At 42.2% G+C, this 72,089-nt stretch overlaps 3 protein-coding genes and 1 long non-coding RNA gene across 5 annotated transcripts; 2 read left to right on the plus strand and 2 right to left on the minus strand.

Moving 5' to 3' along the window:
* Positions 1–7,702: 7,702 nt before the first annotated feature.
* Positions 7,703–19,349, minus strand: LOC135556042 (uncharacterized). 2 transcript variants are annotated; one of them, XR_010457938.1, is made up of 5 exons: positions 19,300–19,349; positions 15,868–17,567; positions 15,440–15,758; positions 15,109–15,186; positions 7,703–9,260 (listed from the first exon to the last, which is right to left on the minus strand). It is a non-coding gene; the product is annotated as an uncharacterized LOC135556042 (long non-coding RNA). The 2 variants fall into 2 exon arrangements; XR_010457937.1 differs by lacking the exon at positions 19,300–19,349 and adding an exon at positions 17,714–18,762.
* A 1,333-nt stretch (positions 19,350–20,682) lies between these two features.
* amdhd2 (amidohydrolase domain containing 2) lies at positions 20,683–31,234 on the plus strand. The gene is made up of 12 exons (XM_064988912.1): positions 20,683–20,870; positions 20,963–21,103; positions 21,265–21,401; positions 21,610–21,749; positions 22,910–22,964; positions 23,220–23,432; positions 23,876–23,964; positions 26,022–26,166; positions 26,502–26,609; positions 26,681–26,749; positions 27,237–27,338; positions 27,709–31,234. The coding sequence occupies exons 2-12, from the start codon at positions 21,021–21,023 to the stop codon at positions 27,780–27,782; spliced, it is 1,215 nt and encodes a 404-aa protein (XP_064844984.1). The 5' UTR covers positions 20,683–20,870; positions 20,963–21,020; the 3' UTR covers positions 27,783–31,234.
* A 6,147-nt stretch (positions 31,235–37,381) lies between these two features.
* LOC135556043 (G-protein coupled receptor family C group 5 member C-like) lies at positions 37,382–44,483 on the plus strand. The gene is made up of 4 exons (XM_064988913.1): positions 37,382–38,381; positions 43,829–43,929; positions 44,059–44,181; positions 44,451–44,483. Exons 1-4 carry the CDS (start codon positions 37,382–37,384, stop codon positions 44,481–44,483), a joined length of 1,257 nt encoding a protein of 418 aa, XP_064844985.1.
* Positions 44,484–52,792: 8,309 nt separating this feature from the next.
* On the minus strand, positions 52,793–64,313 carry ccdc137 (coiled-coil domain containing 137). Its single transcript, XM_064988914.1, has 6 exons — positions 64,162–64,313; positions 60,761–60,894; positions 60,314–60,557; positions 59,378–59,460; positions 59,203–59,282; positions 52,793–56,308 (listed from the first exon to the last, which is right to left on the minus strand). The coding sequence occupies exons 1-6, from the start codon at positions 64,230–64,232 to the stop codon at positions 56,108–56,110; spliced, it is 813 nt and encodes a 270-aa protein (XP_064844986.1). The 5' UTR covers positions 64,233–64,313; the 3' UTR covers positions 52,793–56,107.
* Between the last annotated feature and the right edge of the window lie 7,776 nt (positions 64,314–72,089).

Consider the following 72,089-nt stretch of genomic DNA (forward strand, 5'->3'; position numbering starts at 1 on the left):
CTGGGCTGCATTCAGTATGACAGAACATGTTCAAAGTTTAAAGGCCATGTTTCACATTAGCAACCCCCAAACAACAATGTGTAGCGCATATAGCTATGTATCAAAATGATGTCCCTTTTATCGGGGGAAATTGTATGCTGCTGTGCCACACCTGCACCATAAAAACACACACAAAAAACAAATGTAATGTTGTCCTTGCTTGCATATAAACATATTAACAGTTTTGGAACACTGAGCCATGGACGGCCTGCACCAGGTGGCTGTGTGGAATGGGTTGCTTTTGACAATAAGGTACCGGACTATTATTGAACCTAGAAGAAGACCAAGAGAGGGGAGTAGGGAAGAAGGAGTCGATCAGGATGAGCGAAAGGAATGTCCGTTTAGCCAGAAAAGCATGTTAAGCTAACGTTACTGAGTATCAAGCTAGCTAGCTTGGCTACAACTGATAAAGTCGAGTTGGCAACTTGCTGCATTTTAAAGCCAGACTCTCAGTTTTACACTTAGCTAGCTAGCTAGTTAATTACCTAAATTACAGTTACCATAAACCATTATTATCTAGCTAGCTACGATAGCTAAATATCTGTCAGTTGTAAAGCAAGCAGGATCGTGGCATGTCAGAAGCAATGCATGCTGGCTAGCTCACGTTAACTATTTCACTTATTAAGCAATTGAGTGGATACTTAATTAATAAGCTAGCAACTAGCTAACAGTCAAATAAGTAGGAGCATGTTGTCATGATGGAATAAATCCTCTATGTGAAGCTAGCCACAATATCGATTAGCCACAATAGTGGAATTTGCTGTTCGCATTAGCAATTGTTAGTGAGGTAAGACGTGGGGCCAAAATATAATTATATTAGCCAGCTATGAATTCACATGTATGCCATGTAACTACTTTATTGAGGAAAAGTGTACTTACTATGCTTGTATTTGTATTTATTATGGATCCCCATTTTGCTACGCTTCCTGGGGTCCAGCAAAGTGAAGGCAGTTATAAATGTTTTAAATCATTACAATAAATTTACAACAGATTTCACAACATATTAATTGTGTGCTCTCAGGCCCCTAATCTACAACACAAAATCCATGTGTATGTGTGTATAGTGCATATGCTATTTTGTGTTTGCATACATAGATCCCTGTGACCAAGAAAGCTAAGGTAACCTGCCTAAATGACCACAGACCCGTAGCACTCACGTTGGTAGCCATGAAGTGTTTTGAAAGGCTGGTTATGGCTCACATCAACACCATCATCCCGGAAACCCTAGACCCAATCCAATTCGCATACCGCCCCAACAGATCCTCAGATGACTCAATCACACTCCACACTGCCCTTTCCAACCTGGAAAAAAGGAACACGTATGTGAGAATTGTGTTCATTGACTACAGCTCAGCGTTCAACACCATAATGCCCACGAAGCTCATCACTAAGCTAAGGAACCTGGGACTTAACACCTCCCTCTGCAACTGGATCCTGAACTTCCTGAAGGGTCGCCCCCAGGTGGTAAGGGTAGGCAACAACACATCTGCCACGCTGATCTTCAACACTGGGGCCCCTCAAGGGTACTCCCTGTTCACCCACAACTGCATGGCCAAGCGCAACTCCAAAAGCATCATTAAGTTTGCTGACGACACAATAGTGGTAGGCCTGATCACCGACAATGATGAGACAGGCTATAGGGAGGAGGTCAGAGACAACAACCTCTCCCTCAATGTGTGCAAGACAAAGGAGCTGATTGTGTACTACAGGAAAAGGAGGGCCGAACATGCCTCCATTCACATCGAAAGGGCTGTAGTGGAGCGAGACGAGAGTTTCAAGTTCCTTGGTGTCCACATCACCAACAAAGTTTCATGTTCTAAACATACCAAGACAGTTGTGAAGAGGGCACAACACCTTTTCCCCCACCGGCAGCGGCCGATTTAGGTATGGGCAACATGGGCAGCATCTTGCCGGAGGCGGCACGGGGTGCCTGTGCAAAAAATTTGAGAATGGTGACATTTGCGCGTTAGGGTTTCTATTGCTAATTTGCACATCACGTCAATGATATCATGTCACTGTGTGGGACTGTGGGTCAATTAACCTTGTCGGAGTGGGCGCCCTGATTCTAGTTTGTGAGCTAGGCAGGCTACTGCCAGGGAAGCTCTCCCACTCAGAAGTACAAGATGGGGAGGGCGGTGGGGGTAGGTTGACCTCAGGTCTCCCCACTGGAAGCCCAAGGTAGGGGGAGCGGAGGAATCTATCAAACAGCGCATCTCTAACTTTGTACAGTACTAATGCAATTAGTAAAATCAGTCACACTAAGAAATGCTGCCAAATAAACCACAATTAATTCATAATACTGTGAATATATAGTTTCACAGACATTGTTGCATTTTCTTCTGGTTTGTGCGAAATCGTTAAAAATAATATAAAACCGGTCAGCACACCACCAAGGTGAATTGGTTTAGTCTTGACTCTTGGTTGACAGTGTTGGGGGATGGGTAACGTATTGATGCTCGGGTGCCAAATCAAAACAAATGGATAAGAAAAGGTCTAAGCCATCAGGTGCCAAGTTTAGCAAAAAGAGGAAATAAGAAGAGGAGAAATGCTAAAAAATGCTAAAGGTATGCAGCTATGTCATCTCTTTATGTGTATAATATTATGCATGTAATGAAATTGGCTAGTATACTAACTTCTGTTTGTTAGCCTATGTTGCCTGGTATGCTATTACACATATGGCGACAATATTCAGTTTTCTGTCCAACTAGGTTACATAACATTGGATATAATTTCACACAGTTTCATCATGATAAATGTGTGTAGCCTACAGCAAAATGATTACAACTTAGAGTAGAAGGTGAGTAGCTTCTGTGAAAGCAGCAGCTACTCTTCCTGGGGTCCAGCAAAATTAAGGCAGTTTATACAATTTTAAAAACATTACAATACATTCACAGATTTCACAACACACTGTGTGCCCTCAGGCCCATACTCCACCACTACCACATATCTACAGTACTAAATCCATCTGCATGTATAGTGCGTATGTTATCGTGTGTGTGTGTGTGTGTGTGTGTGTGTGTGTGTGTGTGTGTGTGTGTGTGTGTGTGTGTGTGTGTGTGTGTGTGTGTGTGTGTGTGTGCGTGCGTGTGTATGCATGTGTCTGTGCCAATGTTTGTGTTGCTTCACAGTCCCCGCTTTTCCATAACGTGTTTTTATATCTGTTTTTTTTTTCAATCTAATTTTACTGCTTGCGTCAGTTATTTGATGTGGAATAGAGTTCCATGTAGTCATGGCTCTATGTAGTACTGTGTGCCTCCCATAGTCTGTTCTGGACTTGGAGACTGTGAAGAGACCTCTTGTGGCATGTCTTGTGGGGTATGGATGGGTGTCCGAGCTGTGTGCCAGTAGTTTAGACAGACAGCTCGGTGCATTGAAATACAGTATATGAGTCTGACACCCAAAATACATTTGTTGCACAATTAAATATACATGTCATTGTGCACAATTTATCAAACTTTCAGAGTAGGAACCAAATGAACCATACAATCTCCTTGGCTAATTCTAGGCATAAGACACCCCAAAAGACTCAATATATCACAAAATATATAAAATATCAGCATAATATAGATGTCTTTTAAGTTATCCGACAGCATTTGAAATTCCCCTTACTGAGCTCAGGACCTAGTCAATACAATCACAGAAAACGTTAATGATGTCACCTCAATTTGAAAATTGATTTAAAGAACTGATTTCAGCATTAAAAGACTCCAAAAAATGGCCAATAATTTCAGGTCCAGTACCATCGTTGGGTGTGAAAGATTCAGCAGACTGCTGGCATTACACATCTGGCTAAAAGACTACTGTAGCTCTGCTAGATCACTTTTATTGATAACTTTGACACCTTCTGGAAACAGAAGATACTCCCCTGCCTCAGCCAATCTGTAATGTCCCCGCGTCCCAGCCGGCGACAGGTTCCCACGCATCAGCAGGGGTGACCGATCCGCTCCTGAGCCTTGGGAACGTTCCTTGGGTTGGCGTCCTGCGGCTGGAGCCGAACACGCCGGGGAGGGGGTACTGTCAGGTATGCTCTCTCTCCGGCGCTCTAGGTCGCCATGCTCCTGCGTCTTAGCCAGATTGACAGGTTTCCCGCACCTCTGCAGAGGTGTCCGGTCCGCTCCTGATCCCTGGGATCGTCATTTTGGTCAGCGTCCTGGGGCCGGACGTCGGGGAGGGGGTACTGTCATGTGTGCTCCTTCTCCGGCCTCTAGGTCATCAGGCTGCTCATTATGGCGCACACCTGTCACCATCATTACGCGCACCTGCACGTCATGACACTCACCTGGACCCCATCACCTCCTTGATTACCTTCCCTATATATGTCACTCCCTTTGGTTCCTTCCCCAGGTGTTTCTGTTTCATGTCTGTGTGCTGTTAGGGCTTCTTGTTTTGTATTATGTTCTGTTTATTTTATTAAAACACTCCCTGAACTTGCTTCCCGACTCTCAAAGCACATCATTACAAACGACCTTACCTGGACAATTGGATAATCTGCCCCATCCAGGGAACAGGCCACAATGGACACGAGGACCCTCTTGAATCACATTCGAGTTATGGTTCTCACCCTAAACGAGTAGAAGAGTCACCTGACCTCCTCACAGAAGGTGATCTACCTCAGGATGTCCATAGACTTGGCTCTCATGAGGGCACGTCTCCCTCAGGTGAGAGTAGCAAAATCTTAACCTACCGCAACCGATTTCGGCACGGACGAGCAGATAGTGTTAGAGTGCCAACAGTTAGTTGGCTTACTGACGGTGACTTCACTGTTGGTTCCGCTGGGCATTCTCAATCAGGCCACTCCCACGGCCAGCACCCAAAATAACACCTTCAACTGTTGGTGATGAGTGCATGTTTGAGGACCCTATCAAAGTGGCTATCCCGCTCCTTCCTGCTAAAGGGGGTGAGCCTGATCACAGACACCGATTAATCTGGTATTGTGATCAAATACTGGAGTGATCCAATATAGTGCTACATAATGGTTACGTATGTAACCACGGTTATGTGAGCTATTGGATCACTCCAATCTTCTTTGTCAGTGATCTACAGCGCCTGGAAAAGAACACGAGGTGGAAGTAGTGCGGCAGCAGCTCTTTAAGGGGGTCAGCCGCAGCACTACCCAGTACACGGGACAAATTTGAAATTCTTACTCGGAATGCATCCTGCCGTGCAGAAGGATACCATATTGGAGTGATCCAATAGCTCACATAGCCATGGTTACGTACATAACCTTCGTTTTCAGCAGTGGCCAGCACTTGTATGTGAAGCTATTCACAATAAAGATCAGCCACAATAGTGGAATTTGCAGTCCACCTTTAAAATAAAAGTCCCTGATTGAAACGGATACAAATAGTGGAATCAGTTCCAAATTTGTGCTAGATAATACTTAACAAGTTTGGAATGTTTTTATATAAATTCAACAAGACAGTAATGAATTAATTTGACAAAAAGGAAAAAACATTTAAAATCGCACTGTGGATGTATTCGTCTTCATAATTGAATTGGGGCATACCTACTCTGAGTATACCAAACATGAGGAACACCTTAATATTGAGTTGCACCCCCCACTCAGAACAGCCTCAATTCATCGGGGCATGGACTTTACCAGGTGTTGAAAGCGTTCCAGTGATGCTGGCCCATGTTGACTCCAATGCTTCCCACAGTTGTGTCAAGTTGGCTGAATTACCTTTGGGTGCTGGACCATTCTTAATACACATGGTATATCGTTGACTGTGAAATAGCCCAGCAGCATTGCAGTTCTTGACACAAACCGGTGCACCGGCACCTACTACCATACCCCATTCAAAGGCACTTAAATCTTTCGTCTTTCCCATTCACCCTCTGAATGGCACATATACACAATCTATGTATCAAGTCTTTAAAATCCTTCTCTAACCTGTCTCCTCCCCTTCATCTACACTGATTGAAGTGGATTTAACAAGTGACATCAATAAGGGACCATAGCTTTCATAGGATTCACCTGGTCAGCCCATGTTATGTTTTGTATACTCAGTGTATATTTCACTGCAGAACTTTACCTATGAATTGTGGATCAATGGAATTGTGAATCAGCCTATTCAGTGACACCCACAGAACACAACTGTGAATAGTTTACACACATATACAGCCTTACCTATGAATCTTGTTTCCATTGTGCAAAAGCAGACAAAATCAGTCTAGCAATGTACCGTGACATCGATCAACCAATGGTGTGTTAGATACCACCCACAGACGTTTGATTGACCCATTATCATATTGGAGGAAGAAATACAGAAATAAATTAATAAATATATAAATGAATTAAATTAAAGTTTGAATAATTAGATAATACATAGATAAATAATTAAATAGAGATATGTATAGCAAATTAATACATTGTCGTCAGTTTTTTTCTTATTTCCTTTCTCATTTATTTAATTATGTCTCGATTTATTGATGTATCTATTTACAGTGATTTTCGGTGCATTTCAGTTTTTTATATAAATTTGTCACAATTTCTAAAAATCTGTTTTCACATTGTCATTATGGGGTATTGTGTGTAGATTGCTGAGGAAATTGTTTATGTGGAAGAAGTCAAGGGGTCTGAATATTTTTCAAAGGCACTGTATGTGTGCATTTATTTATTTCTAATTAAATAATTAGAATGGCAGGTTTGGTCCTCCATATTAAATTAAAACCAAAAAGCAAATTTTAGTTTTCATGAATTTGTACGATATAGTCAATTTTGACTTTGTGTCTGTGTTATTTAGTTATTAAAAAAAACAGGTCCTACCTTCCAGCTAGCTAATTAGCAGGGGACAGAGCTAGCTAACTAATGGCTCCACCGAGAAGAAGAAAGACTACACCCTTAGAAACTGTGGTTGATGTGTGTCAGAGTTACAAACACAATATCTTTATTGCCAATACGACAGAGGTGCACAAGACACATGGGGGAAGGTGTTGTGGGAGATGATTGGTTTGTAGATTAAGCCAATGAGTAATGTGACGGGAGATTCTCGGCACTCTGTATTGGCTAACAAAGGCCAAGTTCGATGCGTTGGTCCCTGGGACATCAATTGAAGATGGAATGTTAAATTAAGATGACTTTTTTAATATATTTTTTATTTAACCTTTATTTATCTAGGCAAGTCAGTTAAGAACAAATTATTATTTACAATGACAGGCTACCCGGCCAAATATGTGCTGTCCAATGGGACTCCCAATCGTGACCGGATGTGATACAGCCTGGATTCGAACCAGGGACAGTAGTGATGCCTCTTTCACTGAGATGCAGTGCCACTCAGGAGCTTTACTTTAGAGCATGTGCCATCCTTCAGCACAACATAATGGACATGTCACATTTGACACTGGTGAATAAATGTCAACTTTTTTATTTTTACCCATTTACCAATAGATGCCCTTCTTTTCGAGTCATTGAAAAACTTCCCTGGTCTTTGAGGTTGAATCTGTGTTTGAAATTCACTGCTCGACTGAGAGACATTACAGATAATTGTATGAGTGGGGTACAGTGGGGTACAGAGATGATTCAAAAATCATGTTAAACACTATTATTGCACACAGAGTGAGTTCATGCAACTTATGTGACTTGTTACTCACATTTTTACTCCTGAACTTATTTTGTCTTACCATAACAAAGGGTTTGAATACTTATTGAGTCAATACATTTCAGCTTTTAATTTTTTATTAATTTGTAAACATTTTGAAAAACATAATTCCACTGGCCTTATCTGTGTAGGCGAGTGCCCCCCAAAAATCTCAATGTAACACATTTTAATTGCAGGCTGTAACACAACAAAATGTGTAAAAAGTCAAGAGGAGTGAAAACCTTCTCAAGGCACTGTAGATCTATTTGTTAGAAATAATATTATATTTCCCTTGATGAAGTAATGTTGAATGTAAAAAAAATGGCTAACAACAAAATGTGTAAAAAGTCAAGAGGAGTGAAAACCTTCTCAAGGCCTGTAGACCTATTTGTTAGAAATAATACTATATTTCCCTTGACGAAGTTATGCTGAATGTAAAACATGGCTCAACTTACCCCACTCTCCCCAAATAAATTAAATTGATTGGTGACTGTTTTAATTGATGAAGCGAGACACAGAGACAAAGACATCCATCCAGTTTGACTGTTCCCACCACCTACATAAGTTCAACGTACTACCCTCCGGCATCCCACTGTAAGAAAAGAAAAGAAAAGGGGGTTGATAACCACCCTGGAGGTGATGACTGAGAACTCAACAAGCGGTACTAATGCAACACATTTTATAGTAAAGTCCATCTTCCTGGATGTTCATGACAAATCACAGGTGAGAGAATTTATACAAAGGTACATTGTGCTCTCATGCAACAGACATCAAGATTACATCGCAACAAGTTGTCTCTTGGTCATTTACTGCTTGTTTATACAGAAGTACTAATGTAACATAGACAGTAGGTCATTCCCTCAAACGATTAAGTTCAGCGTTCATCTGCCATATGGGAGAGGAGATTTGATGTCCCTGGCACAGACAAACAGGTACACAGACACCAATCATAGAATGGAATGTCTTTTCACCAAGCCATCGTAAATCTACTGTCAGTGTTAAAATCTCAGCGGCTCCTCTCAATTCACAGACACAGAGTTCTAAGAACACGAATTCTGTTGCCTATTAGATATGACAGTGGGAATGTACTAATATTCTAATATAAAAGTAATGTGATTAACATAATGTTGTAATTCTACAGCATTGGACAGAATTTGTTTATTTTTATTTATTTATCTGTTATTTTACCAGGTAAGTTGACTTGAGAACACATTCTCATTTGAAGCAACGAGCTGGAGAATAGTTACAGGGGAGAGGAGGGGGGATGAATGAGCCAGTTGTAAATATAAATGCAACAATTTCAATGTTTTTACTGAGTTACAGTTCATATAAGGAAATCAGTCCATTTAAATACATTCATTAGGCCCTAATTTATAGATTTCACATGACTGGGAATACAGATATGGACCTGTTGGTCACATATACTTAAAAAAAAGTAGGGGTGTGGATCAGAAAACCAGTCAGTATCTGGTGTTACCACCATTCGCAGCATGCAACTCGACATCTTCGCACAGAGTTGATCAGGCTGTTGATTGTGGCCTGTGGAATGTTGTCCCACTCCTCTTCAATGGGCCAGCAGCATACCCCCTGCATCCCACTGCTGGCTTGCCACTGAAGCTAATCAGGGTTGTTCCTGGTTGGTCCCTGGATGGGAGAGGAGTAGGAGGAACTTTTTAGGAAGAAGTCTTTAAGAGGAAGTCTTAAGGAGGAACTCTTTCCTGTGGTCTAAAATGAAATATCTCAATGCCCCAGGGCAATGATTGGGGAACATCGCATTGTGTAGGGTGCAGTCTTTAGGATGGGATGTTAAACTAGTGTCCTGAAGATCCCATGGCACTTATCATAAGAGTAGGGGTGTTAACTTCAGTGTCTTGGCTAAATTCCCAATCTGGCCCTCATACCATCATGGCCACCTAATCATCCCCAGCTTCCAATTGGCTCATTTATCCCCCTTCCTCTCCCCTGTAACTATTCCCCAGGTCATTGCTGTAAATGAGAATGTGTTTTCAGTCAACTTACCTGGTAAAATAAAGGTAAAATAAACAAATACAATTCAATGGGTGTGCGATGTTGCTGGATATTGCCGGGAACTGGAACACGCTGTCGATCCAGAGCATTCCAAACATGCTCAACGGGTGACATGTCTGTTGACTATGCAGGACCATGGAGGAACTAGGACATTTTCAGCTTCCACTCCAACTGTGTACAGATCCTTGTGACAAGGGGCCATGTATTATCATGCTGAAACATGAGGTGATGGCAGCAGATGAATGGCACAACAGTGGGCCTCAGGATCTCGTCAGGGTATCTCTGTGCATTCAAATTGCCATCGATAAAATGCAATTGTGTTTGTTGTCCGTAGCTTATGCCTGCCCATACCATAACCCCACCCCCACCATGGGGCACTCTGTTCACAACACTGACATCAGCAAACCACTCACCAACAAGACACTATATGCCCGGTACAGTTGAAACCAAGATTCATCGATGCAGAGCAGTGTACCAGTGGCCATCGAAGGTGAGCATTTTCCCACTTAAGCTATTAATTCAGCTCATGAAACATGGGACCAACACTTTACATGTTTGCTTTTATATTTTTGTTCAGTATAGTTACTCTAAAATAATAACATAAATGACAGAATGAAAATAAGGAAGATAGTACAGAATAAAAATATTCCAAAACATGCTTCCTGATTGCAATAAGGCACTAAAGTAAAACTGAAAAAAATGTTGCAAAGAAATTAACTTTCTGTCCTGAATACAAAGCGTTATGTTTGGGCCAAATCTAACAAAATGCAACACTGAGTACCACTCGGTCATATTTTCAAGCATGGTGGTGGCTGCATCATGTTATGTGTATGCTTGTCATTGGCAAGGACTGTCAGTGCCAGTACATATGCCTCCTACCTACACAAATGACTCATCATACAAAATACATTTGCAAGACTAGCCCCCTCCAATTACCTGGCTCCATCTGAAACATTGTTTAAGAAACTCAATATCTTGTCTATTTATGACATGTACACCAATTATGCACATTCATCTACAAATACTCATACCTCCCAGACAACTTACCGAAATCCGTTAATGGATTCTTCCAGGTTAATTCTGCGATAACATTCACCCTCCCAACTGCCACATCTCACAGTCAATTCTCTATCAGATATAGAGGTACCTGGAATTCTTATCTTCACATCGCCAAAACATCATCATCCCTCAATAACGTCAAGCTAAGACTGAGGGTCAGCCTGATGACCCAAACTTTTTTTGTGGTGTGGTTTTCATATAAGCCCTTTTTTAATCTGTATTTGTCACGTTGTATAATGATAGGAGACAACCGCAGGAATACAATTTTAAAATAGCACTCCCCCGGCCGGACCTGACTGTACTCAAGCCCTAGGTAGAAAATCCGCTCACTCCCCCGGCCGGACCTGACTGTAACACATCAGGAACCTGCCTACTTCCTGATTTACCCTCTCCACCTGCCCATTTGCTTGATGATGGTACCCGAAGGTGAGACTGACCGTGACCCCCAGGCGTTCCATGACCGCCTTCCATTTGCGAGGTGAACTGAGGGCCACGGTCTGACACAATATCCTCCGGGATCCCATAGTGCCGGGAAGACGTGCGTAAAAAGATTCTCCGCAGTTTGTATGGCCGACGGAAGCCCAGGCAAAGGAAGGAAGTGACAAGCTTTGGAAAACCGGTCCAAAATGACGAGAACAGTGGTGTTCCCCTGGCTGGGGGGAAGGTCAGTGACAAAGTCCATCGAGAGGTGAGACCAGGGTCGTTGTGGAACTGGCAGGGGAAGAAGCTTTCCAGAAGGGAGGTGTCTGGGTGTCTTAAACTGGGCACAGATGGACCAAAACAACCTAAAACAACAGGGCGTGTGGGGGTGTCTATAATCAAGAAGGTAATCTGTTCTAAATGAGTGTCATGGGTCAGCAGAGAAATGGGAACAGTGATGTGATGTACGAGCCCTGTCCCTATTGGACAATCATCTACGGCACGAACCGGAACGGATGACTGTAGGGGAACCAAAGGAATGCGTAATGCAGAATCTAAAAGATTCACGGCAGCTCCAGAATCAATCAGAGCTAACGGGAGTGAGGGGCTAGGATATTCAGGGAATTTATTGGGAAAACACACTGGTTGAGTTGACAGAAAAGGAGAGATCTTGCATCCTCCCTGGGTGGGAGCAGGGGAGAACCGAACGACATTTATGTTCTAGAGAAGGTATAAAAGATCGGTGAAGAATCCACCGATACGAACTGGTCCGTTTGGTACCATTTTGTGAAACTCGTGGGAGACAATACAGCCACATTACCATAACGCTGTTTATATAATAGCCTCAGTTATGAGGCTTGCATCTAATTGCTGTACAGGATGAATGAGGAAAGACTAAATTATTTGTGAAATTATGGGATGCTATGTAATGATGTAATTTGAGAGAAATGTATTTCTGTGTAAAGTGTCACTTAAGTCTCTGGCACGCCCCCATGAACACAGTTAGGACCTGGCGTCATGAGACAGCCCTTTTCTGCTCTTCCGAATAAAATCCCCACCTTGAGAATTTCTCAACAGACCATGTTTCTCCCAATTACGAAAGAACAATGGTTGCAGACCAGTTTACCTTGATAACGAGAGGACCAAGGTTTGAGTAGATGACGGAATCTTTTAACCATACCACGTGGTTAAACTCTTAGACTATGGATACCGACAGAATAAGAACAAGTCTTTGATATTAATTACTAGTCTGCAGCTAGGAATTCGGTATCATTGAACGCGAAGACCGACAACCGTCGAAAACGACATGAATGAATGTCACTCTGAACTATACATTCTAACCACGGCAGAAAGAGCGAGGGCGAACAGACAAGTACCACCCCAAAGCAGTAAACACGGGCACCATCATAGATATCATCCTAACCAACTTGCCCTCTAAATACACCTCTGCTATTTTCAACCAAGATCTCAGCGATCACTGCCTGATTTCCTGCATCCATAATGGGTCATCGGTCAAATGCCCTCCACTCACTGCCAAACGCTCCCTGAAACACGTCAGCGAGCAGGCCTTTCTAAAGCGACCTGGCCCGGGTATCCTGGAAGGACATTGACCTCATCCCGTCAGTAGAGGAAGCCTGGAAACTTTTTAAAAAATGCCTTCCTCAACATCTTAACCTCTCTGCGCACAGAACCCGTTAGCGGGATGAAATTCAACAACATACGGTGATCACTACATAAATAGTTATATTATACATTCATGAAAATACAAGTGTCTCACATGTTTCAAAAAGCCTAGAATCTTGCTAATCCAACAGCGTTGTCAGATTTAAAAAAAGGATTTACTGCGAAAGAATACGATGCGATTATCTTAGGATAGAGCCCCATAAAAAACAACTATTTCAACCAGCACAGGCGCAACAAAATCACAAACTGCAATAAAATAAATTGTTTACCTTTGACGATCTTCCTCTCTTTGCAATCCCAATGCTCATTGTTACACAATTAATGGTCTTTTGTTTGATAAAATCCATTTTTATAGCCTAACACGAAACATTTTGTGAACCGCTTGTCATGAATTCCGTCTCATTCCATTTGACGACACATTCGATGTAAATACACACATGAAACGTGACTTTTCCAGTCATGTTTGGTTTCATTGCAACTGGTTTGTTTGTAACAAACCTGATGGGTCATTTAGCGGGACGTATTGACTGAAAGAAACCGATTTGAAGACAACAAGTAATGACATCATTGTGCACCAATGATATGACCGCTGTTTCGTTGATTGACTGTATTTTACCCCAATGACCACTGATCGTCTTGAAATCTAGCTGGGTAGATAGCCAATGAGCTGAGGTAAACGGGAATATTTAATGTTTATGTGTTGGAAGACCAATCCATGTAGTAAACTCCGGCGTAAAGAGGGTCATTCGCCATTGAAGTTTCATACCGGAAGGAGCAATGCATGTTACGCACAGCGTTGTTTTGGTAAAGCGCATCTTCAGCTGTTTATATATCAATCAGTATGGCGAATAAGTCAGGGAAAGCCTAGATATACAGATGTACACACAATTTTAGAAGAAATTGATCGGGAAAATTAGACAGAGATTGTTGGAGGACGATTCATTTAGCGATTCCCAAATGGAGGAATATTTTTTGAACGGAGAGGACACTGGAGTCAGTGGAGGATCTGTACCTGGCTTAAGACAACAACCCTCTGTCCTGAGAGCCCACAGAGAAGGATCTTCAGAGTCTAAGAAACCCTCTCCGGGGCAGGTTCAGTGGAGTGCATAGATAAGAAACAGAGAATAGCAGAGGCGTAAAGGGGGGGGGGGGTCTGGGTAGTCTGGGTAGCCATTTGATTAGCTGTTCAGGAGTCGTATGGCTTGCTGGTAGAAGCTGTTGAGAAGCATTTTGTATCTAGACTTGGCACTCCGGTACCGCTTGCCATGAGGTAGCAGAAAGAGATCAGTCAATGACTATAAATATAGACTGTGGCTGGAGTCTTTAGGGCTTTCCTCTGACACCGCCTGGTATAGAGGTCCTGGATGGCAGGAAACTTGGCCCCAGTGATGTACTGGGCCGTACGTATGTAGTGCCTTGCGGTCAGAAGCCGAGCAGTTTCCATACCAGGCAGTGATGCAACCAGTCACCATCACATGATCTTGATGGTGCAGCTGTTGAACCTTTTGAGGATCTGAGGAACACAAATCTTTTCAGTCTCCTGAGGGGGAATAGGGTTTGTCGTGCCCTCGGACCATGTCAGTTTGTTGGTGATGTGGACACCAAGGAACCTGAAGCTCTCAACCTACTCCACTACAGCCCTGTCAATGGGGGCATGCTCGGTCCTCCTTTTCCTGTAGTCCACAATCATGTCCTTTGTCTTGATCACATTGAGGGAGAGGTTGTTTTCCTGGCACCACACGACCAGGTCTCTGACCTCCTCCCTATATGCTGTCATATTGTTGTCGTGATCAGGCCTACCACTTGTGTCATCAGCAAACTTGGTGTTGGGAGTCATGCCTGGCCATGCAGTCATGAGTGAACAGGAAGTACAGGAGGGGACTGAGCATGCACCCCTGAGGGGCCCCCGAGTTGAGGATCAGCGTAGCAGATGTGTTTTTACATAACCTTACCACCTGGGGGCATCAGGAAGTCCAGGGACCTTTCCATTGAAGAGGCAGTGATGTCAAAGGATTTCTATATCCAGGAGGAGGGAGGGTCTTACAGCCTTCGTGAAGACCATCCTTACCGGCACCAGGTCCAAGGGCAGCGCCACATCACTGGAAGGGACAATTGCTTCTTCTTTGTGTGGACCACCAAAGCCTCCATTACCATCCCCATCCAGTGTGACAACCTCTGGCAGACTCATATTACTGGACTGGAGGAGTTTTTTAAGGACCACATGCTTCCAAAGTTGGCACCGCAACAGTGAACATCTGTAAATATCTTGTAAATACTTTTTGCACATATTAGTTTTTCTTACCTTGAAGTTTTATTCCAATGTTTTTTGGGGTGGCACTGGATCAGCGTCTTCTTCGCACCACCTGTCAGTACCTGTTTTCTGGGAAGCAAATGGTCCAAAAATATTACACATAGTTCACACACACACTTGGCTCCCATAATAGGTTATATTACATTCAAGTTTTGCGCAAAGCAGCCAACTAAAGTAAGGTAGTTAACGTAAGTTCAATCACAAGGGCTGGTCTGAGTGCATCTCCTCACAGTTTCATTCAGTAGTACAACACAATTCACATTGCATTTTTATCATGGGCACAGTGGGAATTTATATCTGTGAAGTTTAAATTATTTCTTACCCCCTTTGTTTTGTGGAGCTTCAGTTTCTGCTAAATGCAGGATGGGAGAGACATCACTTCTCCTTGTTGAGGGTGGCATTGATCATACTTCTCGTGGGGTGAGCCTGATGTTCCGCATGTCACGTCTCATGTATAAAACATGAGGAAAAGGGGACAGGCAAAACTGAGACATCTACAAATTCAATGTTTTACACAATATTGTATCATATTTGATGAGTTACTGAATTGTTCATCCACAGGCTTGATGTGCTGTAGTCTCCACAACCACATCACACTGGCACAGGATGTCCATGCACCGGATGGTCTGAGGGAGGCACTCCTGTTGGAATGGAAAACAAAGAGACATTTGGTCAATGGTGGGTATTTTTCAATGCTGTATCAACTTTATCTGTACAGAAAATGCATTGTTTATCCTAACACAACCCCACCTTCGACAATGTGACAACTCATCCCTTAACACCAAACCCTCATGCCTCGTTGTTCTCGTTTCCCAACCAACAGCTACTGCTCTGATGAGTGTGCCTTGGAGGTTGATGAGTGTGCCTTGGAGGTTAACAAGTGCACAGCAGGTCTGCACCAGCACATTACTATAACGCAGACAAGGTGGGATGAATTTCAGGATTTTTACATCTTTTAGTGTAGCGTTTGCCCTATCAACATGGATCCCATTTCCCGCTATGTCTTTTGTGAGATGCATCTCACGCTACATGAACATTTGTGGTTCAGGAATGGAGGAATATTCACAGTAATTCCTGCATGTATCAAGCTCTGGATCAAGAAGCCTTTGTCTGGGCCTCCTGGGTGGCGCAGTGGTCTAAGGCATTGTATCGCAGTGCTAGCTGTGCCACCAGAGATTCTGGGTTCGAGCCCAGGAACTGTCGCAGCCGGCCGCGACCGGGAGGTCCATGGGGCGACGCACAGTTGGCCATGTGTCGTCTGGGTTTGGTCGGCAGGGATATCTTCGTCTTATTGCGCACTAGCGACTCCTGTGGCGGGCCGGGTTCAGTGCACGCTGACCAGGTCGCCAGGTGTACAGTTTTCCTCTGACACACGGCTGGTTTCCGGGTTGGATGTGCTTTGTGTCAAGAAGCAGTGCGGCTTGGTTGGGTTGGGTTTCGGAGGACATATGGCTCTCGACCTCTCCCGAATCCGTGCGGGAGTTGCACCGATGAGACAAGACTGTAACTACTACCAGTTGGATACCACAAAATTGGGGAGAAAAAAGGGGTTTAAAAAAGAAGCCTTTGTCTGACAAAAATCATGTCTCCAGACATGAAAATCTTCTCAATTGTGCGTCGCCCCATGGACCTCCCAGTCAGAGCCTGGACAATTGCTTTGTCCGATACAGATCACTGCAGAGATAACATCACAACATAACATCACTGCATTAGGTACAACACCCAGGAGTAGCTAGAAGGTCATTGAATGGTACACAGATTAGGTTTGCTTCTGCAGATCCATCTGACTTGGAGTAGCAACTTCCATGGCAGTACAGTCAATAACCATCCCGACTTGGAAGTCTTCATAATGCTAATGAAAAAAAGCTTGTGAATGAAAGTGATGGTAACATTGCAGACAGTGATTGCACCAGAACAGAATAGTTGAGCCAGGTTCAAGTTGGTGTAGTTGTGACGCAACTTCATAAGAGCCATAAACACTTGATCCTCAAATGTCAACATCTTCACCCTCCACTTGGCAAAGTAGACAACGCAATCCTTTTAACAACAATGTTGTTGAACATTTCTTTGTCTGGAAGTCCTGTTTTTTTCCTAAGTACTTTATCAGACAGCCACGATGCTGAATACCTGTTGCAGGTATACAGCTGATTCTCCTGTAGAACCTTCAACTGCGCTGTTTCCTTAATATGATGCACCTCAGTGAGAACATTCCGCAACGGTGTAGACAGCAGCCTCCTACATTCTTTAGTGGCCGAGGCGCCTGAAACTTCATCTGCCATGTTGAATGTGTCTGGATCTACCTCTTCTGCCATTGTGGAAGTATATGACTCTTCCTCTTCTGCGATGATGGATGAGCAAATTTTCTGGCAAATACAGGGCCATTTCTCTTTCCCAACGGAAAATGTCAGCTGCAGACCCGAGTGTTGTCACTGGGTTTCCGGTCCACCAATCTGAAAGACCAAAAACAAAGTTACAAGCTAGGTTGATTACTAAAATGCTAACATCTATATTTTTCCATAACCCACAGACTTTACTATAGCATCGGTAAAAGTCTGGGCTTAGGTCTATCTGCACATCTAAAATCCTACTATGTTACCTTGTCTGAGAGAGATTTGAATGGTTATTAAAACGTCACGCCAGTGTAAGCCTACATGAAACAGAGACCTGATATGAAGTAGTTCCAAAATCCCAGACACAGAAATGTGGCAATAACAAATGTAATCATTTCTTGGTTTTACAGCTAGGGTTTATGGGTATTATGACTCATACTGTGGTACTCATGCTGCTTTCAAGACAACTGGAAATTCTGAAAAATATGAGGTCAAATCATGATGTCAGTGATCTTTAGGTCAGAAGCTCAGAGCTCTAGAAAGAGGCCCGAGTTGGATGACCGTTCAAAATGATTTTTGCCAGTGGGTGGTCGTTGCTGTCCCAGTTCCCAGTTGTCTTCAACGCACTGTAGTCAGAAGTCAAAAGATTTCCAGGGTTCCCAGTTGTGTTGTGCCTGGCATCAATTGAGATCGAGCATGTTTTGCATATTTCCGTTAGAGAACGCCTATTCTGTGAATTGCATGTATGCAATAACTCAATTCACCCTTTAAATCCTAATCAACTAAAACAATTTAACTTTGGCAAAGGGTAAAGTCTACAAACATAGTCCACTCTGTAACATAGTTTAGTTTGGGAACATAAAACATTTGACCTCAATAGTTTTATTGATGAGAAAATGTGCAGAATGTCAGCCAAAATCCATTTCCCACTGCCAGCTACTGGGCTTTCTCTCATCACCAAATTTGGTGGCGAGTAATAATGCCTTCTTCTTCAATGAAGTTTAACGGTGGTTTGCATCCAATAAAATGTTACATTATCGCATCCAACTAGGCTGTAGAATAATTCCCTTATACTTTGCTGACAATAAATAAATACAGTTGAAGCCAGAAGCCAGTGAACATAATTGTACACTCGCAAAGCCGACAAAAAAACGAGGGTTGAGGGGTTTACGTTGCAAACGTCCCTTGCTTGGCTAATCATTTGGACCACCCACCAAAATCAAAATGGCGACGAGGAATCCCCTAAGGGTAAGTGGGCGAGGGTGTGTCTTTTAAGTGTTTTGACCGTATGTTGACTTTGAAACGCAGCCTTGAAGTTCTTCTTTATCAAGAACTGCCGTGGCGCTCTTCCAACCACCACCCTCCTCCACCTCTGGAGCTAACGCTCTTTGTCAGTCCTCAGACCCTCCTATCCGCAAGTTTCTACGAGAGCTTTGCTCCGAGTGGAAACGCTAACCGGATGCTTCAGATGTATACATCCGCTAAAACATCATTGTTCTTTGTTACGTGTATCCTAGCTATTTCGCTTCCGCGAGTCCGTTCGTTGTTTTGACCAGCTGACTGCAGCATTCTCACGTGATTCCATCCGTCTACCGTTGTTGGAATTCTCACTGACTGCGATTTGACTGTCTTCTATGGGGCAAGTATTCGATTTATTCAAAAGAAAGATGAGCTATTTTATTCGTTTACAGCTGAGATCAAACCAACGTTTTCATGTAAAACATTGATGTACGTTTACATGCATATTAATAATCCTATATTAAACTGCTTACGCCGACTATGGAAATGGTCATGTAAAAACCTTGCTCTGTTTATCTCAATCGGTGTAAAGTAAAAATTGAAATAAACGTACGCCGAAATCTTTCGAATTATTCGGACAGCTTAATCCGCGTTCCAGCGGTATTTATTCTGCGCATGTGCTATCACGAGCAGCGCAAGACTCCCTCTTATGCGCGAGTGATGTGTGCTCGGAAAAACTGAAAGTATGCATCATATAAATATTAATGCAACAGTTTCAAGATTTTACTGCGTTACAGTACATATAGGGAAATCAGTCAATTGAATTAAATTCATTACGCCCTAATCCATGGATTTTACATGATTTGGGAGCCAGGCCCAGCCAATCAGAATTTGTTTTCCCCACAAAAGGGCTTTATATTACAGACAATACTAGTTTCATCAGCTGTCTGGGTAGCTGGTCGCTGATGATCCCACAGGTGAAGAAACCGGATGTGGAGGTCCTGTGCTGGTGTGGTTACACATGGTCTGTGGTTTTTAGTCCAGTTGGATGTAATGCCAAATTCTCTAAAACGACTTTGGAGGCAGTTTATGGTAGAGAATTGAACATTCAACAGCTCTGGTTGACATTCCTGCAGTCAGCATTCCAATTGCACACTCCCTCAAAACTTGAGACATCTGTGGCATTGTGTTGTGTGACAAAACTGCACATTTTAGAGTGGCCTTTTATTGTCCACAGTACAAGGTGTACCTGTGTAATGATCCTGCTGTTTAATCAGCTTCATGATATTCTAACGGATGGCCAAAAAAATAGCACAACATTTGAGAAGTTGTTTGTGCGTATTGAAAATTTCAGGGATCTTTTCCTTCAGCTCGTGAAACATGGGACCAACACTTTACATGTTGCATTTATATTTTTGGTCAGTATAGTTTTACACTTTTAATGACTGCCTTTGTGCAGTTGAATTTCTGAATTTTGTCTTTTGTATTATAAATTATATACATTCGTTCATACTGGATTAAGAGTACATTTTCTTTAACTTTAATTTAGTTGGTTATGCTTCAGCTTTCCCTCCACCTTGTGCCAACGTCAGTTATTTTTATTAAGTCTTGGTTCCACTAGTTTATATTTTTTTCCTTAGAGATTGGCAGTTGGATATACTCTCAGCAAGGTTGTTGTATATCTTCTCTGTCATATGAACATAATTTTATGACTCGAATAAGATTCCCTTAAGGTTGATCTTGAGGTCCAAAAGATTTCAAATACACATTTTGTGATATGTAACTTTTAAGTTGCATGTATTTGAAACTATGCTCTTTGCAAGGTAAGTCCAACATTGCTTTTATTCTGTCATGGAAATACATATATTTCCTGTTATCATGCAATTTATGGTGTCTTTGCCTTCCTACACACTGTTGTTATTCATTAATAGACAAACAACACTGTATTCAAATGGTTTTAGTGTTAGATTCTTATCAGATCTGTTCTAGGGTGAAATAAAATGCAATGACAACATGGGGGTCAAAGTCAAATGTTGCACCTTCAGCATTGTACAATGTTGTTATAGGAAGGTTCTTACATTGGTGTGTCTGTTTATGGTGGTGGGTTGGTGTACTGATTATCCCAGATGTGATATGTAACCTGAAGAATAAAGACGGAACAGTTGGCTATTCAAGGTTTTACAGGTTGGTACTGTAATAGTGTACTGTAATAGTGTAACTCTTCAAAGGCTTTCTTTGATAACTTGTCTGTACTGTTCTTTGGCTGTTATTTATAGAGAGAGTCTTTCTGAAGTGACTACACTTCAGGAGAGGTGACATAGCGTCTTGTGGAAGATGCCTACCAATAAGTCTGTGTCGAAGGCGCCGATCACCCAGTTCGTCAACTGCAGGATACTAAGAGATCACAAGCTGCAGAGGTACACCACAAATGAACACACAAGCACGTGGATATGAACATACACACACATGTAAAATAAATACCATTACATGTAAAAACAAGCGTTGTTACGATGTGTGTTACTGTGTGTGTGACAGGGTTTGTTTAATAATGTGTGTATTGTTCCTGTCTTTCCTCCAGAGAGGATCTGTGGGTGCGGGAAGGGCGGATCCTAGACCCAGAGAAGTTGTTCTTTGATGAGGAAGGCTACGCAGATCAACGTGTTGACTGTGAAGGCCTCATCATCGCTCCTGGGTTCATTGACGTTCAGATCAATGGTTAGTCTTTTTTTTTGGGGGGGGGGTCTCTTCACTCCAGGGACTGTCCCCAATTCAATTGCAGGTATGGACTTCTTAAATCTTTATTGGAGGAGTGTTCCTTGCTAAAACTAACACAGCCTGTGAGCTGTTTCTCTCACCAGAACAAGGAAGCCATTGGATACAGGATTTTCCAAACTCAATCAATACCATTGTTTTACACCCACAGGAGGATATGGCATCGACTTCTCGCAAGCAACCAGTAATGTCAGAGGAGGTGTGGCCCTAGTAGCCAAGAAAATCTTGGAGCATGGTGTCACCTCTTTTTTACCCACCCTAGTCACCTCCCCTCCAAACATCTACCACAAGGTAGGCACCACCTCTACACCTGTCCTCTCAAGAACATGTCCCGTTTCTCACCATTGTCTCACATACACTTTATGACCAAAAGTATGTGGACACCTGCTTGTCGAACATCTCATTCCAAAATCATGGGCGTATGCAGTTGGTCCCCCCTTTGCTGATATAACAGCCTCCACTATTCTGGGAAGGCTATTCACTAGATGTTGGAACATGGCTGCAGGGACTTGCTTCCATTCAGTCACAAGAGCATTAGTGAGGCGGGGCACTGATGTTGGGCGATTCGGCCTGGCTCGCAGTTAGCATTCCAATTCATCCCAAAGGTGTTCGATGGGGTTGAGGTCAGGGCTCTGTGCAGGCCAGTCAAGTTCTTCCACACCGATCTCAACAAACTATTTCTGTATGGACCTTGCGTTATGCACGGGGGCATTGTTATGCTGAAACAGGAAAGAGTTGACCAGGGCAGCTCTAGCAGGGTAGAAATTTGACGAACTGACTTGTTGGAAAGGTAGCATCCTATGACGGTGCCATGTTGAAAGTCACTGAGCTCTTTAGTTGAAAGTCACTGAGCTCTTTAGTAGAAACTCACTGAGCTCTTTAGTAGAAACTCACTGAGCTCTTTAGTAGAAAGTCACTGAGCTCTTTAGTAGAAAGTCACTGAGCTCTTTAATAAGGCCATTCTACTGCTAATGTTTGTCTATAGAGATTGCATGGCTGTGTGCTTGATTTTATACGCCTGTCAGCAACCGATGTGGCTGAAGTAGCCTAATCCACTAATATGAAGGGGTGTCCACATACTTTTGTATATATAGTGTATGTCATTAGTGACTCCCATTCAAATGTGTTTCAAATAGTGTTGGTTTTCTTTCAAATACTTGAGCTGTGGTGGATTGATCTTGTCTGGCGCAATGTGAATTGTTAGATACTACTGCACTGTTGGAGCTAGGAACACAAGCATTTCGCTACACCCACAATAACATCTGCTTAATATGTGTATGTGTCCAATAAAATGTGATTTGATTTGGATCCAAATAGTTTCAAATATGCAAACCACACCCACCTGGCCTGGCACTCCAGGCATGCTCAATCAAATTCTTATGTATTGCTTATGAATGCAATGTTTATGCATGTGTTATGAAATCCTTTCAAGTAAAATACCTGTTTTCTAGGTCTTGTCTGAGGTTAAAGTTCACAGTGGAGGAGTGGAGGGAGCTGGAGTTCTGGGTAAGGATGCAGTCAGGAAGGATGTAGACACATCTTCATATGTCTGATTGGTCCTTATATCTGGACATGATATCCAATACTGTATTCCATATAACTGTATGGTGATAGAGGAAATGTTATAAAACAGTGTGATATGCTGAAATATGTCTCTTTTACTCCATTACACATTCTGTCAATATTTCATATTTCTGCCATTTTTTTTGTACATTTCGCCGTCTCTACCCCCACCTCCTCGCTCTCTCTCTCTCTCTCAAGGCTGTCATCTAGAAGGTCCATTCATCAGTTTAGAGAAGAAGGGAGCCCACCCGGAGCAGTACCTGCGCTCCTTCCAGTCGGGCGGCATGTTGGACCTGATTGAGACCTACGGGACCCTGGATAACGTTGCCATGGTGACGTTGGCCCCCGAGCTACCCAACAGTGAGAAGGTGGTTAGAGAGCTGGCTCAGAGGGGAATCACTGTTTCTCTAGGTAGGTGAATTAAACTGGGAATAGGATAGCCTTTATGTAGGCCTATGACGTCTGCTTATGCATGATTTAATTGTGAACATCTATGTAGGCCTTATGCATGTTTTATGAATCGTCACTTTGCATCACTGTGTCTATAGGTAGGTGTAGTATTCTGTGAATGGGAATCAAATCTAATTTATATGTATGATTTAGATACTCCTCTTTGTGTGCATGCTGGGAATGACATAGCCTTTATACTGTATGTATTACATCTGCTCCTAAATGTTTTATTAAGCATCTATATAGGCCTTATAAAGGGTTTATGAAGACTTATTTTAAACAACAAAAAACCAGGCTGTTGATTCAATCCAATAGACATCTCCTGTCTGTAAGCAGGAGGTTGCCACACTGTGTAGGATGATGTGATACCACTAAGTATGCCTGTCGACCGATTCCACGTGTAGGACACTCTGTAGCCAACCTGTCCCAAGCTGAGGAGGCTGTGCAGAACGGAGCTTCATTCATCACACATCTCTTCAATGCTATGCTGCCTGTGAGTAATATAACACAGCATCATATTGTATTATGTTTTCCATTTAGCACAGTGAAGTCGGAAGTTTACATGAACCTTAGCCAAATACATTTAAACTCTGTTTTTTTTTTTTACAATCCCTGACATTTAATCCTGGTAAAAAATTCCCTGTCTTAGGTCAGTTAGGATCACCACTTCATTTTAAGAATGTGAAATGTCAGAATAATGGTAGAGTGAATGATTCATTTCACGCTTTTTCAGTTCTGCCCACAAATTGTCTATAGGTTTGAGGTCATGGCTTTTTGATGGCCACTCCAATACTTTGACTTTGTTGTCCTTAAGCCATTTTGCCATAACTTTGGAAGTATGCTTGTGTCCATTTGGAAGACTCATTTGCGACCAAGCTTTAACTTCCTGACTGATGTCTTGAGATGTTGCTTCAATATTTTCCATTTCCCATCCTCATGATGCCATCTATTTTGTGAAGTGCACCAGTCCCTCCTGCAGCAAAGCACCACCACAGCATGATGCTGCCACCCCGTGCTTCACGGTTGGGATGGTGTTATTTGGTTTGCAAGCCTCCCCTTTTCCTCCAAACATAACGATGGTCATTATGGCCAAACAGTTCTATTTTTGTTTCATTAGACCAGAGAACATTTCTGCAAAACGTACGATCTTTGTCCCGGTGTGCAGTTGCAAACCGTAGTCTGGCATTTTTATGGAGGTTTTGGAGCAGTGGCTTCTTCCTTGCTGAGTGGCCTTTTAGATTATGTCGATATGGGACTCATTTTACTGTGGATATAGATACTTTTGTACCTTTTTCCTTCAGCATCTTCACAAGGTCCTTCGCTGTTGTTCTGGGATTGATTTGCACTTTTCGCACCAAAGTACGTTCATCACTTGGAGATAGAACGCGTCTCCTTCCTGAACGGTATGACGGCTGCGTGGTCCCATGGTGTTTATACTTCATACTATTGTTTGTACAGATGAACGTGGTGTTCAGGTGTTTGGAAATTGCTCCCAAGGATGAACCAGACTTGTGGAGGTCTACAATTGTTTTTCTGAGGTCTTGGCTTTACTTTTGCTTTTTCCATGATGTCAACGAGGCACTGAGTTTGAAGGTAGGCCTTGAAATACATCCTCCGGTACACCTCCAATAGGCTTAACTGACATCACTTGAGTCAATCAGAAGCTTCTAAAGCCATGACATACTTTTCTGAAATTTTCCAAGCTGTTTAAAGGCACAGTCAACTTAGTGTATGTACACTTCCGACCCACTGGAATTGTGATACATTGGAATAATCTGTCTGTAAACAATTGTTGGAAAAATTACTTATGTCATGCACAAAGTAGGTGTCCTAAACGACTTTTCAAAACTATAGTTTGTTAACAAGAAATTTGTGGAGTGGTTGAAAAACGAGTTTTAATGACTCCAACCGAAGTGTATGTAAACTTCCGACTTCAACTGTACATTTTTAGTATGTACTGTATGTTAGTTTTCGTATGTGAGTGTAGTACAATCCTCTGTTTCTCCCTCCAGTAACATCGCTGTCTGACGTTTTACTGGACAACTCTTATAGGAGAATCTTGCTTTTTTTACCACCAAAGACACATTTCACTTTCAACTTTATCTGCAACGTTATAATCAATTTTTTTGCAACTTGAACGATACATCTCCGTCCATTCTAGCAGCAGGCTACACGGAGTATGGAACAGCTGGATAGGGGAAACGGCTGGAGACGTACAAAATGTAATAGAACGTTGCTTATAAAATTTGGAATGACACAATTTCATGTGTACAACATCTGATGACCTGCATCACTACACTGATAGTGTTTCTGTTTCTCAAACCATACAGTAATAATAGGAGAGAAGTGTAAATGTGGTTAATGAGTAACCTGTCCACCTCTGGGTGTGGTCAGCCAAATCACAGACATACGGTCTACACTATACTGTTGGACACATGCTTCAGATGCCTTGCCAAGTCTATTCAACTACAGTTAACAATGCTACTGTAATAATGTAATGAAAGATGATGGCTGTTTCTCTCTGTTACCATGGTGACCATGATGGGTTAGTTTCACCATCGAGACCCGGGCATTGTGGGTCTCCTCACCAGCGACCAGGTTCCCCAGGACCGGACGGTCTTCTACGGAATGATTGCTGATGGCATCCACACCAACTCTGCCGCCCTGCGTATCGCCCACAGAGCACACCCTACAGGTCTGTGTAAGAACTACACACACAGCTTGTGTGTGTGTGTGTGTGTGTGTGTGTGTGTGTGTGTGTGTGTGTGTGTGTGTGTGTGTGTGTGTGTGTGTGTGTGTGTGTGTGTGTGTGTGTGTGTGTGTGTGTGTGTGTGTGTGTGTGTGTGCTCTGATGTGTCTCTCTGTGTGTGTGGGGTTGTGTTGGAGTGTTTATTGGAGTCTTCTGTTGTAATGCTGTGAGTTTCAGTCTTGAAACCAGAAGTTGTTCAAGCAATGTCAGGTATAATATGCATACTAATTGCAAGAAATCTATGGCAATGCTTGTGTTGGCTTAATGTGTTTGTCCTACAGGTCTAGTGTTGGTGACTGATGCCATCACAGCGATGGGTCTACCTCCGGGCCGCCACACCTTGGGTCAGCAAGTCATTGAGATCCAGGGACTCCATGCTTATGTAGCAGGTCAGAATCTCTTTTGTAAGGTGTAAACAACTTTTTCCCGAAGCTGTCTCTAAAACCGTCTTTACTCATAGGCACCAAGACGCTCAGTGGCAGTATAGCCACAATGGACATGTGTGTCAGGCACTTCAAACAGGCTTCAGGTGAGTGTGTGTGTTAGTAAAAGGGCTTCTTACAAAAGTTATTCAGTCCTTCAAAATATGTGGTTATTTACTACATGTGTGCACACGTGTGTGTGTGTGTGTGTGTGTGTGTGTGTGTGTCTGTGCGTGCGTGCAGGGCCGGACTACCACATTTGGGTCCCTAGGTCATCGACCTCCAGGGGGCCCCCCATCCCCTTTTAGGAAAATGGCTAACTTACTGCATTTTAACACAACATTTTTTGTTGCACTTTTATAATGCTCTTGTAGCAGTTTTAAAGCTAATGTCCTGCTGTTCTAAACATTTTACCTTGATGCTGAGAGAATTTTGCCATGTATGCAGGGCATGTGCTCTAGGGCCCCTGACCTCCAGGGGGCCCCCAAAGATAAAAATGAATAACATTTGGTTGGGGGCTCCCTGAAGGTTGGGGGCCCCGGAGCACGTGCCCTGCATTCCCATTCGGTAATCCGGCCCTGTTTGTGTTGACAGGCTGCAGTGTGGAGCAAGCCCTGGAGGCAGCGTCACTCCACCCGGCACAGCTCCTGGGCATCACCCGTTGTAAAGGCACCCTGGACTATGGGGCAGACGCAGGTGATACACACACACACAAACACACCTAAAGTAAGCGATTGTAAAGGCCCCCTGGACTAGGGGCAGATGCAGGTGAGAAAGTAAACAGCAGAGGGCGGTCTTGCTCTGTCTACTCCAGAGGTGTCAAACTCAATTCCTGGAGGGCTGAATGTCTACAGGTTTTCTCTTCCCCCCCTTGATTAAGGTCATTAATTAGTCTCCTCAACTGGTTGTGTAGGTCAGGGGTTTTCAAACCTCTTTTCTCCAGAAATGTGAGAAAAAATGTCTGGTGGTCCCGAAGAGATTTTTGAAAACAACTGGTCTAGGTCTTGTGTATGGTGTAGGAAGAAGCACTAAATAGTAAAACATGTCCCCCTCTCTCCCCTGTTAGATCTCGTTCTGCTGGATGATGCTATCAATGTCAGGGCCACCTACATCGCAGGCCAGGAAGTGTGGAGGAAATGACATCATAATAATCAGTCCCCCACCGCTGCCCCACCCACCCACGTGGACCAAATGGGCATCTCCCAAATGGCATCCTATTCCCTAAATAGTGCACTACTTTTGACCAGAACAGAGCATCATAAAGGGAATAGGGTGCCATTTGGGACACAGTCAATGCCTGGCTGCATTGTGCTGGACACTCATCTCAGACCCTAGATGGCACCACTCTATAAGAAGAATTTTGGATGTAGCACAAAGAAGTGCACTATGTAGGGAATAGGGTGATATTTGAGCTGCACCCTGGTAAAATGGAGCCACTTGTAAAATGCTACAGTATAGAATTCAATAGTTTTGTGCTATATTTTTATTGACATTTTGCATTAAGACACTTAACACAACATATACTGCATTGAAATTATTTTAATAATCTGTTTGATACATGGGAACATAGCACTGGGGTAACCCAGTTTCTCTGGACCCCAGCAAGGTTAGATCCCTCCCTAAAACAAAATCTTAAGTGTCATCCAGACAGCCACTCATAAAGTATAGACTAAGTATAGATATAGATCGTTGTCCATGGTGCTGAAATTGTGACATATCTATGCAGCTGCATGCATATCGAATCGATGATAGGATTTCTGTGGTGCCAGGGCATGTAAAAGCTTTGCTTTAGCTAATGGATCAATGTTTATTGGTAGGCCTATTTGGTCATCATTTTCTCATGTTAAGCCTAACATTTCACAAAGCTATATACGGTGTCGCAATGCTGACATTTTTAACTGCTGACTGATGGCAATAATGTAATTACTTGTTAAGTAATTCAAGTTGTAAATTCAGATTGCAGAGTGTAAAATGTATTTGCGATGCAACAGCATACTAATCAGCTACCAATTGATTTTGTAAAATATATTGTACAACTGTCCAGTATAGGCTACCGGAACCTGCATGACATGAGCTGTTCTCAATCTCTCCCAGCTTGGATAGAAAGTTGTTATGCATAAAACTAGTCTATTAAAGGGATAATCCACCCCAATAAATAAAATCATAAAACTCCTGTCAATTTGGTGAAAGCCTATGTTCTATTAGTGGATAAAATTCAAATGTTCCATGATTTAACGTCTGTGATCGGCCTGTGATAGGAACATGACATGGCTTTATAATTAGATGCATTTTTTGGCTGTGAGCTCACAATTGCTTGTTAGACACTGGGATTGTTTATGCTTTATTCAAGTCTGACCATCGCTCAAGTACAAACACAGGCCCCACGTTCCCAAACCCTAAACAAGGTACAACGTTGAAGCATGATTTTACTTCCTTTATAGAATTAATTAAATATATGCTGTATATAATATTAGAATAGACTCTTATCACACAACTGTAACTGTTTTCTTTTCACCAATTGGTTGGTGAAAATCCCTGATCCCTGATGTTGCTACTCTGCTCCGCTATGCTCTGGGCCTAAGAGTGACTAAAAGTGATGCAATAGTCCACTCAAAAACTTGTCTCACATGTTGATTCTCTAGATCAGGTATTCACAAACTAGAGTACGCGCAATGGCATCGGGGGGCACGCCAAATAAAATAAATAAATATATCCCATTTAGCAGACGCTTTTGTCCAAAGCGACTTACAGGTCGGCTGGGGCCACTACTTTTGCATATGGGTGGCCCCAGTGGGAAACGAACCCACGACGCTTGGCGTTGCAAGCGCCATGCTCTACCGACTGAGTAGCCTCGTTTCACTGCCAAAAATAAATTAAACCATCTAGTGTTCAGCAGAATTAAAAACACAATATCGATTACAGGTAGCCTATTCAAATAATTAACATCCAATCACATTAACTGTTACTCTCTTGCGGGAAACCTTCAATCTTGCACAGACATTTTGAAACGATACATAACAATTTGAAAAATAAGCCACGGAGGTTTTTTGAGCGAGAATAAAGACGACTTTCGAGTAGTAAGGCGTGTGTAAAAGCAAAAGATACCATTAATTAGAAGGGGCTAGAAGCGTGTTATATGGTGAGCTACCGAGTCGCTAGGACAGGCAGGCCCCATACTATTGTGTAGGACTTAATTCTTCCTGCTGCCATGGATATAGCTGGGGAATAAGGTCAAAAAACGATACAGACAATGTCTTCATCAAACAACACTGTTTCACAACGCGTCATTGACATGGTAGGAGATGTTTTGAAACAATTACTGCTTTGCATACAAGCCAGTGAATTCTATGCATTACAGCTGGATGAGTCAATAGACGTGTCGGCCCTGGCACAGCTCCTGGTATCTGTCTGTTATGTTTATGGGGGGTCAATTAAGGAAGACATCCTCTTCTGAAAACCAGGACAACATAAGAGGATTTTTTTTATAGTACTGGACAGCTTTGTGACATCCAATTAAATTTGCATAGTCAAAATGTGTTGGTATCTGTACTGATGGCGCAAAAGCCATGACAGGGTGACATAGTGGAGTGGTTACGTGTATCCAAGCAGTTGCTCCCGACGCCACTTGGGTACACTGCAGCATCCATCGAGAGGCTCTTGCTGCCAAGGGAATGCCTGACAGCTTGAAAGATGTTTTGGACACTACAGTGAAAATGGTTAACTTTGTTAAAGCAAATCCCCTGAGCTCTTGTGTATTTTCTGCATTATGCAATGATTTCGGTAGTGACCATGTAATGCTTTTACAACATACAGAAGTGCACTGGTTATCAAGGGGCAAAGTATTGACGTGTTTTTTTTATTGAAAGAAGAGCTTAAAGTTGTTTTACTGACCATAATTTTCACTTGTCTGACCACTTGCATGATGACGAGTTTCTCACACGACTGGCCTTTCTGGGTGATGTTTTTTCTCGCCTGAATGATCTCAATCTAGGATTACAGGGACTCTCCGCAACTATATTCAATGTGCGGGACATAATTGAGGCTATGATTAAGAAGTTGGAGCTCTTTTCTGTCTGCATTAACAAGGACAACACACAGGTCTTTCCATCATTGTATGATTTGTGCAAATGACCTCAAGATTACGGACCATGTCAAATGTGAGCTAGGTGCGCAATTATGCAGGGTGGTTAATGCGCTTGATTATATTTTTGGCCTTCCTGTGACATCGGGTGTTATAGGTGTCAGTGATGCGTTGGGAAGACCGCACCACCGTCTCGAGAGCCCTGCAGTTGCAGGCGGTGCAGTTGTCGTACCAGGCGGTGATACAGCCCGACAGGATGCTCTCAATTGTGCATCTGTAAAAGTTTGAGAGGGTTATAGGGGCCAAGCCAAATTTCTTCAGCCTCCTGAGGTTGAAGAGGCGTAGTTGTGCCTTTATCACCACACTGCAAACCATGGAGCCATTTTGTATTCTACATGAGTCAAATGTAATGGAGTCTGTTGCCCATGTTGGGAATGGTTGCTGTTTATACAAGGATTTCAATTTTTGCAATCTTTTGAGCATGGATTAAATTAATTATATTATTTTTGCATTTCAGCCTCTGGGTTATTCCTTTTCATGGTTTTGAGTGTGAGTACCTCTTTAACTCTACAGTCTCACCAACAGCACACATCCATAAACATCCTTATGTAAGTGGAAGCTGGTTTGATGTTGATGTGTTTTCCTGTGTGCCAAATACATTGGATGTTGTTTGTAATTGTATTTATTAAGGAGCCCCATTAGCTGCTGCCTAGGCAGCTACTCTTCCTGGGGTACAGAAACATTAAGCCAGTTATAATATTACATGTATATAATATTATATATAATATTACATGACATTTCATGACCCTTTTCACAACACATTAAGTGTGTGCCCTCAGGCCACAACTCTACTACTATATATATATATGTATGTATGTATGTATGTATGTATGTATGTATGTATGTATGTATGTATGTATGTATGTATGTATGTATGTATGTGTGCGTGTGTGTGTGTATGTATATATGTGTATATGTATGTATGTATATATGTGTGTGTGTATGTATGTATATGTGTATATATATATATATGTGTATGTATATATGTGTATATATATGTGTGTATATATATATGTATATGTATATGTGTGTATATATATATATATATATATGTGTATATGTATGTGTGTGTGTATATGTATGTGTATATATATATGTATATATATGTATGTGTGTATATATATGTATGTGTGTGTATATATATATATATATGATACAAAATCCATGTGTGTATGCGTTGTGGTGAAGGTGCTCATTTTGGAAGTGGGTTCTCAGGAATTTCACTTGTGTTAATGCTTCTGGCCATGCCACACCCACACATGCCACACCCACATCTAGATGAATGAGGAATTAGGTTGTGCCTCAAAGTCAAAACAATATACACTGCTCAAAAAATAAAGGGAACACTTAAACAACACAATGTAACTCCAAGTCAATCACACTTCTGTGAAATCAAACTGTCCACTTAGGAAGCAACACTGATTGACAATAAATTTCACATGCTGTTGTGCAAATGGAACAGACAACAGGTGGAAATTATAGGCAATTAGCAAGACACCCCCAAAAAAGAAGTGGTTCTGCAGGTGGTAACCACAGACCACTTCTCAGTTCCTATGCAGGTAGTGCAGCTCATCCAGGATGGCACATCAATGCGAGCTGTGGCAAGAAGGTTTGCTGTGTCTGTCAGCGTAGTGTCCAGAGCATGGAGGTGCTACCAGGAGACAGGCCAGTACATCAGGAGACGTGGAGGAGACCGTAGGAGGGCAACAACCCAGCAGCAAGACCGCTACCTCCGCCTTTGTGCAAGGAGGAGCAGGAGGAGCACTGCCAGAGCCCTGCAAAATGACTTCCAGCAGGCCACAAATGTGCATGTCTCTGCTCAAACGGTCAGAAACAGACTCCATGAGAGTGGTATGAGGGCCCGACGTCCACAGGTGGGGGTTGTGCTTACAGCTTGCAGGACATTTGGCATTTGCCAGAGAACACCAAGATTGGCAAATTCGCCACTGGCGCCCTGTGCTCTTCACAGATGAAAGCAGGTTCACACAGCACGTGACAGAGTCTGGAGACGCCGTGGAGAACGTTCTGCTGCCTGCAACATCCTCCAGCATGACCGGTTTGGCGGTGGGGTGGCATTTCTTTGGGGGGCTGCACAGTCCTCCATGTGCTCGCCAGAGGTAGCATGACTGCCATTAGGTACCGAGATGAGATCCTCAGACCCCTTGTGAGACCATATGCTGATGTGGTTGGCCCTGGGTTCCTCCTAATGCAAGACAATGCTAGACCTCATGTGGCTGGAGTGTGTCAGCAGTTCCTGCAAGAGGAAGGCATTGTTGCTATGGGCTGGCCCGCCCGTTCCCCAGACCTGAATCCAATTGAGCACATCTGGGACATCATATCTCGCTCCATCCACCAACGCCACGTTGCACCACAGACTGTCCAGGAGTTGGCGGATGCTTTACTCCAGGTCTGGGAGGAGATCCCTGTTTTAAGGTAATTGTACATGAGCAAAAACACACATAAGATGTGATCATTTCATACAAAATACTTTATAAAAATCGGGAAGGCATGACGTGTTATTACCTCACCCACGGGTGGGCGGAGCTCGTGGTGGAGAATCGCCACCCCAGGTACCACCTCCACGTCTCATGACTGTAGTGACAGCGTCATCGTGGTGTTGACGCACGCGGGTGCCTCGACTATTGACAGCATCCCTCCGCTTTATAGGTACAGTACACATCAACAACCTCTAACCCTCAAGCTTATTTTTACCTACCGCCTCAATCGGATGTCTGCTCCCGTCTGCACAGGATTCAACCCCACCTCAGTTTTCGTAGTCCGTGCGGACATGTGCGAATATGAGCAAATGTTCAATATTGAATAATTTCGTTTGAGAGAACCTAGCAGATCTATCTAGCTCCTTAAGTGTGCTAAACGAGCTTTTATAAAGAAAATGAATTATTTATATTAATGTTCTACCTCTCTTTCTCTCTATCTCAGACAGGTGTTGATGGTTCTGTCTCAGTTGGAGGGCAACACTGGTTTCTCCATCACACAGACTGGCCCACAGGAAGGCAGTCCACGCCTTGCTGGGCGTGGACACCACACAGCAGGCCTCCATCGGCCTCGCCCACTTTGACCAAGGACTCTACCTCCTACACCAGGGCTGTTAAATTATTTTCATGGACGGCCAAAACACTTCTAATGTTCTTCCTTTCCTTCTAAGTGTTTCGGTCCTCCAGGTCCGGAATTGAATAGCCCTGCCATACACCATCATCACAGTTGTGCACCGGGTCTCCCACTCCTCTTTCTATTCTGGTTAGTGCCAGTGTGTGCTGTTCTATGAAGGGAGTAGTACACAGCGTTGTATGAGATCTTCAGTTTCTTCGCAATTTCTCGTATGGAATAGCCTTCATTTCTCAGAACAAGAATAGACTGATGAGTTTCAGAAGAAAGTGCATGGTTTCTGGCCATTTTGAGTCTGTAATCAAACCCACAAATGCTGATGCTCCAGATACACAACTAATCTCAAGAAGGCCAGTTTTATTGCTTCTTTCATCGGGATGACATTTTTCAGCTGTGCTAACATAATTGCAAAAAGGTTTTCTAATGATCAATTAGCCTTTTAAAATGATAAACTTGGATTAGCTAACACAACATGACATTGGAACACAGAAGTGATGGTTGCTGATAATGGGCCTCTGTATGCCTATGTAGATATTCCTCAACAAAATCTGCCATTTCCAGCTACAATAGTAATTTACAACATTAACAATGTCTACACTGTATTGCTGATCAATTTTATGTTATTTTAATGGACAAAAAATGTGCTTTTCTTTCAAAAACAAGAACATTTCTAACTTTTTGTGTAGGACCACCTCCCAAAACAAAGTGAAATCGACACAATCTTCACGTCATCATCATTATCATAACCTGTGATCATGGTAGTGATTCCAAGAGACAAACACGTGTTGGTTTAGGAAAAATCAAGTTTGGCATTACAGGAGTGCTAAGCATAAAAACATCACAGTGGTTAAAAAATATTCTATCCACAGGAGGGTGTCGAACGTTCAGGTTGGATACAACAGTGATCTTAGACAGGATATGTGTATATCCTTTCTGTACAAATGCATGTATCCTACCTTAAAGAAATTTGAGAGGCACAAATATTTGCATTTGTGTTGCTCATAACAGTCACGTACTCAAATGTATTCTTTATATTTTCTTATGATTTGTATGATTTCAATTGAGTGCCAATTTTACTTCTGAATTGATATATGATGATGGTTAGATTAGTTTCCTACTCTTTGGCAGAATGACACGGAAGGAATAGGGTTGCAAATGTTCCTGAAATGTTCAGATTTTACATGTAAAATGTAATAAAGTTGTCACAGGCAGTTGACATTCTGACTGTATATGAGATCAGGAAAAAGGACACATAGCCCCAGGTATGAGCAAGGCTAAAGACAGCTCAATACAGGTGGTTATGATCAAATGTCTGGAATATTGAAAAATCTCAGTTAATCCTGTATCATAATCATCCACTAGGTGTCCCTGCAAAATGCTCACACCTTGCAAATCTATGGATTAGCCTAGTATTCTATACCATATCATGACATTTTAAAAAGAGGGCTAAAGGCATGTTTCTTAATTGAATTAAGATATTTTAGGAGATTAAAATAAGTACTTAATAACATGCACATGTATCTTGTCCCAATATGCACAGCTGAATGTATCCCTTCATTCTATGTATGTTTGGTAGTTTACTAAAACATTCCCTATTTTATGTCTCAACCCCAAACAAAACCTGTAGCAGAGTTTGCTCAAGTGTAAGGGTGCTTTAGTTAAACAGGGGCTCCATTGGTAAGATTGAGCGAGAGAGAGAGGCATATTGGTGAGAGACCCTAAACTGGTTTGGGAAGATGTGTAAAAATATTATTGCATAATTGTTTGTGTTTTTGGATGTGTCCTGCCCTGCCGCCTACAGCCTCCCCATCTTTCCAAAATAGCGCTAGAGAACTTTTAAACTACACAACAATCCAAACGCACAGGTTGGGCCCCAGGGTACGTGCCCTGCGTGCCCGTTTGGTAAGCCGGCCCTGGTAGGCCGGCGATCATAGTAGAATGGGAGTGGGCAGAAAAAATACTGGCTCTGTTATCAAGAAGTCACACCGTCAAAATCTTTGCGAATTATTGGAGACGAACACTGACCACCAAAGGAAGACATTTGGACGCGTAGAGCAAAATCTGTCAAATTGAGTGTAACTTGGCAGTATGTCTTTACGGATAGTTCTTTGTAGATTTGATAAACTATTTCAAGTCAAAACATATTGAAGTCAATAGAAAATAAACACCGGTTGCGAAAAGGAATTAGATTTTTCTGGATTAAATATCAATACAGGTTTGTAGTCTAAATTACCTGGATTCTTCTGTCTGCTTTTGACGAGAAAGAGGAGCGGCGCGTATTCACATCATCATCCCTGTCGGCAGGTAATACACGGGCGTAGTAGAATGATAACCTTTACAACTCAGTTTCCAGTCATTTATCTATCATTCCTAATAGTATTACTCATTAATGAGTAGGCCCTCAAATAATAACTAGGCTATAGGCTACTCCTCATTAGAATTAGGAACACAATTAAATACTTGTTAAGGAAATAAAATTATTCAAATGGCATACTAGTGTTCTATGGAAGTTTAGTATTAATAGTATTCAGTTGATCAAATGGCTCATTATTTATTAATCAATACCATTCAAATAGGTTGTTTATCATGTTTCTGTAGTTGAACTGCCTCAAATGGAGGCAGTTCAACGGGACAAATGTATTTAGCAGATGCTTTGGCCTGGCTGTCAGTTACCCATCCTTTATGTTAGACACACAAGTATTTCTCTGTGTCAGTGTGTTTGTCTTCCTTACCTGCTACATAGTTACTATGGCAATGCATTGGTTCTTTTTAAATATAGGCTAGCTAGCCCCCAGATATTCCATCTTGGATGTACAGTACACTCTTCCCACTGGGCACAGATGTCAATTCAACCTCTATTACACGTTGGTTCAATGTAATTTCATTGAAATGACATGGAAACAACGTTGATTCATTCAATCAGTGTGCCCAGCAGGTTGCTTTCTGTTTAAGGGTCTCTTCTCACAAAGATTAGACCTGTAGACACACAGTCCTTGATAAGCTGAGCAGTGATCACTTTCAGTTGTGTGGGATTTCTTGGTCAGTGGTGACTCTGATCAGTGGTAGAATTATCCAGGAAACAGTTGTGTGTGTGGCACCTTCCATTACCTGGCTGGCGCCATGCGGGGGATGTAATCACTGTAAGGACTGAAGCCATTCTGATCCAGCCAGCCACTCTGTCATGTACCAGCTTATGTAAGACACACAGTGTTCCATGTAATATTGAATAGGTAGCACTAGGATTCAATATAACCTGTTGGAATCACTGAGAATATTCTGTATAACCTACAGGATGCAGTGACCAGGTTACTGCATGTAGCTAAGTGGTTACCATGCGATGGTTAAATATCACTTTGAGTACCTGCCATCCCCAGTACTTGACTGATTCAATCATAATAAGGGATAAAGGGGGGCTCAGGCGTTTAGATGTACTGAATGTGTGTTTCTGATGCGTGTGTGTCCCAGCAGTGCCATGGCGGCCCCCATCACCAACGTTCCTAAAGGCTGTGGCCCCTCCGTGGGCTCCCTGTACTTCAACCTGTGTGACTTGACTGCAGTGTGGGGCATCGTGGTGGAGTCACTGGCGGCTTTAGGTGTGGTGACGGCCTTCGTCCTCATCATCATCCTCATGGCCAGCCTTCCCTTCGTGACAGACAGGAAGAGGAAAGGTATGGTGGCCCTGCAGGCCAGCTTTCTGGTCTTCACCCTTGGCCTCTTTGGCCTCTCTTTTGCCTTCATCATGGGCCGGGACTTCACAAGCTGCACTGCGCGTCGCTTCCTGTTTGGTGTACTGTTTGCGGGTGGTCTTGCCTGCCTCCTGATGCATGGGCTGTGGCTGGTGCTCCTGAACCGGCAGAGCCAGGGCCCCCGGGGCTGGATGCTGTGTCTGGGGGCCCTGGCCTTCTGGCTGGTTGAGATCATCATCAATACAGAGTGGCTGATCATCACAGTGGAGAGGAGGCCAATGACAGCCAGTGGCAGCCCTGACATCTCCTGCAGTATCACCAACCAGGACTTTGTGATGGCTTTGATCTATGTCATGGCCCTGCTGCTGGGCGTGGTGCTGATGGCCGTGCCCTCGCTCACACACAAACACAAAGCCTGGCGGCGGGATGGAGCCTTCATCCTGGCCACCGGGGTATGCTCCATGGCCGTGTGGGTGGCCTGGATCGTCATGTACATCCATGGGAACCAGGTAGCCGGGGACCCCAGCTGGGACGACCCCACCCTGGCCATTGCCCTGGTCAGCAATGCCTGGGTGTTCTTGGTCCTATACACCATCCCAGAAATCTGCTCCCTCACCAAGGAGCAGGAGGAGGGGGATGAGCAGCCCAGTGATGGGGAACAGATTATCTACCCAGTCAGGAGCTTAGTCTATGATAACATTCTGAAGGAGCAGAACACTGCAGCAGCAGCCCATCAGAACATGTACATGGAGAACAAGGCCTTCTCCATGGATGAACCCAACACAGGTACAGTAGGAAGGCCCAGCCAACCATTCAATCAATCAATATCTGTGTTGTCCCATTTGGGAAATTTGTAGTGCAGTCAGGATAAAAACAACAAAATATACAAACTTTTAAAAAAAGAGAGAGAGTTGGCCAGTGCCATCATAGCATCATGAATACATTTTTTCCATCCACTAGAAATGTATTTCATGTAGGTTTAATCATTTGAATCTGTTCCATCTGATTTCCTGGAATATTTTCTGTTACATTGTTATCCATGTTTATTTATCACAGGGCTTAATCATTATCTAATAATACTATCAGTCTCTCACGCTCTTATCTTATTGATTTCCCCGTATTTCAACTTTCTTATAGTGACAAGTTACATAACGGGTCTACGCAGTAACACAGTGTTATTATGTATAGATTGGACAGAGATCAACTCAAAGCGGACAAGCAATGAATCTTGGTTAAATAGTTTTGCGCTCTTCTAGGTTTGATCTGTTCTGGTCCTAGCAATCATTCGCCCATTCTCACCCTACAGTAATGTAAATTCTGTTATACAACGGGTGGGTCTAATCCTGAATGCTGATTGGTTAAAACCCCATTCCAGCCTGTGTCTATTCCACAAATTGCCACGGCTAAATCTATGATTTAAAATGCCTATTTACTCTGTTCCATCTGACTGCGTAATCAACTGTCTCATCAACCCAGCCAGGCAAGTTATACACTTGATATCCACTATGAAAAGCATCTAGACATTATCTCACATTTCTTTTAGACCAACATTTCTTTTTTAACAGCAGGGATTTGTATAAACCTTTATGTCTGTCTCTCCAACATTTGCAACATTGTTTCAATATTCAAATTAAATTTCCTGCTGTCCCATTGTAATGAACGTGTCAGGAGCTGGGACGAGACAGACATGCAGGCAGTGTTTCTCAGCCAGTCGATATCATGAATCAGCTGGCATAATTTTTTGCAGTCTTTGCAGTCTTTGCAGCTTCAGTTTAAAGTGATTGCGTTAATGTGGCTGTGTTGTCGGCTAGCTCCTCTGAACAACAGTTTCCTGACGAGGGAGAACATTTTCTATTCCAGTCGAAATCGGGACTCATTAGGTCATTGTTATGGATGTATCCAAATAAATGTCACTAGAAAACAGTTTATGCAAATGCAGCTGCTGTTATTCTGGCTGCACTTTTTGACGCGACTTTTTGACGCGACTGTAAATTAGCCGTAGTTGGCTAGCGAGCAAGCCAGTATGGCAAAGGAACATTAAGAACGAACGACTGGGTCGCGTCCATAGATGCAGAACAAGAAGTCTGAACGTCTGGGTCGCGTCTCTAGCACGTCTAGATTAGTGTCGGGACTATATCTTGTTGAAGGATGAAATAGTATGAATACATGAATCAAAATAACGTTTTCAATGAAAATACGTCAATCATTATTTGAATATGTTGGTAACCCGTTGTATAAAAAGTGATAGTGCCATTGAAGCCAGTGTTTGGCGGATATATTGGCATTGGCCGAACACCCATGGCAATATATCCTCCAAACACCGGCTTCTCAGGCATTATCACTTAAATATACATTTATTAAGTACACCCATCTAGTACCGGGTCGTGCGTGAAAAGCCCATGAGGCCACCCGTCTCTAAAATACTGGAACCGGAGTGCCTGGCACAGACAATAATACCACGCTTAAAGTTGCTTCAGTCACTCGTTTTGCCTATTCTAACGTTCAATCGAACAGTAACTGAACGACTCGATGCTTGTCTGCCTGCTTTATATAGCAAGCGACCGAAATGTGACTGTAGGAGTGAACCATTTTCGTGAATGTATTTATTTATTTTATTTCACCTTTATTTAACCAGGTAGGCAAGTTGAGAACAAGTTCTCATTTACAATTGCGACCTGGCCAGGATAAAGCAAAGCAGTTCGACACATACAACGACACAGAGTTACACATGGAGTAAAACAAACATACAGTCAATAATACAGTATAAACAAGTCTATATACGATGTGAGCAAATGAGGTGAGATAAGGGAGGTAAAGGCAAAAAAAGGCCATGGTGGCAAAGTAAATACAATATTGCAAGTAAAACACCGGAATGGTAGATTTGCAATGGAAGAATGTGCGAAGTAGAAATAAAAATAATGGGGTGCAAAGGAGCAAAATAAATAAATAAATTAAATACAGTAGGGAAAGAGGTAGTTGTTTGGGCTAAAATATAGGAGGGCTATGTACAGGTGCAGTAATCTGTGAGCTGCTCTGACAGTTGGTGCTTAAAGCTAGTGAGGGAGATAAGTGTTTCCAGTTTCAGTGCTTTTTGTAGTTCGTTCCAGTCATTGGCAGCAGCGAACTGGAAGGAGAGGCGGCCAAAGAAAGAATTGGGTTTGGGGGTGACTAGAGAGATATACCTGCTGGAGCGTGTGCTACAGGTGGGAGATGCTATGGTGACCAGCGAGCTGAGATAAGGGGGGTGTACCTAATAGACTGGACACTGAGTGTATATAAAACATTAAGAACACCTGCTCTTTCCATGACAGACTGTACAGGTGAATCCAGGTGAAAGATTTGATCCCTTATTGATGTCACTTGTTAAATCCTCTTTAATCAGTGTAGATGAAGGTGAGGAGACGGGTTAAAGAAGGATTTTTTAAGCCTTGAGACATGGATTGTGTATGTCTAATCAAATTTTATTGGTCACATACACATATTTAGCAGATGTTATTGTGGGTGCAACGAAATACGTGTGTTCCTAGCTCCAACAGTGCAATAGTATCTAACAATACACACCAATGCTCCTAATGTTTGGTATACTCCGTGTATATTAGTAGTAGATATGGAGTAAGAAAAGTGTGCCCCTCTGTCGTCCCACGCCAGCTTAACCTGTTTGAGGATGCCATCTCCTGACTGACACGTTAAACCGCCCCTGGTTTCTGATGTAACACTCTGTTCTGTTTCCTGTTCACCTGCCCACTAAAACACACAGGAGAGCATGTGCCTTTCAACTGATCTCAGTCGTCAGACAACATAGGTGTGTTCCCCAAATAATTGCACCCTATTCCATACATAGTGCACTACTTTTGACCTGGGCCCTCATCAAAAGAAGTACACTAGGGCTGCGTTTACACAGGCAGCCCAATTCTGATGTTTTTTTCACAAATTGGTCTTTTGACCAATCAGATCAACTGATGAGAAAACATTTGATGGAATTGGTCAAAAGTGAAAAACATATCAGAATTTGGCTGGCTGAAAAACACAGCCTATGTAGGGAATATGGGGGCATTTGGGAAACATACAATGTATCCTTTTTTTCTCTTCCCATTATTTATTTTGGTCTTTTCTGGGAAAATGGGGTTAGTGTTGGTTGGATTTCAGCGTATTTGCTCTAGAATTCTAAGTAACAATGTGTAGGGACTAGAATTCTACATATTTTCTACTGGTTGGATCTATTTTTGTACATGTCTACCTACTACATACAGGTGTCTCTCTGGCCAGTAGGAGGGAATACCTATAACCGCATGAAAACAGCATAATTGGCTTTGTTTACTAATGTATGTAGACATGAAAGCTTTTAATAACATTTGACCTTTCCCCTCTACACAGCCTGGCCTGGGTGATCTCATACTGTATATTTGCCAACCTGGGCTAGAGAGGGAGAGTCCTTTTGTGATCTGAGCTGTACAGTATCAGTTATACTCTTGAAATTCAAATGGAACAAATAGGAGATCTAGGCTGTGACTCAAATGGCACCCTATTCTCTATGTGCCCAGGTCAAAAGTAGTATGCTATGTAGGAAATAGGGTGCCATTTGGGATGCAGTTTTACTATTCACATGGTAATGGAACATACAGAAAAGCTATTCTCCATCTAGGGTCAGTTTGACCTATTCTATGGTCAGGTTTACCTGTTCTGTTTGTAGAGCTTTACAGTACCTAATAACATAATAACCTGTTATTTAAGAGACTGTCTGCCTAACAAATGGCACCTTATTTCCTGTATAGTGTAATAGTTTTGACCGGGGCTCTGGGGGTTCCATTTGACAGGACGAGGGGATGTGCGGGCTGGGTTGTGAACTTTGACTCCAGTAATTGTCTGTTTCCATCCTAATCCCCCCCTCCCACCACCACCACCACCACACACACACACCTCTTTGGTTACGGTATTAAACAGGATGAAAATATTGTGGTGATTGTGTAAGTTTGAAACACAGAAGTAATGATTGTGTGAATACTGTAAATTACAGTATATTATAAGGAAATACCCAGCTTGATGTGGACTGTAAATGGGTTACAATGAGCTGATCGACTGTCCTGTTCGGCTATGATTAAACACACATTTTTATGTTTCTGTTGCCCAGAGTGCAAATTAACCCATGCCATTCGGGGTGGTCTCTGTATTGAGTGCATGCTCTTGCATTTTATTTTACGGGCCTAATAATAAAGACGTCATTTAAATTGTAAAACTGTATTACCTTTTAATGTGGCATAAACACAACCAGTCATGATATTTTTGGTCTTTGCTGGGAATAACAACTGCCTTGTTCAGAGGCAGAACGACAGATTTTTACCTTGTCAGCTCGGGGATTCAATCTTGCAACCTTTCGGTTATTAGTCAAACGCTCTAGCCACTAGGCTACCAGCAAAGAAAACAAATATTTATAGAAAATAATAAAGCTAAATCAGTGGTCTACTACTTCTGGCCACAGATGGCATGGAGAACACCAGTAACCGTGTGTACCTGAAAAACAAAAAAATTAGCACTCTAAACAGCTGACTGACAAAAGCAAACAATGATAAATCAAGGACACATGGCAAACAAAGGCGAAAATGAGGAAGTACAAAGGAAAATTTATGCATAAAAGGAGCTCAGCTGAGGCCAAAATTCAGCACTACTAAGTGGACAGCACCACCACATAGAAATAAATGGTTTAAACCATGTCAGAGGGGTGGGGGTGTTCATTTCATTGGAAGCTTTTATTTTAATTTTTACCATTGCATTTTAAACGAATAGGTTCATGGTTCAATTAGCATTATTTAGAGACCCCTCCCCCAAAGTTTGACTTATGTTGCATTTAGGGGGAGCTGAGCCCTCCCCCCTCTGCTCCCCAGTATTTCGCACCATGATGTTGCCATAGAGACGGTGGCTCACGCATTCTCTGAAAATAATGTCAGATGTATCCGATAGTGATGTCTGTGGAATATTATATTATCTTTGTCTGTGACATGTACTTACCACAAGTGATAAAGTTGAAACTAGAATTATTTGTAATGAACTGGTAGTTTGTAACTTTAAGGGAGCTGGTCAGAAATGTAATCCCATTATTATAAAATCCCAGTGTGTATTTGATCATTCAGCCCTCAGCGATCCAAAGCAATTGAAGCACTTGCAGCTGAGTTTTGAAGTTTTAATTAATTTTAATTTCTTTCTTTCTTCCATTCTTCTTTCCCTCTTCTCCCTAGCAGCCAACAAGCCTGTATCTCCATACGGTGGTTATAGTGGTCAGCTCCGCAGCTGTGTGTACCAGCCCACAGAACTAGCTCTAATCACCAAGAGCCTGGCAAATGTGAGTGGGTTTTACCCAATACACTGACTTAAACCCTCATATCATTATCACACTAGTGTTATTCTCCAAGAAATACATACCGAAACCAACCGTTTTTTAATTCTCTATGTGTGCGTGTCCTCTCTACAGAGGGACCAGTCCCATGAGACGGGCCTCCCCAGGGCCACGGCCCCCCCTCTAAACCAGAGCAGCAGCTCCCTGCCTCACTCTCTAGTGCCCCTACCCATCACAGGACTGTCCCCGGCAGTTAGTGTAAGCACTTCACTGCCATCATATACAACAGTATACTGCGCATCCATGGTGTTTTTGCTGTCTTCTTTCCCTTTTTAAAACTACTGAGCCGAGCTGGGCTGTACTATGCTGGCCTGGTTATGCATTCAACATAGTTTCTGGAAAAGTCCATGTGAAAAGAACATATCTGAGCCTGCACAGGACAGTTTGGTTTGGCACGACAGTGTGAAAAGTATATAAGTGGAAAGTGGAGGATTTCAAATCTAATTCTTCTGCCTTGTCTTTCTCAGGGAAATGGTGTGTATAAGAAGCCTCTGTGGTGAATCTATGCTACGCTACTACAACCTGGTTCCTGTTCTTCACTCTCCCCCTATTCTACTCTGTGCCCTAGTTTCCCCTGCAGCCCCAAAACCCAGAGCCTTTGACCACTGTAGAGGCCAGGCTGTTCTGTACATACAGTAGGGCTGGAGGGAGCCAGTGTCAGAGGAGAGGCCACAGTCTTGGTGCTGTGCACCCAAAACAAGTGTGTCTCATCCAGACTGTCCCAGTGGCAGTACTAGCCACCCTCCACCTATCCATCTCCCAAGCCAGCACTCCCCACCCCCGGGCCACAACCCCATGCACTGATGGGAGATCCAACCAACACAGCAACACACAGCAGTGTGGCCAGAGTGAATGGACAACGAGGCAGTTTCAAAAGGAATTTGTTGCACAGCCATAAAAACCTTTCAGTCTAAGCCCTGTAAAAAATCTAAATGAAGTTTGTTCTGAAGTGTCTGTCCTATATATAAGAAATACTTAAAAAAATGTTTTTTACATGTATTTAACCACTTATTCTTTGGAACTAAACAGTCTCCATATATACTTCCATTAATTTGGTACTGGGGGACCTTCAGACGAGTCCTGTGAAAGCCTCTGGGCATCCTAGAGCAAATGTACAGTGGCTTGCGAAGGATTCACGATTTTTCCTATTTTTCCTATTTTATTGCCTTACAACCTGGAATTAAAATAGATTTTTGGGGGGTTTGTTTCATCTGATTTACACAACAACATTTGAAGATGTAAATTCATTTCTATTGTGAAACAAACAAGAAATAAGAGAAAAAAACTGAACTTGAGCGTGCATAACTATTCACTATTCAAAAGTAAATACTTTGTAGAGCCACCTTTTGCAACAATTACAGCTGCAAGTCTCTTGGGGTATGTCTTTATAAGCTTGGCACATCTAGGCACTGGGATTTTTGCCAATCCTTCAATGCAAAACTGCTCCAGATCCTTCAAGTTGGATGGGTTCCGCTGGTGTACAGCCATTTTTAAGTTATACTACAGATTCTCAATTGGATGGAGGTCTGGGCTTTGACTTGGCCATTCCAAGACATTTAAATGTTTCCCCTTAAAACACTTGAGTGTTGCTTTAGCAGTATGCTTAGGGTCATTGTCTTGCTGGAAGGTGAACCACTGTTCCAGTCTCAAATCTCTGGAAGACTGAAACAGGTTTCACTCAAGAATTCCCTGTATTTAGCGCCATCTATCATTCCTTTAGTTCTGACCAGTTTTCCAGTCCCTGCTGATGGAAAAACATCCTCATAGCATGATGCTGCCACCACCATGCTTCACTGTGGGGATGGTGTTCTTGGGGTGACGAGAGGTGTTGGGTTTGTGCCAGACATAGCGTTTTCCTTGATGGACAAAAAGCTAAATTTTAGGTCTCATCTGATCAGAGTAACTTATTCCATATGTTTGGGGAGTCTCCCACATGCCTTTTGGCGAACACCAAACATGTTTGCTTATTTTTCTTCTTTAATCAATGGCTTTTTTTCTGGCCACTCTTCTATAAAGCCCAGCTCTGTGGAGCGTACGGCTTAAAGTGATCCTATGGACAGATACCCCAATCTCCACTGTGGCGCTTTGCATCTTCTTCAGGGTTATCTTTGGTCTCTTTGTTGCCTCTCTGATTAATGCCCTCCTTGCCTGGTCTGTGAGTTTTGGTGGGCGGCCCTCTCTTGGCAGGTTTGTTGTTGTGCCATATTCTTTCCATTTTTTTAGTAATGGATTTAATGGTGCTCAGTGGGATGTTCAAAGTTTCGGATATTTTTTTATAACCCAACCCTGATCTGTACTTTGTCCCTGACCTGTTTGGAGAGCTCCTTGGTCTTGGTGGTGCCCCTTGTTTAGTGGTGTTGCAGACTCCGGGGCCTTTCAGAACAGGTGTATATACTCTGAGATCATGTGACAGATCATGTGAAACTTAGATTGCACACAGGTGGACTTTATTTAACTAATTATATTACTTCTGGAGGTAATTGGTTGCACCAGATCTTATTTAGGGTCTTCATAGCAAAGGGGGTGAATACATATGCATGCACCACTTTTCCATTTTTTATTTTTTAGAATTTTTTGAAACAAGTAATTTTTTAAATTTCACTTCACCAATTGGACTATTTTGTGTATGTCCATTACATGAAATCCAAATAAATTACAGGTTGTAATGCAACAAAGTAGGAAAAAAGCCAAGGAGGATGAATACTTTTTCAAGGCACTGTGCGACTGACATGTACGTGTTCGTGAGAGACTCACCTTTCCACAGAGGGGTTATTAGTGTGTAGCTCAAACCTTTTGGATGCTACAGACAGAAATTGGCAGATCGGCTGTAACTACTTCAGATAAGTCCCATGACGCTTGTGAGGGTCGTAGAGCAAAACGGAGACCACCATTGTGTTCATGAGAGTCTCAACCTTTGGATGCTACAGACAATGTTGTGTTTTGGGATATCTCATGGCCTGACAAACACCACTCTGTCACCTTTCACAGCAAGTGCGACATCGGCTGATGTGGGGGATTGAGTGCAAGATATCTCTATCTTAAACGGACAGATTTTTATTGGGATTTTTTTATTCTAATTTGATTTCCTTTGGGGTGCAAACATTACATCTAGGGGGATAAATTATTGTGACTATGAGAATCACATTATAATGAAGAGAAAGGGAAGGCGAGACATGGACAGAGAGACAGGAGAGAGGATAGATTCTTTCACGTTGTCTGTTCTTATCTTACGCTTACCTGTTTTATCAGCATCCACCTTCACCCCTAAGCCTAGTGTGTTTCGTTTCTGTTCTCTCTGGGATCACTGCTGTCCTGTTATAGTCAATAGACTTTCACAGGAGGGCAATGTGTCTCCTTTTAGTTCTGTTATATTGGACAGGGAATGGAGGTAAGGGATTCAAACAAGTTTATCAGCAAACCAGGGCTTTTAAGCTGCATTTCCGCCATGTTTTGGGGGGACCAATAAATCAGATCTTTTCACAGCAGCACGGTTTGGTCAAAATACCAATTAGTGAAAAAAATATAATTGGGGTGGATGTCTAAACACAGTGATATTGTTTAAGAAACTGGTCTTACACTGTATTTCTATGTGTTTAAAACACCAAGGCACTGATGTATACACTAAATATAGGTCTTTACATATTTTGGAAATTATTATCATTTATTGTATTTTCATCTTGAGAACTTTAAATGTGTATACACATTTAAACGGTATATATTCGGTATATATTCTCCCTCTAGTTTGATTTGTCACATGTATCTACTGTAAATTGTTATTTTATTGGTTATGAATTCCTCCCTCAATGGGGACTTGTTTGTGTGCTTCTGTGTTTACACTTTACTGTTCAGAAGTGTAATAACTAAATCTGTTAAAATTATTAACCATATCAGCCATAATATAAAATACTTCTAACTTGTCATTTTCTGTCAATAGAAATATTCAACATTAAATAAATATTTAAATCACACTACAAGTCTTGTTTGATATCATCCCTTGGATAAAACGGTCAAGGTGGGAATAGCTCCAATACTGTACCTGAAAAAGAGGCAGATACTGTAGATAGTGTAGTAGGGAACATCGCAAGAGGAAGTGTCCTGAGAATGAAAATACACCTCTGAGGAGTTATTTACATACACAGCTCTGATAAGCTTTGTTGCCCGCTGGGGCCTCCGACATGGATGTGTGTGTGTGCATGGTCATCAGTGTTCCTGATTCACACACAAGCACATGCATACTACACACCAACACAGACACACTGCATACTATACACACACACACACACATACAATACACCAGTGGCGGTCTCTGCCATTTAAGATGAGGGATGATGATTTTGTTTTATAAATGAACATGGCCTTATTTCTATCATTTACATTTACATTTAAGTCATTTGGCAGACGCTCTTATCCAGAGCGACTTACAAATTGGTGAATTCACCTTATGACATCCAGTGGAACAGCCACTTTCATATTCCATTCACCCAGTTCAATGTAACATCGGTAGGTTTAAGTTACTACATGATACTCAAATTCTCTCTATACCCATCATGAGGTTGCTACAAGCTAGCCTATGAATGTTTACAACGTAGGTGCACAGGTCGAGAGAAACACTTTTGCCTGCATCTAACTGATCTAGGGTGTAATCAGTAGAGATACGTGGGTAAAATCCCTGGGGAAGCCAATCCAGGAAAAAAATAGCCATATTACAACCGATGTGTTGTGATAATTGCGTTGTTTGCTCTATAACCTGTTAGTTCATATACCGTGATATTTAAGACCGAGACAATAAGACACAGTGGCAGAATAAATTCAACCACACATTTGTTTCAGAGCAACATCTCTCCGGTGAAGTCCACAATTTCTTGTCAGTTACATGACCTATAGCATGGTCAAGTAAGGTAATGTTTCAGACATTTTCGGACTACTAAACTATTGATTTAGAAGCATAGGGTTATCGCAAGTCAAAGAAAACAGGATCTGCCTTCACTATTCCAGCACCATCTAATCACCTATGCCTAGTCTAACATAGTGACAACTAAAAGATACTAAAAACTACTGTCCAATCAATGTAAGCTAAATATGTGGCTGTCCATGGTACTGATTTCTTGCGCACAAGTAGAAAAAAAACATGTTGACTCACCCTACTTGTAGAGAAACGCCAGTACTATCCTCTTTCATGTTGCCTAAACTGTCTATGACACTGTCATACAGTACACACCTGTAATTTTTGTTGTCCTAGGCTACCTGGCTAAAATACTTGCTCGCAAGCCTAACTTCCTTTCATGGGCAACGATAAACCAGGCCAGCTAATTAACATTAGTATACTACATCTAGCTACATGTTTAACCTCCATCCTTAGGCCAGGGGCACAATGTATGAATTTATGGTTGGATCAGAATCGCTGCTATAAATCATTGGCCAGTAAGGAGAATCAAGTTAAACCACAAGTCCAAATCCCTATCTCCATCAATGGTTAATTTAGGAAAGGGACGATTCTAGCTAACTAGTTAGCCACTGGAGCGCAACACAACGAGATGCAACAATTCAAGTTGTTTTCTGTCAATAATGACGTTTGGCCTGTGATGTGATTGGTCTGAAGCAAAATCCAAACTGGCTCCCCTTGACACGTTTTTTTTTTTTTGGTGCGCCAGGACCATTCACAGTTGAGCTCACTGTTTAGGTCAACATTGATTGGCCATTATTTATTTTTAGAGGCCAAATGCTCTCTGGCTTCCCTTGCATTCAATGCTATGGGCAGCAACAATGTAATACTCTTTCTGACCAGACAGCATCAGCTAAATATACTACACATACAGACAGAGGGGCGCTGTTTCGTTCGCTCGGATGCTTTCTCCGGTGAGATATGTTAAGCCCCTAGCAAACAGATTTTTTCTTGTTACATTTTTTGGGGGAAGCATGGCTGACCAAGTTACTTTTTTAAATGAGCCCTGCACAATACAAAACACACATCAATAAAAAACACAAAATACTAATTACCAAAAATGATCATAAAATAAATTAAATAAAAAGTATTCACTTAGAACATAATCTCTCCTGTGGACAATGTTCTGGTATTATATTTGACGAGGTTGAAGCGCTTCTGACACCATGATGTGTACTGCGCATCAGAGCACAAGCAAATGGCTCAGCTTCAAATGTTAATTTTGTTAATTTTGTTAAGCTTCAAATGAATTTTGTGATACCCGAGCCCTACCTGTAAACCTAGTAATTGATTTTAAAAAACAAACCTAACCCGAATTATAATCTCGGGGACCATCGGGCTCGGATAGCAGAGCTCTACACTGCGTACTACACAGCCTGTGACTGTGTGTTTTTGTTTTACACATGTTGGTTACAATGTGTATATTTGTTGTATATACAGGGTGCATTTGTAAAAGAGACCTAGGTCTCAATGTCTTCCCTGTTAAAATAAAGGTAAAACATAGATGAAATAAATAGTGCACAGCTACACACTGCATGTCCACTCGTGTATACCACACACCCACACTGCTTTTGAGAGAGATCAGACTCTCCTTGAATGAAGTAGCGAAACTAAGAACCTGAATATGTGTATCCCCTCAATCAAGAAAGAAGGATATGAGAACAGGATTCATAATACGAGTTTCGTCGGGCAGTGGAATGATGCAGTACCTTAATGCAGTAGATAGTGTCCATCCCAAATGGCAGCATATCCCCTCTGGGCTCTGGTCAAAAGTTGTACACTATAAAGGGAATAGGGTGCCATTTGAGATGAAAACATAGATTCAAGATGCGATAAGTCCTTGTGGTTATGAACCCGTTGAGTCATGTCAGTGCATTCATCAAGAACAGTCTTCCATCCAGAGGTATCCAGGGCCAGAAGGCAGGAGTACATGTTATATAAAAGGAGTTGAGTGGGCTGCGAGTAGAGCCCTCTCACAACCAACCTACACAAGAATGTTTGTTATATTTTCTATATTACACAGGATATAAAAATGTATGGGTAATGGTAACAGCTGTATGAAGAGGAGCAGCTGTGTAAAAAATACAAGTTCAGAGCCATATTCTATTCACACAGTATTATTTGATTTTTCACTAAACATGGCCCAGTCTGGGTTGAGGCAGCTGCCCTTTTGTTCGCTTCATAAAAATGAGTTCTCCCTTCCCACTGGGAGAAGTAGCTATAAGATATTTATTCATGTGTAATTTGTCACTGCACACACACAGGCGTACACAAACACACAATTACTCTCATTGAGCTATGGCTGCCTAGCAGCAGGCTGAGAAACCTCTTCCTCACCCACCCACTCATCTCCTTCTTACCTGTGCTGGGCTGTTGTTCAGTCAGTCAGCAGCCCTGGGATCGTTAACACAGAGGAGACAAGTAGGCTGCAGAATGGAGAAGACTCTAGGGGTCATTAATAGCAAACAAACAAACTGGTCAGATGCATGCAGACATGAGTCAGCATTATGTTGAACGCTTAAAGGCCCCATCTGTCATTTCAATAGCATGACTGTTTTTGGATGCAGAGTTTTAGATTAGCAAGAAACTGGTGCTGCAAATAGTCAGTATAGGAAAAATAGAAAGATCAATGTTAAAATAAAAACCTTCACAATAGCTTTTTAGTTACATAACTCAGTGATAAACAGCAGGTTTCTGTGGACTAGAACCCCAGTGAAGACGTGTGTGCCCTGTTTGAATGTATAGATAATTACATTTACACAAATAAGACATGGTTAGGAATGGGACAGACCACCTGCAAATAATTACCTAGCGAGTCCCCATGCATCTCATTGTTACAGCTCGGTCAACACTTCATTTGTAGGTCATACATGTCATAGATAAAGACCAAAAAGTGACTATAGATTACCTCTAGAAAGACTGCAGTTACATCCCAAATGGCTCATATTCCTTTTATAGTGCAATACTTTTGACCAGGGCCCATGTCAAAAATAGTGCACTATACAGGGAATAGGGTGCCATTTGGGACACACATTGCCTCTTGTTTTCCGATAAAAAAATTAAACAGTGTGGTTGAACCTCCTGACCACACATATGATGGGTCATAGATTACGGCCCTAACCTATAATGGATAACTTGAGTTGTTTCCATGGAGACAAGATTCCAAACAGACAATGAGCAATGGGGAATTCCTGGTTCACGCACAGTAGTCCGTTCAGATAGAAATAGAACAGAACATTTCTGACAGAGTACAAGGAATCATGTCAGCTCTATTCATTACATTTCTACTGCATCTGCAACATTTCACATGTTACTGTTTACTTCTTCCTGAGCAAAAACGTCCCTGCTTAACTTCAACTGAAAATAAAAGGCTGAGTCTTGATCTACAGAACAGAAACTTCCTGTGAATCACTACTAGTGTTCAAAGTTACCCTTGAATGACTTAGGTACATGAAGGCTTGAAAAGGTACATGAAGGCTGGAGTACATAGAGATTATTCCCATGTAATTCTATGGTACAGTACCCCCCTGAAACTATGAGCAATGAAAATATTGGTCATTGAGCTTAGCGAATACAGTCCAGTCAGCCAGCCTTCACGAGAAATCACAACCACCTGTCCAGTCTCTCTCTCACTGGGCAACAGGGATTTACTGTCACCATGACAACACACTAGACAGACCTACACAACATCAGGCATGTTCAAAACTGTGGCTACAGTCAAGCTGATTAAACAGCAGAGTTCATCCATCCACAGTCAGTATAAGTTATTATATAATCTATTATTTCTGTATAGCTGTACAGTCACTTTGTCATAGGGATGACAAAGCAGGGGAGAGAATTTTTTTTTTTAAAGTGGACAAAGACAGATTTTTAAAAGGTTTGTAAATATTTATTTTCGGTTTTTGAAAGTATATCAACAAGTCCATGTAACCTGAGATGTTCGTAGATTCTTACACAGGAGAAGCTCTAAACAAACCAGCTAGAAATATCTAGGTCCAGCCGGCTGCATTAGTTGTTCCCCAGGCCAAAGATCCTCAGACAACGGGTCCTTTCATGTCTTGTAAATCAACCTTTTTTGGGATTGCAGATGTAAACAGAGGGTGCCAGGCTGATTTATTTAGGCTTGGGGACATCAATAAGATATGTGGATGGAGTCTGTTACGTAGGTCTAACAAAAGAAAACCCCTACCTTACCTACTGCCCAACCTCTACAAATAGCTCCCCTATAGATTAACTATTGGCTATACAATTATTAGCTCCTCTGCATTGAAAACAAAACCACACCTGTCTGATGTGATTTTAGAACTAAAGAGTGGTGAAACAACTATCTCTGTACAAATATTGACAAACGCAATTGAAATACATTATTTGAGCAACAAATATAACAAACAGCACCTGCAGAAATGTATGGGAACCGTATGCAGTTACGATGTTACATTTTATTCAAAACAATACCACATTCGCTCCAGAAACAATCATTATTATTGCTAATAACATAACAAGAAGCACCCCGATGATGTTTCTGTCCTGACTACCACCTAGTGGGAATGGCAGGCGCAAACTTTTCTTGCTCGGTACAGCAGGGCCGTAAATAATACAGTGCCTTTGAAAGTATTCAGACCCTTTGACCTTTTCCACTTTGCTATGTTACAACCTTATTCTAAAATGGATTTAAAAAAAAAGAAGAATCCTCAGCAATCTACACACAATACCCCATAATGACAAAACAAAAACAAGTTACATTTTTGCAACATTACGAAATATTAAAAAATAAAATACCTTATTTACATAAGTATTCAGACTCCTTGCTATCAGACACAAAATTAAGCTTCAGGAGAATCCTGTTTCCATTGATCATCCTTGAGATGTTTCTACAACTTGATTGGAGTCCACCTGTGGTCAATTCAAATGATTGGACATGATTTGGAAAGGCAATACCTGTCAATATAAGGTCACACAGGTTGCCAGTGCATGTCGGAGCAAAAACCAAGCCATGAGGTCTAAGGAATTGTCCGCAGCGCCCCGAGACAGTATTGTGTTGAAGCACAGATCTGGGGAAGTGTACCAAACCATTTCTGCAGCATTGAAGGTCCCCAAGAACACAGTGGCCTCCATCATTCTTAAATGGTAGACGTTTGGTAGACGTTTTGGAACCACCAAGACTCATGCTAGAGCTGAACGCCTGGCAGGGGAGATGGGCCTTGGTCAAGGATAGATAGAGCTCCTCTGTGGAGATACGAGAACCTTCCAGAAGGACAACCATCTGAAATATTTGGCCTGAATGCCAAGAGTCACATCTGGAGGAAACCTGGCCAAGCATGGTGGTGGCGGAATCATGCTGTGGGGATGTTTTTCAGAGGCAGGGAGACTCGTCAGGATTGGGGCAAAAATGAATGGAGCAAAGTACAGAGAAATCCTTGATGAAAACCTGCTCCAGAGTGCTCAGGACCTCAGACTGGGGCAAAGGTTCACCTTCCAACAGGACAACGACCCTAAGCACACAGCCAAGACAATGCAGGAGGGGCTCCAGGACAAGTCTCAATGTCATTGAGTGGCCCAGCCAGAGCCCGGACTTGAACCCGATCGAACATCTCTGGAGAGACCTGAAAATAGCTGTGCAGCAACGCTCCCCATCCAACCTGACAGAGCTTGAGAGGATCTGCAGAGAATAATGGGAGAAACTCTCCATATATAGGTGTGCCAAGCTTGTAGCGTCATACCTAAGAAGATTTGATGCTGTAATTGCTGCCAGGTTCTTAAACAAAGTACTGAGTAAAAGGGTCTGAATACCTATGTAAATGTGATATTTAGAATAATTTAACAAAAAATTGGAAACCTGTTTTTGCTTTGTCATTATGGGGTATTATGCATAGATTGATGAGAGAAAAAACAATTTAATCAATTTTAGAAAAACTCTAACGTAAGAAAATATGGAAAAAGTCAAGGGGTCTGAATACTTTCTGAAGGCACTGTATGTAGTTCATTCCATCCAAACGGATGGAAAAGTTAGAGGTTTTAAAGTCCCCAAAGAGTCATAATTTAGTCCATGTCAAAGCAGTCATGCATTGCCACAAGAGAAGATAGTTAATACAGAAAACAGTGGCACTGACAGTCAGAAGTACCTGACATAAATGGCAAGGCCTGCAGGTAGGTAGGAAGGAAAGCTACTTATTCAAGGAGAAACAGTCCATATGTGCAGAGGTGGTCTGGTCCTTTCAATACCAGTCAAAATCCATCCCAGTGTCCACAAAAACTCACTGCAGATTGGGAAAGGAATATGAACTGCTTGGTGATCAGATGAGCTAACCCTTGTCCCCTCCATGTGGTTCCACTTAGATTTGGTGCTTCATCTTCAATGCAGCCAAATTCCCCATCATTCACCCTGAAATGTGCACTTGCTCACTCACCTCAATTGAATTAAAAAACATTGATTTAAGCACAGGCTACAGGGGTTTACAGACTTTCCACCATATGTCTTACACCAGTCCACACAATTTAAAATGTGTCTCTATACTCCAGCATTTGGATTTGAGAAAATGTTTGTATCAGGTGAAAGTACAGAACGTCACCTCTAATTTGAGGGTACTTTCATATTTATCTGATTTACTGAAAATAGAAAATAAAATGACTAAGTGAGTAGATAAGATGTTTCTGAACACTTCTAAATCAATCCTGATAATGCCACGATTAAGAAAAAACAACAATCATGAATAATGATGAGTGAGAAAGTTAGAGGCTAAAACAAAGCATGTCAAACTCTCACCATTCCCAATAATGGGTGACAAACATTTTTTGGGGGTATGATCTTTGACCCTCATCATTCATTCCTAATCATGGTATAATCATGGTATCATCCACGAATGTAGAAGTGTTCACAAATGTAATCTATTCTTGCAATAAAAGTGAGTCAAACAAAATACATTATTCACAAATCACTTCATATTGGACAACATGTAATCTGAAAACACCAGAACAAGCTGTAAATGCATCCAACAAGTTTGTAGAGTCACAAGCGTGATGTAGTCATTGTGTACAAGGAATATTGGAATACTGTCACCTGATCTCAAATAAAAATAGCTGGAGTATAAAGTCACATAAAAAATTGCATCACTGTATTTGGACAGTGTAAGTGAGAAGTGCACACCTTGGGGGAGCAAGGCAGAGAATGGGACCACTGGAGTCTCACTGGAGGTTCTTCAGCTTCTCTATCCCAGTTGCTTTGGCCTCTTGCTGATGCTGCTTCTGTTTCTTCAGGTGGCGGTAGGCTTGCACCACCCGCTGCCTCTCCTCCTCCATCATCCTCTGCCTGGCCATGGATGGCTTGGCTGTGGAGAACTGGGTCTGGCCCAGCAGAGAGTTCAGCAGGAGACCCTTACACACACCCTGGAAGGGAGAGTGAAGGACTAACATTATTCAATAGTCTAGAGCCATTCATCTGAGCCTGTATTCACAAAGCGTCTCAAGGTAGGAGTGCTGATCTAGGATCATCCATGGAATTATTGCAAAAGTATGGTATGCAGCTTTTGTGCTACTTGATAAGGACGGGGATAGTTGTGATCTTGAGAATGATCTACCCATTTCCAGGCTCCCTTGTCTTGCGAAAATATTAGAACCATTGGACAGTCAATCTCACGTGACTTGGGAAATGGTAGTCAGTGTTTTTCTTTTTGGCAAATCAAAGAAATATGTTATTGCTGCCTTATTAGCCAAGAAATCATTAGGGGCTGACCCGTGTTTGCGTAAGTATGCATTGCCCCTCATTGCTGGCACAGTAGCACACTATCAGGAAATATTCCATAAGTGTCAAAAGCAGCTTTTGTGATAACACTCCATAAGGGCGGGGATAGTGGTGATCTCGATAATTATTGACCCATTTCCAGGCTCCCTTGTCTTGCGAAATTACTACAATCATTGGTCAACAACCCAAGTTATTTTCTATGTTATCCAATCCAGATTCAGACCCAAACATAGCACCACTTCGCCTACCATGCTCGTTGTAAATTATATTACAAATTACTGAGATAGAAAGAATTGTGCTGTCATGTTTGTAGACTAAAGCTTGATACTGTAGACCATGTTATTCTGTTGAATAAGCTGTCCTCCATAGCATTGGGTATTGATACTTGCCAATGGTTTCATAATTATATCAATGTCAGAACTCAGGCCATCAAAGTAGATGGGGTCAAATCTGAGAGCTTTGAGTTACATAATGATTATTATAATTTTTTATTTAACTAGGCAAGTAAGTTAAGAACAAATTCTTATTTACAAAGACGGCCTACCCCAGCCAAACCCGGACGATGCTGGGCCAATTATGGGACTCCCAATCATGATGCAGCATAGATTCGAACCAGAGATTGCAGTGACGCCTCTTGCACTGAGATGCAGTGCCTTAGACCACTGCGCCACTCTGAAGCCAACATAAAGAGGTGGCCCAAGGTTTGATACTCAGCCCATTACTGTTTACAATCTTATACTGAACAAAAATATAACTGCAACGTGTAAAGTGTTGGTCCCATGATTCATGAGCTGAAATAAAATATGTTACACACAAAAAGCTTATTTCTCTCATTTGAAGTCTGATTGCCAAGCATTGCAGAGGTTATTATTGGATCTAAACTTAATGCTAAATGCAAAACATGCTTTTTTCTAGGTCCCATAACCCAGATTTAAATAACATGTGTAAATGACTAGTTTGAACAGTACACAAATTGAGCGAGTTCCTTCCTACAAATATTTTGGTATCTGGCTTGATGACAAAACTGTCATTTAAAAAAAAAATGTCAATGAGCTGATAAAGTTCAAGGTTGTGTTCTCTTACAGAAACAAAGCATGTCTGACTTCTGTTAATAGGAAGGAAGTTGTCCAGGCTACTTTTATGTCTATTATAGTTTCTGGGGATATTATCTATATGCATGCAGCATAATATACACTTAAACTACTAGATGCTGTTTTCCATTGTGCCCTTAGGTTTATTACTGGTGACGGTTATAGAACTCACCATTGTCTTTTGTATCAAATAGTGGGTTGGGCCTCTTTGTATGTAAGGAGAGTAAGCCTAAGACTGGGTTTGGTCATTTGTAAGTCTAAATTGAATTAACAATGATCGCTACAAAATTTCTCCATGAGGGCTTTGTAGATAAACCAAGCACGAGACTGGGTTTGGCCCCGTCGGTCTCCACAGAGTTGGGTAAAGCTGCGTTTATTATTTTTGCGGAATATTTATGTGGAATAACTTACAGGACTCAATGAAATTAGATGTTCTGGTCCATTCAGAGTAATGATCGGAGACCTCAATGTTGATAAATGTGTCCATTTCTTAATAGATTTGTAATTTTATGTACAATATTTATGCAGGGTTCATCTGCAAAAGAGACCCATGTCTCAGTACGACTTCTTGGTCAAAATAAAAGGTGAAATATATTCATTAGGATCTAAAAAGGCAAAACTGATCCTAGATCAGCACTACTCTAAGATGCCAGAGTGGTGTACTATGACGTGAGATAGAGGAGTTAGCGAGCTCACACTGGTCAACTCAGAGTTCAACTCGGGATAACCGGTGACACTAAAGTGGCTCACCTTTTAACCAGGCAATGAATCTGTCAGAATTAACCTGCAGTCTAAGTCAGGGCAAACTCCACTTACCCTGAATTTTTTTGTTGTTGAATTATTTAAACTTTTTTTATTAATTTAACAAGGCAAGTCAGTTAAGAAGACAGTCTTATTTACAATCACAGCCTATATCAGCCAACCCTGGGCGCCGCTGGGCCAATTGTGGGCCGCCCTATGGGACTCCCAATTACGGCCGGATGTAGCGACGCCTCCAGCACCGAGATGCAGTGCATTAGACCGCTGCGCCACTGGGGAGCCCAGTGCCTGAGCCGTGAGTTGAGGAACAATTAAATCTGATTCTCTCCCTCTCGTCATCATCCTCTTCATTTGAGGAGAGGACTAATTAAATATTTTTTTAAATTTAAACATACGTTTTTATATTAACATACGTATCACATTATACATTTAGTAATGACAAGATTCACTTGAAACTTCACGCATGAGCACACAGTAACAAGTTCGGCTTGAGCAGGCGACAGGTGCACGATCAATATCCACCTTCATAACATGGATAAAGCCTGAGCTGGAATGTTTAGCTAACCGATGCAGGCTAGCTTCAGCAAATCCAGAGTAATCTAGCTTGCATCGTAGTATACCCCTCTGGGGAGTGATATAATTAAAATGAGGATAGCTCTTTTTACATACTCGCATGCACACACACTTACCTGGGGCTTGATCAGTGCCTTCCTGGGCTTGATACTCAGAGTCGGCGGTGCCATGGCAACTTCTCCAAAGGCAACTTCATCTAAAAGTTAAGGGATAGAGAATAAGATGGTGGCAGCATGTATACATCTCTAATTACCTGATATGCAGCATGCTCTGCTGAAAATCCATACATACCTATGAACATGTCGTTTTCTGCCTTCTCTTCCCGCCTGTCCAGTTTCTTTTTATGTAGCCTGTCCAGCCGGCTTTTATCATATCTGCAGTCACACAGGAGAGGACAAATGATTAAGGATGGACATTTTAGACTAAATACAAAGGCTTAATTTCAAATCACCCCTAACCCCTCCTCCCTAGATACTACTGTAGATCTGAAGGGGTTGGATAGTTTGTCAATTTTATTATCACATGGGGGCAAATTAACATGGTCATCATGCTGTAGAAAGCAGGTAACATCACACTTAACCTTAAACGTAGTCTTTGTTTGATGTGTTAAACTAATTGTTCCATTGATATTTTTTTTTTTAGATCCCAGGGGGGGCTTTGACAGTCTATTGTAAATCAGTCCGATAGTACCCGTGACACTATTTCAATCTGAAAGAAAGTTATGGTTTGAAGTGACAAATCCATTAGAAAGGCATTGGGAAGTTCAAAACATCAGGCAATAATTTTGTATGATCTTCTGTGCAGAAAAATAACATTGATGTTCTTTTTTTCTCCAGTTTGATGTAGTGCCTGGTCTTGTTTACTCTGTTCTAATGAGTCCTGCCCGCATTGTGGGCATGGTAATGGGAAACAGAAGACACACACATGTTCCTTAGAGTCTTAACTTTCAGTGATGTAGCTTAAATCGTTCAATAGATAGAGCTACGTGTCCGAAGAAAAAAGAAACTGCATCTAGCTGCTACTGACGTAACCCCGGTTCTATGAACCAAAGCATTTCCCCCCCTTCTATTTCAGTGTTTTTCTTGCAACCCCTAGTTTGGGAAACGCTGCGTTAAACCAACAAACAAAGTCCAAAAAGGTTTAAACAAAAGTCTAGGCCTATGTGAAAGGCGGGGCTAGGGGTTGGGTTGGAATTGAGGGACAGAATGTTTGTCTGGCTCCACTCACTCTTTCTTCTTGTCAGACTTGCATTTCCCGGTGCCAGCAGGTTTCTCCTGCTCCTCTAGCTCCCTCTCCGGCCGTCTCTCTATCTGGTTCTTGGTGAGGAAGAGGACGTGCTGCGCCTCATTGCCCATCCTCCGCAGGTACGTCTTCTCACTCTCCTTCTTCTTTCTACGGAAGTGTGGAACAGGGATATCTACGATTGTAGCATCCCCTGGCTTGGGTTTGGGAGCAAGGGCGATGGCGTCAGCTAATGGGATCCAAGTAAAGAATATAAGGAACAGGACAGAAAATGAGGAGTACTGGAAGACAGAGCTTCAATTCAACTTTTAAGAAAGGCAAGTCAGTTTTTACAAGTATCAAATACCTTCGCTAATACTACAGGCACTCATGTATAGGCCTAATCAAGGACTTAGAACAATATTAAAAGGTTAGAATTCCATGATGACTGACCTTTCCTCATCTTCTTGGCCTTGCTGGGCCCCATCTTCATCCTCTCCTTGCTTTTCATAATCTCTCGAAGGCGGAAGGGAATCTGCTCAAGATGATCCTTCTGTCTGGGCTTGCCATCTCGTTTAGGCTTCTTGCTAGAGGGGCAATTCATTTATAGAAAAAGAAAGACATTTATTTACTCTAAGTAAAATCATGTGTAAACAAGAAGTCATCACAATATTTGGTCACATGGTCATGCATTGACTGTGCACTACGAGCGGCATGTGCATCAGACGCATGTGCATGGACCATAACTGGTTTGGCGTTAAACAAAGTGCTCAAAATATTTGATATATTTTTGAGAAATAGAAGCTTGAGCATACAGAGAAAAGTTTGTCAACACTCTCGCAACATCTTTACTTTGGCGAGTTATGAAAGTATTTTATATCCAGTCACTTTAGCCGTCACATGGTGGCCCTGGGCCCGGTTTGCCAAAAGCATCTCAAAGCTAAATTAAACTTTAGAAACTTAGTAGGAGCATCGTTAAATCTCCCAAATCCATCATTACTAAAACTGCACATTATTTAACGGCTGCCTCAGACCACTTGTAGAACAGCTACTGTTAGTGCGTCGTTAGAAGGGCAAAAAAGCATCTATGGTCACTTTATACACAGAAGATCTCAGCTGAACATATAGATAAGCAACTTCATTCTCTCTGTGACCGCTGATAACTTCAGAACGAAGTTGACTACAAATACAAAGTTGCCAATGTCTTTGCAATTGTTACAAACAAGCAAAGGATAAAATGATGCTTCAAATGAAAACCGAGATGACCTTGTCCTATCGTGCTCTAGCGACTTGTGGCAGGCCAGGCACATGCACGCTGACTTCGGTCGCCAGTTGTAAAGTGTTTCCTCGGACACATTGGTGCGGCTGGCTTCCGGGTAAAGCGAGCAGCGCAGCCTGGCAGGGTCATGTTTCAGAGGGACGCATGGCTCTCGATCTTTGCCTCTCCTGAGTCCGTATGGGAGTTTCAGAGATGGGACAAGACTAACTACCAATTGATATCACAAAATTGGGGAGAAAAGAAAGGGGTAAAAAGTACCCCCCAAAATAAATCTGTCTGTTTAAGCTAGAGACAACTGTGTCTTTGCAAGGGCTGCGTCTCAATCCACTGCATCCGCCGATATCGCCCTTCCGCATCTGCAGTGAAAGGTGGCAGAGCTAGAGTGGTGTTTGTCAGACCATGAGACAAATCTGAAAATTGGTCTTCTCACAAAATCGTATGAAGCATCTGAACAGTTTGGTCTACAAACTATTAACACCACTCTATTGAAATTTGACTCGCAGGAACACAATGGTGTTCTGTTTTGCTTACAAGACTCATCTGAAGGTCTCCAGTACCAGTGTTTATTTAAAAAAAAAATAAAAAAAAAAAGAGGTATACAGTAACAGTCAAAGGTTTGGACACACCTACTCATTCAAGGGTTTCTCTTTTTACTATTTTCTACATTGTAGAACTAACACATATCATGTAGTAATCCAATTGTTTTTAAACAAATCAAAATATGTTTTATATATTCTTCAAAGTAGCCACCCTTTGTCTTGATGACAGCTTTATACACTCTTGGCATTCCATCAACCAGCTCCACGTGGAATGCTTTTCCAACAGTCTTGAAGGAGTTCCCTCATATGCTGAGCACTTGTTGGCCGATTTCCTCTTCACTCTGCGGTCCAACTCATCCCAAACCATTTTAATTGTGTTGAGGTCAGATGTTTGTGGAGGCCAGGTGCAGCACTCTCCTTCTTGGTCTCCTTCTTGGTCTAACTCTAATGAATTTATCCTCTGCAGCAGAAGTAACTCTGGGTCTTCCTTTCCTGTGGTGGTCCCCATGAGAGCCAGTTTAATCATAACGCTTGATGGTTTTTGCAACTGCACTTGAAGAAAATTTCAAAGTTCTTGACATTTTCCTGATTGACTGACCTTCATGTCTTAAAGTAATGATGGTCTGTTGTTTCTCTTTGCTTATTTTGGCTGTTCTTTCCATAATATGGACTTTGTCTTTTACCAAATAGGACTATCTTCTGTATACCACCCCTACCTTGTCACAACACAATTGATTGGCTCAAACGCATTAAGGAAAGAAATTCCACAAATGAACAAGGCACATTGAAATGCATTCCAGGTGACTACCCCATGAAGCTGGTTGAGATAATGCCAAAAGTGTGCAACGATGTCATCAAACCAAAGGGTGGCTACTTTGAAGAATCTCAAATATATTTTGATTTGTTTAACCCTTTTTTGGTTACAACATGATTCCATGTGTGTTATTTCATAGTTTTGATGTCTTACAATGTAGAAAAGAGTAAAAAGAAAAGAAAAACCCTGGAATGAGTAGTTGTGTCCAAACTTTTGACTGTAGCTCTGTCTATTAATCTGAGAGTGGTTACATTTCTCCAGGCCCATCACTCAGCTTTTTACCAAAACAGAGACGGGGCGACCGTTGTTATTGTTTCATCTGTAGATTATCAAGACATTAAAGTGTCACCAACAAAACGTTTAACATTAGGCCTATAGCAAATGCAGCATATGGCCTTTTCCAGTAGTGCTCAAGCATGCCATTCCATGAGCGCAGCATTTATTTTTCAACAGGAATCAATAAACCCAATCAGCCATCCATGACAAAATCATAAACAGAGTAGGGCTGCGTAATAAATCCATAGCTTTGGGGTTATGCGCAGGTAAAACAATTCAGCTATTCTATACTTCCACATTTCCAAGTCCTATTCTTGAAGATCAAGGCAGTATAACATTTATTGGAATTCTGATACATCTTTACATTAAAAACCAAGTCTAATTTAATCATACTTTATATGTAGAAAGCAATGGGTTAGAAGAAGCCTACATAACCAACCCATAAAGTAAAATGTAACATCCATATATGGCCAGCTATATAAACTTTAACATTGATTTATCCTGCAATAGATGTGGTTCAATTGTTAACATACAGTTTTGTCTTCTTCCAAAGCCTCTTAAGGGGAAAGTAATCTAAAAGTAACTGAATGTAATCAGATTACGTTACTGAGTTTGGGTTATCCAAAAATTACATTGATTACAATTTGACAGGTAACTAGCAACTAACGGATTACATTTATAAAGTAACCTACCCAACCCTGTGTGAGTGATATATATATAGTGTCGCCGGATGAGGAAAACGGCACTAGTGAAAACGGCCCAGTGAATGAGGCGATTGGCAAGAAAGCGGTCGCTTGGGGTGCGACCATTCTGGACTGGAGGGACCCCGGCCTCCTGAGTGCTCATTGCTAACTGGGTAACTAACTCTCAAGATAGCTAGCATGCTAACTTAGATAGCTAACAAGCCTGTAGGACAAAGAAGAGCGAACCAGCTGGTCAGCGTTACCTTGGATATTGCCCAGTCGTAGCACCTTGTTTAAATGCCTCTGCGAGTTTCGTCTGTTTATTTTTTCCCATTATCTTCTTATTATTGGTGCTTAATGAGCGCGGATTCCTTCGAAACAACAACACACGTGGGCTAACGTTGAGAAATTCTTCTTCTTTGGGGTTAAACTGCAGTTGGCATCAAATATGTTGCATTACCGCCCCCAACTGGACTATAATATAAATCCATTGTACATGTGATAAAAAGGGGAAAAATAAAAACCTTCCAACTAACCCTACACTCGTTAAAAATCCACTACCCCATTCCAATACTTTGACCCTATTGCTCATGCACCATGCCAATGGCCTGGAAGGATGAGGTACTCAACACACCCTCTAACTCTTCTGAAGTCAATTCTCATATACCCACTGCCGGCCCGCCTGTGGCGGCAGATAGCCTTTTCTGAGCTAAACTGACCAAGACGCACTTCCAACAACACACATAATTCTGCCCAAAACAATGACAATTTCTCTCAACCAGTGGCATATGGGGTTTTTAGGTGAGCGCTCATGCCGCCCTTTGATAAGCAGTGCCCAAATTGTCAAAGGCAAAATATTTTGCTTGTCCATTCCCAGCACGCCTCTCCAGGGTGCTGTTGGTGAGATGCATCTTTGAAGCGCTCCACCAACGTTCGTTCCATCACGAAAATTCTCTAACAAAAATGTAGAACATATAGGATATGGTAAAAAAAAAATTGTATGTGGCCTTTTCTGTAGCCTACAGCCTGGAGATAAAATGTATGACAATGTAATGAGATGGACACTTTTTGCATCATGCAGGTTTCTCTGATCAAATAGCCTAACCTGACTAATGAGCTGCCATGTTAACAAACAACATATCCTAAAAACAGGACAGGTCAAAGTAAAATGGACAATATGGAATGGACAGTCACAACTGTTGTCCAGGAGTTTCACCCCATTGTCATGATCAGTGGTTTCAAGTTTGTATCCATCAATTTTTGACAAGCTGATCATAGCGAAAAAATAAAATACTTTCCCATTTCCCATTGTGTAAACACATTGCAAATAGGCTCGCAATAACTCCTGATAATGTTGGTTAGCTGATATTCAGAGGTTAAATAGCCACAAATGGATTAGTCACAGGAATCAGGACTATTAAATCTATTTTCTGTGATTTTACATTCCATTTCTGCGGTACAGTTGATAACCAATGCTATGAACTCTAAGAATCCAACATTGAAGCATATATTACTCGTTGGCCTATCACTCCGATAGGCCAACAACTACTCACAGGGATTCTCTCAGGATCCTTTGACCTATCCTCCTCTACTTTGTTCACTGCCTCAGCATACGACACCTTGTGCACTACTCTGACTCCAGCCACCTCAACCTACCTCTCTCGCACCGGACACTTCTGATTCTTAGCAACATGGGCACCCCTACAGTTGACACACACAACTTTATCCACCAAAACTACACAGTCCTCTATCCCATGCCCTCCTGCACATCTTGGAATCTCCCTCCTTCAAAATGCTGCAAATGTGGGCATCACAAACACCAGGAATCTTCAACTTCAATTGCTCCACCTCCATACTTAACGCTACCCCAGAAATCACTCCTTTCAATGGTGCCATGGTTCTAAGAGCAAAGCAAGAAACACATCTTGACCCAAGTTGCGAACATGTGGCCCCTGCTCCCTTTGGTGAGAAGAAACACAAAAACAAATATCACACGTCCACTACAGGTTACCTTCACTGATTCAACTGCTTTCCCACCCACTCTGAAACCCCAAATGCATCTCGCCAAAAGGCAAGAATTTATCTTCTTTATCATATCCACCAATGCCAGGCTCGGGTTCCGAGCTCTTCACCACACGTTCCACCTCACTTAACTCACCCTCATTCACTTCCATTTCACCTCCAGAACAAGGTATGAAGCTCGGCTCACTCTGTTTGCACTTGATACCAATCTTCTTTGACACCCCATCTCTCCATTTTTTAATTACCATTTTCCTCAAATTTAAATTCAACCTCATTTTCATCAGCCTCTTTTTTCCCCTCCATTCCTCCCTGTCCCAATACTTATCTGTACTTTCTTTATATTTTTGTAAACTTTTACTTCACTACATTCCGAAAGAAAATAATGTACTTTTTACTTCATACATTTTCCGTGACACCCAAAAGTACTAGTTACATTTTGACAGGAAAATGCTCCAATTCACACACTTATCAACAGAACATCCTTGGTCATCCCTACTGCATCTAATCTGGCATTGTCACGAAACACAAATGCTTCGTTTGTAAATTATGTCTGAGTGTTGCAGTGTGCCCCTGGCTAACCGTCAATAAAAAATAAGTTTCAAAAAAACATTTGGGTACAAATAACATAAAAACAAACAAAAAATAAATTAACTAAACAAAATCAACCTGCTTTTCTGTAAAAACCTAATTCTAAATCAGGTCCCAACACAGGCTCAGAAGCCTCCTGTGAGGGCGGGACAGTAGTGCTTCTGCCGTGAAGTTTTGGAGCCCCAAAAACGTATCAGATATAATGATAGAATTCAGCTTCTTTGAATTCTTAGACACTTGAGCGGTACAATTAATCACTGTGGCTATAAATGCCTCAAAATCTACCTGGTTGCAATGCATCCACTGCTATATCTTCAAAACTGTTGCCTACTGCCCCTTTGACTCTCTTCACCGCCTCCACATAGGAGATCTGCTGCGCAGCCATGATCCTTGACCTCCTTACATTTACATTTTACATTCATTTAGCAGACGCTCTTATCCAGAGCGACTTACAAATCCTTCACCCTGACATGATCACCACCACAGTTGCAACATTTTCCATTCATAGATTATTCAATATCATACTTCGCCTGTCTGCAAACATTTGACACGTGACCATATCCTTTACAATTTCCACAGTGTAATGGTTTGGACACAAATGCTCTCAGCGCTTACCTCACATACCCAAGCTTCACATATTCAGGTAGATTCTCTTCAAACAATAATATCGGCAGGCTTTTCTCCTTCCTTCCATTTACCATGTGGGTCAGGCAACGTGCACTGACCACTCCTGGGATTTTCTGACTAAGGTACTCATCTATATCCAATGAGACTCCAGCTTTAACTCCTTTGGCAGGAGCCCTGCTCCGAAGATCAATACATGTTACTTCTGACGTGGACAATTTTGACAGATCCAGTGCATGCTTCTTCTGTTCTTCATCAACACAATTAACCCAAAGAAGGCTGCTTCTAGTCACCTTGATTGAATCCACCTTTCCTACTGTTTCTTCACAGTCCTCGATATTACAAATGGATTTCCCAAATGAATATCCTTGTCCAAAAAACTATACCCAATAAGAAATGCATTATTGGACCGGTCCTTGTCTTCTACTACAAATTTTGCTCATTTTGTTCCATTCTTTGATTTCACTATTTTCCATACATTATCACAGGAGTCTCAGGAGTCACTTGCTTTCGGATTCAAGCACAGTCGTGATTTCCTGCCCCGGAAAGTGTCTTCTCTGGGCGCTGACATTTTGACAGCATGAGCCTTCTGTCTGATTCCTTTTGTTCGCTAACAAACTGTTATTTTTGGCGAACGTGTCGGGAATCATATCGATGACAGAGCCGTTCATTAGGGTCCCTAATTTTTTTTTTTACCTTTATTTAACTAGGCAAATTAAGAACAGTGGATTAACTGCCTGTTCAGTGGCAGAACGACAGATGGGGTTTGAACTTGCAACCTTCCGGTTACTAGTCCAACGCTCTAACCACTAGGCTACCCTGCCGCCCCTGCTACTACTGCTTTTTGAGCTCAAAACAACGAGTATCTGCAGATAAGTTAATTCTCTAAGAGGGTGAATCCTCATTGCAGAAACAATAATTAGTTGGGAGAGCGAGTACATTCTGGTCCAAGTTCATTTTTGCAGTGCGTTATTAGGGGATCTAATAATTTGTAAAGGGAAAAATATATTTGAATGTGCACGAATAAGAATAAGAAATCAAAGTAACAAGTAATTAAAAGGCAGCAGTAAAATAACAATAGCGAGACCATATACCGGTGCAGAGTCAATGTGCGGGTTACTGGTTAGTTGAGGTAATATGTACATGTGGGTAAAGTTATTAAAGTGACGATGCTTAGATGATAACAACAGAGAGTAGCAGCAGTGTAAAAGAGGGGGTGCAATGCAAATAGTCTGGATAGCCATTTGATTAGGTACTCAGGAAACTTATGGCTTGGGGGTGGAAGCTGTTTAGAAGCCTCTTGCACCAGACATGGCGCTCCGGTACCGCTTGCCATGCGGTAGCAGAGAAAACAGTCAATGACTAGGGTGGCTGGAGTCTTTGACAATTTGTTGGGCCTTCCTCTGACACCGCCTGGTATAGAGATCCTGGATGGCAGGAAGGTTGGCCCCAGTGACGTACTGGGTCTTTCGCACTACCCTCTGTAGTGCCTTGTGGTCGGAGGCCAAGCAATTGCCATACCAGGCAGCGATGCAACTGGTCAGGATGCACTCGATGGTGCAGCTGTAGAACCTTTTGAGGATCCGAGGACCCACGCCAAATCTTTTCAATCTCCTGAGGGGGCTTAGGTTTTGTCGTGCCCTCTATACGACTGTCTTGGACCATGTTAGTTTGTTGGTGATGTGGACACCAAGGAACTTGAAGCTCTCAACCTGTTCCACTGCAGCCCCGTCAATGAGAATGGGGGCGTGCCCTGTCCTCTTTTTCCTGTGGTCCACAATCATCTCCTTTGTCTTGAGCATGTTGAAGGAGAGGTTGTTGTTCTGGCAACACATGGCCAGGTCTCTGACCTCCTCCCTATAGGCTGTCTCGTTGTTGTCTGTGTTGTGTCATCGGCAAACTTAATGATGGTGTTGTAGTCGTGCCTGGCCGTGCAGTCATGAGTGAACAGGGAGTACAGGAGGGGACTGAGCACGCACCCTTAGGGGCCTATGTGTTGAGGATCAGCAAGTAATATACTCGGAATCAGTGGGTGGTGTGCACGCACGCCTCACTAGAAGACTGCTCCGGCACCCTCTCCTCCGGCATCCTCTCCTCCGACGGTGTTGTTTTGGGTTGGCCTCTGGAATCAGTTCAAATGCCCTGGAAGGTGCAGACGAAGGATCTGCTTTGGGAAAATCGTATTCCTGGTTGTAATGCTGGTTGTGCTGGTATATTGACGTCTCTCTGATATCCAATAGTTCTTCCTGGCTGTATGTAATAACACTTAAGGTTTTCCGGGCTAACAATGTAAGAAATAATACATAAATAAACAATACTGTACAGTTTCCTAAGGACTTGAAGCGAAGCTGCCATTGCTATCCGTGCCAACAGCTTCCTGAGAGGAGAGACAGGTTAAAAAGGTCAGAGATAGGCTTGAGGATGATAGGGGCAGCAACCTTAAAGAAGAAAGGGCCTAAACCATCTGCACCAGATGTTTTTTGGGGTCAAGTTCAAGGATCTCCTTTAGCACCCCAGACTCAGTGACCGCCTGCTGGGATAAACTTTGTAGCGAGGCAGGGGAAGAGAGAGGAGGAGTATTGGGGATAGCCACATTAGAGCAACTTGGGCAGCTGTGAGGAGGAGAGTTTATTCTCCAGGTATTTAACTGTTTTCCAGAACTTTGTGGGGTTTGACTCACAGAGAGAGAACTGCTCCTTAAAGTGACTAACTTTGGCCTTCCGGATAGCCTGAGTGCACTTATTTCTCATTTGCCTGAACAAGAGCCAGTCAGCCTGAGTATGTGTGTGCCAAACGATTTGCCAAATGGAATTATTGAGGTGCAGTAACTGCCAGATCACGGTCGAGTAAGGTGGCTGAACCTGTTTTTAATTCTCATTTTCTTTATCAAATCAAATCAGATCGATTTATATAGCCCTTCTTACATCAGCTGATATCTCAAAGTGCTGTACAGAAACCCAGCCTCAAACCCCAAACAGCAAGCAATGCAGGTGTAGAAGCATGGTGGCTCGGAAAAACTCCATAGATAGACCAAAACCTAGGAAGCAACCTAGAGAGGAACCAGTCTATGAGGGGTGGCCAGTCCTCTTTTGGCTGTGCCGGGTGGAGATTATAACAGAACATGGCCAAGATGTTGAAATTTTCAGAAATGACCAGCATGGTCAAATAATAATAATCACAGTAGTTGTCAAGGGTGCAACAAGTCAGCACCTCAGGAGTAAATGTCAGTTGGCTTTTTCATAGCCGATCATTAAGAGTATCTCTACCGCTCCTGCTGTCTCTAGAGAGTTGAAAACAGCAGGTCTGGGACAAGTAGCACCTCCGGTGAACAGGTCAGGGTTCCATAGCCGCAGGCAGAACAGTTGAAACTGGAGCAGCAGCACGGCCAGGTGGACTGGGGACAGCAAGGAGTCATCATGCCAGGTAGTCCTGAGGCATGGTCCTAGGGCTCAGGTCCTCCGAGAGAGAGAAAGAAAGAGAGAATTAGAGAGAGCATACTTAAATTCACATAGGACACTGAATAAAACAGGAGAAGTACTCCAGATATAACAGACTGACCCCGGGCGCATTTGTTAACAATACCACTCAAAATATCAAAAAAGAAGGTCCAAGTGTCCTCGACAGATCAATATAGATCAAACTGATTCTATACCAATTTATAGAGGCCAGAACATGAAGGAAGGCTTGTTCATTAAAGTTTTTTAGCAAGCCTCTATGACAAGTCAAGGTTGTTTCACTGAGCAGCCATTACAAACACAGGCTGTAAAACAGTGATTACTAAGGCCATTAAAGAAAACACCAGACTGATACATATCAGGATTAATTGTAAGGATAACATCAAGGAGAGTTGCCTTTTCTGGGTTTCATACCTTGTGGGATTGGTAATAATCTGAGAAAGATTTAGAGAGTTGTATTGCTTTAGGACTTGGTCAGGTGGTTTAATAAGCATGTCCCAGTTTAGGTCACATAGATTCAGGTGAAATTCAGACTTTGTGTAAGGTGCCAAAGGAGAGCTTAGGACATTTAGGGTTGAAGCCGGTGCTGATGGTGGCCGATAACACGCAGCAACAGTCAACAAAGAGTTATTTGAAAGTCTAATGCATAAAGCCAGCAAATCTCATTTTTAGAGGACAGACTTGGTGGAGACAACCCTGCACTGAAGGTGTTCCTTGCTAAAGATTGTCACTCCACAATCTTTGGAAGATTTGTCTTGCCAAATAAGGTTATAACCAGAAAGGTTAACATCAGTGTTCAAAATACTCTTTCTTAACCGTGTCTCAGTAATGACCAACACATGTGGATTGGAGCTGTGATCACGCACTTTCAATTGATACATTTTAAGTAATAACCAGTATGTCAGCGCTGGGCAATTTGTGACTTGTTTTGGTAATCAACGGCTGTATTGGGGGCGAATGGTTTCACCTCTGCTAGGCAATCAGCAATTAGTACAGGTAGGCGTGCTCTCCACCTCTGCTAGTCAATTAGCAATTAGTGTTTTTCAGTCTCCCCTGGTTTCAGAGGCAACTGTAAACGGTGGTCGTGTCAGTGGCGGTTTTGTTGCAAAACTAAGACTGAGTTTTTTTGAGGAAGGAAAGAGCAGAAGCTCCACACCACTCTCACTTCAGTATACAGATGATCTCATTTTTATATTTTGTAGCTTTATCAACTGTGTGTTTTCTCTACCTGTTTGCACCTCTCCCTTTAGGCTTCACAGACGCTCCTCATGCATTGGCTGCAACCTTTCTAATTTAGTGTACCTTGTACGCACAACCCTTGTGGAATTCCGGGTCTTTGGCAATGTTTGGAACTGCCGCTCTGCGGTCAAGAATGTCTATGCTGCTCTTCAGTCTTTGACTTTTTGGCCCTGACGGAGTCATGGATCACCCCAGAGAACTGCTACTCCAGTTGCTTTTTCTTCATCTGACTGTTTTCTCTCATAGTCTGGGAGCATCTGGTC

Source organism: Oncorhynchus masou, chromosome 15, assembly GCF_036934945.1.
Source record: "Oncorhynchus masou masou isolate Uvic2021 chromosome 15, UVic_Omas_1.1, whole genome shotgun sequence".
Taxonomy (NCBI): Eukaryota; Metazoa; Chordata; class Actinopteri; order Salmoniformes; family Salmonidae; genus Oncorhynchus; species Oncorhynchus masou.

Coding starts and splice junctions, on each gene's coding strand:
- amdhd2 (XM_064988912.1), top strand. CDS start 21,021: ATGCCTACCAATAAGTCTGTGTCGAAGGCGCCGATCACCCAGTTCGTC. Junction 22,965..23,219: donor GGAGGGAGCTGGAGTTCTGG/GTAAGGATGCAG, acceptor CTCTCTCTCAAG/GCTGTCATCTAGAAGGTCCA. Junction 23,433..23,875: donor GGGAATCACTGTTTCTCTAG/GTAGGTGAATTA, acceptor TTCCACGTGTAG/GACACTCTGTAGCCAACCTG.
- LOC135556043 (XM_064988913.1), top strand. CDS start 37,382: ATGGCGGCCCCCATCACCAACGTTCCTAAAGGCTGTGGCCCCTCCGTG. Junction 38,382..43,828: donor CATGGATGAACCCAACACAG/GTACAGTAGGAA, acceptor TCTCCCTAGCAG/CCAACAAGCCTGTATCTCCA. Junction 43,930..44,058: donor TCACCAAGAGCCTGGCAAAT/GTGAGTGGGTTT, acceptor TCCTCTCTACAG/AGGGACCAGTCCCATGAGAC.
- ccdc137 (XM_064988914.1), bottom strand. CDS start 64,232: ATGGGAAAAAATAAACAGACGAAACTCGCAGAGGCATTTAAACAAGGT. Junction 60,895..64,161: donor ACGACTGGGCAATATCCAAG/GTAACGCTGACC, acceptor TTGCCCCTCTAG/CAAGAAGCCTAAACGAGATG. Junction 56,309..59,202: donor AGGCACTGATCAAGCCCCAG/GTAAGTGTGTGT, acceptor TCTCCCTTCCAG/GGTGTGTGTAAGGGTCTCCT.